This window comes from Falco peregrinus, chromosome 16 (genome assembly GCF_023634155.1).
Source record: "Falco peregrinus isolate bFalPer1 chromosome 16, bFalPer1.pri, whole genome shotgun sequence".
NCBI classification, from domain to species: Eukaryota; Metazoa; Chordata; class Aves; order Falconiformes; family Falconidae; genus Falco; species Falco peregrinus.
In genome coordinates, this window is record NC_073736.1 from 1,086,245 (window position 1) to 1,150,187 (window position 63,943).

At 47.8% G+C, this 63,943-nt stretch overlaps 3 protein-coding genes and 1 long non-coding RNA gene across 11 annotated transcripts; 3 read left to right on the forward strand and 1 right to left on the reverse strand.

The window, feature by feature from the left end:
- Positions 1–4,822: 4,822 nt before the first annotated feature.
- On the forward strand, positions 4,823–28,749 carry KLHL12 (kelch like family member 12). 6 transcript variants are annotated; one of them, XM_055819741.1, is made up of 12 exons: positions 4,823–4,888; positions 5,108–5,305; positions 11,133–11,286; positions 12,086–12,303; positions 14,830–14,979; positions 17,674–17,788; positions 20,095–20,201; positions 21,173–21,368; positions 22,109–22,267; positions 23,446–23,544; positions 26,592–26,778; positions 27,141–28,749. In XM_055819741.1, exons 2-12 carry the CDS (start codon positions 5,120–5,122, stop codon positions 27,265–27,267), a joined length of 1,698 nt encoding a protein of 565 aa, XP_055675716.1. In that variant the 5' UTR covers positions 4,823–4,888; positions 5,108–5,119; the 3' UTR covers positions 27,268–28,749. The 6 variants fall into 6 exon arrangements, with proteins under 6 accessions (XP_055675716.1, XP_055675714.1, XP_055675712.1 ...); XM_055819739.1 differs by having other exon boundaries at positions 4,828–4,888; positions 26,568–26,778; XM_055819737.1 differs by lacking the exon at positions 4,823–4,888 and having other exon boundaries at positions 5,052–5,305; positions 26,568–26,778.
- Positions 28,750–30,687: 1,938 nt separating this feature from the next.
- On the forward strand, positions 30,688–33,111 carry RABIF (RAB interacting factor). Its single transcript, XM_055820021.1, has 2 exons — positions 30,688–30,895; positions 30,963–33,111. Exons 1-2 carry the CDS (start codon positions 30,722–30,724, stop codon positions 31,200–31,202), a joined length of 414 nt encoding a protein of 137 aa, XP_055675996.1. The 5' UTR covers positions 30,688–30,721; the 3' UTR covers positions 31,203–33,111.
- Positions 33,112–40,537: 7,426 nt separating this feature from the next.
- Positions 40,538–45,286, reverse strand: LOC114012773 (uncharacterized). Of its 2 annotated transcripts, XR_008750017.1 has the most exons (4): positions 44,982–45,261; positions 43,458–43,553; positions 42,556–42,645; positions 40,538–41,997 (listed from the first exon to the last, which is right to left on the reverse strand). It is a non-coding gene; the product is annotated as an uncharacterized LOC114012773 (long non-coding RNA). The 2 variants fall into 2 exon arrangements; XR_003555471.2 differs by having other exon boundaries at positions 42,556–43,553; positions 44,982–45,286.
- Positions 45,287–46,705: 1,419 nt separating this feature from the next.
- LOC101915456 (tubulin alpha-8 chain) lies at positions 46,706–56,909 on the forward strand. 2 transcript variants are annotated; one of them, XM_005239588.4, is made up of 5 exons: positions 46,706–46,830; positions 50,898–51,120; positions 54,130–54,278; positions 55,631–56,311; positions 56,515–56,909. In XM_005239588.4, exons 1-5 carry the CDS (start codon positions 46,828–46,830, stop codon positions 56,806–56,808), a joined length of 1,350 nt encoding a protein of 449 aa, XP_005239645.1. In that variant the 5' UTR covers positions 46,706–46,827; the 3' UTR covers positions 56,809–56,909. The 2 variants fall into 2 exon arrangements, with proteins under 2 accessions (XP_005239645.1, XP_055675995.1); XM_055820020.1 differs by having other exon boundaries at positions 46,719–46,736.
- The last annotated feature ends 7,034 nt before the right edge of the window (positions 56,910–63,943 follow it).

Sequence of the window (63,943 nt, forward strand, 5' to 3'; positions counted from 1 at the left end):
TTAGTGCCCACACCCACATGACCCCTCCTCCCAGACCTGAGCACATCCTTACAGATGTTTGAAAAGTTCAGATCATGGAAATCATCCTGGCTTTGACAAAGGCCTTATATCTGGCTATGAGAAAGCCTCCCGTTTGACTCCCAAGTCTAAAGCACCAATGACTTTGAAGGCCCATGCCCGAAGTTCTTCCTTACCCCCTCTAAGTCTGTCTTGGCTCTACATTTATGGAATATCACCAGAGGCTCATTGGAAGTCTCCCTTCCACAGATTTCACACAGCAGTCATGAAAAGACATGTTGCCCCAGAAAGACAGCTGCAGTCTTGTTACTAACCTGAGTTGGTTTCTGTTGTTTATATTTATGTTGCCTTCAGGTGTATCCAGCCTGGCTAATATCCAGGTAAATGACCTTGTGTCGCTGCACTGGTATGTTACCAGCCAGATGGATGGCTCCCAGCTTTCTTCATAGCTCCAGCAAGCCTCTTCCAGACATGAGAAAAAGTGACAAAACTGCTTCTCTGCAAAGAAAAGCAGAAGAGCATCATCAGATTTTCTTCACAGACTTCTGCAGAGGGATATTGAAAGAGCATAAAAGGAAGAGTGGAAGGTATTGGGGAATATTTTGAGACAGCTGTGGGTGAACATGGACCACAATAGTGATAGTCACAATCCTGCTATCTCTTGAGGATGGAGCCCAACCTCGTTCCCTCTTCCATCACTCCCCTGACAGCAAGCATGAGTTTCTCACCCGGGGATCCAGTTGGCTTGCTCCACAGTAAAGCCAGATTGTAAATCAACATGTAAGAAGTGGAGGATCAAAGAGTTTGGGTTCTTCCACAATTGCAGCCACAATAATCTTGCCCATCCCAAATTGGTAAACCACTGCTGAAGAACAATCCGGAGCCGCCTGCTTCTGCTCCAGGCTTGAAGGAGAGCTTGAGTGCCCAAACACTGTCCTGTTTTTCCAGGAATGTTGATTTCTCTGATAAAAGAAATCACCTCTCCTTGAAACCTTGCCTTGTTTTCAACTGAAGAACATCCATCAGGCAGCTGGACTGGAAAAGAATAAAGACATTTCTTAACACAGGGCTTGCAACAAGAGTTGAAATGCAGTAACTGACTTTTTCTCCTAGAAACTGCAGCATAAGGATTGAAAACAGACTCATGGGTCCTCAGATGAGCAGCTTAATGCAATGCCTAGCTGAAGCCAGTAGGCACTCTGAGTACTGTAGCCTTTGAGTGCTTCTAGCTGTTAGAGGATTATCCTCCAGGGGATAAAGATCCTCTGGAGGATGTTCCCAAATCTGGTGGTGGCTTTTGTCAGTTTTGACCTAAGTGACTCACAGTCAAAGCAGTTCCAACCTTTCTTCCTCTGCCTTCCCCTAACCACTCCTCCTCCCATAACAACAGAGTTCTGTGAGCCCAGAAAGCATGAAGAACTTATCTATCATGGGACCACAGGTATGGGAGTCCTGAAAAATGGAAGACCTTAAGAACAAAATCTTTAGGAACAGAACCTTTAATGTAAAATATCTCCTCTGCGAATGAACAAGAAAGCACATCAGTCATGTTTAAAAGGACATTAGCTCTGTTGCATTTAAGCCTCCAAAAGACTTTTTATAACTTAAGAAGTATTTCAAATAAAATCACTTTGTTCACAAATCAGAATTGGTTTGTAATGCTTTTGCCTATGCTTAGGCTAAAGCTCTTATTGATCTGTCCTGGGCACATCTATTTTGTATCTCTAGAGTTCTTGCACATCTTTACTCCTCTGACACCACAGACTAGTACCTGCAGCTCACGCCGACACTGTAAGCTCCTGGGGTATACGAAGCAGACAAGTCTGGCATGGTTCTGCCCTACCTGTCTTTGATACATTCTCATCTCTTCCAAAATCCATCTATCTGTTCCCTGAAATCCTTATGCCTCCCTATGATAATTATGCTCATCTCAGCCACATCAGTCATTTTTCCAAAACACACAGGCAAGTGTGGAAGTATAGCATTTCTCAGATTACTCTAACGGCCAATGACAGCTTTGAAAACTTGCCCACCCAGAAGTACCATAAGGAAGGGTCAGGAGAGGTTTCAACCATGATCTGCAAGAAAGAGTAAACACAAAATGTCTCAAGCTGGAAATCTGGGCTCTGCACAGTTGGTCCCAAGTGAAATGGCCTGACTTGCCTTTCTAAGGAGAAAGACTAAGTACGTTTGAGAGAAAAAAGACTCAAGTACAGCCTGAGATGTTCGGCTTAATGGGGATCTCATCTCAGTGTACTTGGCCTATGTGCCCTGGGGACACAGTCTCTGTGTTATAATTCTGGGGCAAACCAGATTTGATTTGCAGCATGAGTGGCAGGTTAACAGCAGCTTTCCCAGTATTGCTAGTGTGGGAAATACTGAGGTAGGATGTATTGCAGCTCTGGAGAGCCAAGCCAGTGCATCTGCTGGGTAACTGCTTCCCTGATGTCCTAGCACAAGAATGGGAGAACATCTGAGTCACCACGAGTGCTGTGTTTTGGTCAGGCCATTCCGCAGGGTAGCCTTTGGGGGCACAAAGAGCCAGGCTCTGGCTGGCCTCAACAGGTCTGCTGCATGTGAGATTCAGTACCACCTACCCCAAAAGTCATGCCGCGGAGACCACCAACACTACTTCAGTATCAGACCTCATCCCACCACATCCCAACTGCCTCTTCAAGCAGGCCACAACACAGGTGGCTCCTCCACTTCCCGGGCTGGCAAGAGGTCTCTAAGTTTAAGCCAGCCTGAGGGAGCAACGCAAAAAGAAGCCTACGGATAAGGTTCTCCCAAGTTTCTCCCTTGTACCATGCTAGCTGAGCCCTTTTTATGCATTCCCAGAGGACTCTCCAAGGACAGGACAAGTCCTATCAAGTCAAGTGAAGGAATTTAGCTCTGTGGACTTTGACATAGACTCAAAGCACAATTTAGATCGGAGGTCTATGGACCTCTGGAGGTCTCTGGTCCCATCCCACTCAAAGTAGAGCCAACACCAAAATTACATTAAGTTTCTCAGGTACATTGTGGGTGCCTTTGAGAGCACGGTGCATTCATAGAATCATAGAATCATTAAGGTTGGAAAAGACCTTTAAAATCATCAAGTCGAACCGTTAACCCAGCACTGCCAAGCCCACCACTAACCCTGTCCCTAAGCACCCTATTCTGAACCCTATGATGTACCTTGCTCTTGTTTACACATTTACAAAGTTGATGTTTTTTATTTTCTCTAATTCCTTTTTCCTATTTTAAAACATGTATTTTAAAGGAAGAAATATATGAAGAACATTAAATGTGAAGAGCAACTCAATATATCTGTCAACATTCAAAAACTAAGGATGTGCACCCATTTTATAAATGTAAACACTACTTTTTGTGTGGTATTTTACATCCTTTGTGATCTAAAGTTTAATTTCAATATGCAATTTTTACTGTGGCTACCTTAGTTTTCCCAGGACATAAAAGAACATCTGGAAAAGAGTAAAGGCAGTCATGGATTTTTTTAAGTAGGTCTTCAATACTGTCAGAGATTTCATACATATCCTTGGAAAATCAACATGAGGTAGATGCAGAGGCTGATTTGATGTGCCTGTCGGGAAATGAGGAGCATGTAGCGTGAAGGTAAGCACTGTGCAGGCATATGCTGACATTTTATCGCCACTACTTCAGGCTGCATCTCTTGTGGGCTGATAGTCTGTTGTGACATTCTGGTCAAACATCCCTCTTGATTTTAAGCTCCAAGAGGACCGTATGATGATGTAGTCTGACACAGAGTTTCACTTACTGGTACCTGCCTGCAGCACAATAATTTCTGCTTGAACTGGATCTAGAGAAAGAGGCGCTGGCATGGCATGGCAGCGCATCTGCCAGCTCTCAAAGTTTAGCCCTCCTGGCTAAATGCTGATTTCTCATCCCCAGCCGCTGGATCTTGCCAATCAATCCTCTGCTCACTAGGTTAGTACAACTAAGGTGTAACAAATCCTCCAAACTCTTGTTCCACCTGCAGCCTCAAAACAGACTGGTCCAGCCTCTCTGAAAGTTTATGAATTCACAATCGGCTTCCAGGCCAGGACAATATCTTAACCTCTGTGTACAGATTTCATAACTCAGAATTTGTTCTGCATTTAGCTGAAAATTTGTCTCAGTCAGTAACAATGACTCTGTACCGAGAACCTGACTATATGTATAGCTTCAGGTTTTTAAATTCATACCCAGGCACTTGGCAGGATGGAAACGAGCTTGAGGGCAGGGGGAGAGCGGAGGCGGCAGCCACCATGAGCGCAGGGAGGGCTGTCAGCTGGAGGCGATCCACCGGAGATGTTGAGTTGTGTGTGTGGGAAGAGCTCAGAAATAGTACTCCCTTAAAAATCCTGGGATTTTAAAGCAGACTTCTGGGGCCTCGCTCCCGGTTTGGCTGCAGCAGTCCCGGCAGAGCCACCTCCAGGGTGTTGGCCCTCGAGGAGTGGTGAGACGCGGGGGCAGGGCGCGGGCCGCGGCGGGCCCCGCTGAGGGGTCTGCCCGTTCCCCGGGCCCATCCTCGCAAGGCGCCGGTCAAGAAAGCGGCAACGTCTTGCCGGGGCTTCCCCGGCCCTGAGCAAGCCCGGGTAGCTGCTGCGGGCCGGCGGCCGCGCTCCCGCTCGGCACCGTTTTCCCGGCTCGGAGGGACACGGGCCCGGGCCCGGTGGAGGCGGCGGCGGCGGGCGGGCGGCGGGCGGTTCCCGGGAGGACGCAGGAGCCCGTTGCCCGGCAACAGCGGGGCACCGAGGGGCGGCGCGGCGGCGCGGCGCGGCGTAATGACGCCATCAGGGCGCGCCGCGCTGGGAGAGGGAAGGGAGGGGGAGGCGGGGTGTGCGGGCCGGGACCTCTCCCCGCGGCGGTGAGTGCGGGCGGGCTGCGCCGGGCGGGCCGTGCCAGCGGGGAGCGGGGCCGGGGCCGGGGCCGGGGCCGGGGCGGCCTGTGCCCGGCGGCGCGGGGCGGGGGGCAGAGGGAGAGGCAGGGAACAGAAGAGGGAGGGGCGGCGCGGCGGGCGGGCGGACGCCCCCTGGCGGCGCGGCGGGCGGGCCGTGACATGTGGCCGTGCTGGCTGTGCCCGCAGGTGCCGGGCGCCATGGCCCCCCCCAAGGACATCATGACCAACTCGCACGCCAAGTCCATCCTCAACGCCATGAACGCCCTGCGGAAGAGCAACACGCTCTGCGACGTCACCCTCCGCGTGGAGCACAAGGACTTCCCGGCCCACCGCATCGTCCTGGCCGCCTGCAGCGACTATTTCTGCGCCATGTTCACCAGCGAGGTCGGTGTGGCCGGGGGCGCGGGCAGCCTCCAGGCCCGGCCGCTCCGCGGGGGGGAGGCAGGGCCGCCTCAGGGCCGGGCTGTGCCGCGGCGGGGCCTGCATCTCCGCCTGGTGGCCCTCGGTCCCTCTGCATCCCTGCCTGGTGGCCCTGGGCTCCCCCCGTGGTGGCCCTCGGTCCCTCTGCATCCCTGCCTGGTGGCCCTGGGCCCCCCCCCCCCCGTGGTGGCCCTCGGTCCCTCTGCATCCCTGCCTGGTGGCCCTGGCCCCCCCCCCCCGTGGTGGCCCTCGGTCCCTCTGCATCCCTGCCTGGTGGCCCTGGGCCCCCCCCCCCCCCCGTGGTGGCCCTCGGTCCCTCTGCATCCCTGCCTGGTGGCCCTGGGCTCCCCCCGTGGTGGCCCTCTGTCCTTCTGTATCCCTGCCTGGTGGCCCTGGGCTCCCCCCGTGGTGGCCCTCTGTCCTTCTGTATCCCTGTCTGGTGGCCCTGGGCTCCCCCCGTGGTGGCCCTCGGTCCCTCTGGGTCCCTGCCTGGTGGCCCTGGGGCCCCTGGCGGTGATTCTCAGTCTCCTCATGGTGGCCCCAGCACCCTTCATCACAGCGTGGTGGGGACCAGAGGCTGGGACTGGCACCGTGGTCCTGGATCATGGTCTGCTGTGTGACCAGCCTGTGCACCACGGAGCTGCCGGGCTGAGCAGGCAAGCTGGAAGGCTCTGATACATGTATTGATTTTTCTGGTGGTGCTTTATGGTCTTCATGCTTCTGGGCATGTTTACTGGTGAGGGTACCAGCCCTCGTGCAAGGCTGGGAGAGCCGTGGTGTGTGCCCTAGACTGGGTGGTGCGTTAAGGCAGCCTTTGAGAACTGAAATGGAGGGTGTTTAGCTCGGGTCCTGGTCTCTGCTTCGCACTGGCTGATCAGCTGGTGTGTGTAGGGTTGTGCTGCCACTGTTGCCAAGAGGATATGACCGCGGGGGGTGAGACTATGAGCCCAAGTTGCTGTGCTTGTCAAATCTCGCTTGTGAGGTCTTTGCGCTCAGTACTTACTGTATCGACACACACGCTACCTGCATGCTCTTTCTCTGAGTCACTGAAAGGTGATATTTGAGCTAAAGCCGGCATTTTTTTGTGTTATTCAATAGGAGATGCTTTGCCTGGCTTCGTCTTTTGTAAGTTTGAATCCATCTTTGTGGCTTTTTCACACAGAAGATGTTTTCCTTATCCTAGTAACTTTCCCATTAGCAGTGAGGAAAAAAAACCTCCTAAGTAGCTCAAACGTCCTAAAGACCTCCCTGCTAGCCTAGTGGTCCTTGCAGGAGAGAATGTTTTTCTTCTTTGTTTTATCCAGCAATGAACAGTGTTGGCAGAGCTCTCTGTGTGTGTACTTCTTTCAGGGCTGTGCTGGGTGAGCAGGTGTCTTAGTTTTTATGGGCCTGTGCAAATCAACCAAAGAAAGACTGTGTACATGGACAGGCCACATATCAATATATTTTCTGTCCATGTCTTCATGAAATTTGTAAGTTTTTCAGGTTTGTGCTCTTTCTTTGCATAAAGGAAATGTAATTTTAAAAAAAAAATACACAAAGCAAATGCAGTTCCTGGAGGCTGAAGTCCTCTGTTTACCAGTACCTTCAAGGTGCACAGCAGTATAGCAGGCAGCCACTGCTTCTTTGTGTTCGCCTCCATGTTCCTGTCAATGCTTGTGACTTCCTGGACTTTACCTAGGCCGCCTCAGAGATCCCATCACTCTGTGCTACAGAACGTTCTTTGTGGCTGCTAACAGAGGCTGAGGATTGGTATACTTCGGTTCTAAGCTGAGATCATGTCACCTTCCTTCTTTATGCCTCATTTTAACTGTAACATTGTAGTGACCTTAATTCATAGATGTAATTCTTCCTAGAAAAATAAGTGCGTCCAGTGCCCAGTGGGCATGATTCCTCGATCTCTCACGCTCACAAATTGCCGCTGCTTTAAGGGTTTTACTACTTTTGCTTAGATTGTATTTCTTCCAATTTTGCTTTTTCATATGGAAACCCCAAAATGACAAACCTGCCAAGTGGCGTGCACAATTACCAAGTGTTTGTGGGAGAGTGTTCTCTGCAGGAAATGACAGCTTGGTAAGTCTCAAAGCAGACCCGCTTCCGATGCGTGCCAATGACAAGTATGTTGGTGAGTGTTATGGGATGGCAGTTGGTCACTCTCCAGACACTTGTGGGTACAGAGTGTTTTGGCCATGGCTGTAACTTGAGGGAACTTGGAATGCTGTACTGCATAATGGACTAAGAGTCTCTGCAAGAGCTTTCTTTGCCTCGTCATTTGCCTCCTGTGAATTTGGGGACTGCTTGGCTAGCTGTAATGTGTGGCTTTTTTCAGACTTGGGCTGCTCAAGGCTTTGTTCAGAACTGATCTCTGGGTTGTGCCCACTGTGATGCACAGATGTAACACTGTGAATGGACAGTGTAGCACTGAGGCTGTCATCAGAGACTTTCGTCATAAAGAAATGTGTTTGCCAATCGATATATCTCTAGTTTCCATCCTTTGCTCACTTCCAACTTAACCATTTACTTTAAAAAGTTCTCAATCTTATTTAGTATTAGTTTCTTCCCATTTTCCAGAATCAGGAGAAACCACTGATCACCACTTGAACCCCTGGCTTTTGACACTTTTCTCTGCCCCTATGTTAAGTAGTGTGGGAAAACTGAAACGCCCATCAGTTTTACTGACAGTGTTCTTCCTTGTAGTGAAAATTGAAGAGCAGTTTTAGCAAATGCTCCCTTGGATCCCAGTTATGCACTGACATTTCTGTCTGTTCGGACAAGTTAGCATAACTTGGGATGTGTTAAGAGCTGACTGTTGGCTCCATCTCAGAAGGAAACTAGTCTGTCTTCTTTTGGAGGAGGGTTCTGGAAATTGAAGGGGTTCTTCCCCTAGAAGGTGGAGCAATATTTTTCTTACTATAAAAATAAACAACTTCTGTTTCCAGGTTCTTACATGGTCATCTTCACTGTACTGTGAATGCCTTCCAGAATGCAGCGAGCCACACATTAGCACTGTCCTGCCAGCATCTCTTTTCCCGTATAGGTGAGGAGAAATCGGAGGGGTTTGTTAGAATATACTTTTGTGTATCTGCATTAGTGAAGGCAAAACCAAGATATGGCCTTGGATAAGAACGTGGTTCCAAAATTCTAAGTCCATTCTCCTGCAGAGTGAGTTGCATGATATACGGATAGAATGGGAGGCAGCAACATTATGTTCCGCAACAGCCCTGCAGCCCCTGCCTTAAGGCTTTCAGCAGCTTAGGCGTCCTGGGGTAAAACTCATGACAACTTCCAAGTGACTCCCCTTAATTATGGGAATGTGTTTTCCTCGATGCTTCAGTTATTTCTGGGTCTGTAGTGCTGCATACTTTTTATAACATGTTAGAAATGGGCTTGTGTTAGGGAGTATCAATCCCTTACTGCTTTACTTCTGCTGGTTAGCAGAATTCTGATACTAAACAATAAAGGGGGAAACTAATCTGAAATTCTGACAGCAGAGATGTCTTGTACCACTAAATGCCTGCGAAAGGAAAGCTGCTTGTACTGTGTTTTGATTAGCATTGTATGACCATAATTTTGCATTGCTTCTGAGTGCAAATATGTGGATGTATTGATAAAAGAGGGACTCTCTGCCCCCACAGCACTAAGCACTGTGTACAGTTCTCTTAACACTGCATAGGCAGCCTGGAGCTACAGCTCCGAGTCTTCACGGGGTGTTCAGACTCAAATTGTCTTCATTCTGATCTCCTTCTTTAAAGGATGATGCAGAATAGCTTGGGATCCTAGCATCATGTACATTATGTGAAGTTACTTGAAATATTTTCTTCCTTCCAAGCAGTCTTAGCACACAAGTAAACTGCGAGCCAAATAACAACCAAGTAGCGGAGTGCAGCAGAAGTACGAGGGAAGCAGGAGGTAATAGCCTCTATCATATTAGTGTTGTCCCCGTGGTTTGTGTTTTAGTCAACAGTATAAAGAGAGTATGGGCATGGCTGATTATTGAATATTAACTGTGGGGACAAGAGCTTCTTTACCAGCACCAGGCTGATCTGTGAAGAACAGGTGTCTACAACTTCAACCTGACACAGCCTAATACATTACCAGGAGGTGTGGTGCCCTTGTAGTCTCCTGTCAGTAGATGTCTGTAACTTTGTATCCTCTTTCTTCTGATGTGCATGGTCTACATCTCAGTTTGCTTGTTGGAATGGTATGAACTTGTCTGGTCAGTTTAGACCCTTGGTGACATCTGTGTGCTTCATCTGTTGTACCAAATAGCTTAGTCTTGTTTTAGGAATGTTTTGTGTAGACCAAGTTAAGGACTCATTTTACTTTCTAAATGCCATGCATTGCCTGACATACAGCAGGTCAGATGAGGTAATTTGCTGTTCCTTTCTGACTCTGGATGCTATAAAGTTTGTTCAGTGTGTCAACAGACTTGAAAGGCCTCTTCCCTCAAATTACTTTTGAGTATCACCATTGCCTCCTGTGTTTCTCTTCTCTGCTGTGAAGTGTATCTCTCTGCATCATGGAAATGGCTCAGTCTTAGCAGACACATTTCTTCCCTTCTGCTACTGTGTCATGGAATGCCTCTGCAGAAATACCCTTGACTGCTCTTACTTTTTCTACTTCTTTATTACCTCCTTTTTCCCCGGCTGTGGCAGATTCTAAGCCAAGTGATCATGCTTTGATCATGCTTTCTGTTCGCAGAGTATCTGCTCAATCTGTAATGAACTATAGACTCCTTGGCAAGAAAAGTCGTGGGCTTTCATCTGAATCATGCTTGCACTGATACTGACTACTTTTTCAAAAGTAATGGGGAAAAAAGGTTGGGTTTGCAGCATGGAAACATCCTTCTGTTGAGGTCCATTCATGCTGACAGGCTTGCAGTTATGTGCAGGGTTTGATTAGTGAGTCCACCTGCTAGCCCATTGTTCATGAATCATTAGATGCTGTGCCAGCAGCTTCATGACGGATGCATTGAACCACAAAGCTGATGCTTTGTGAAATAGAATCTCAGTTTTATACCTATAGAAGTGCAAATTTGGTGGATTCCCAGAATTTATTATTCCCGAAGATTGACTGTTGAGAGGGCAGCGTTCCTTCAAAAAAATAGTAAATCCGAAGTGATGCATCGTAGAGGTGATAAAATAGTCAGGGGACAAAGTCAAGATTGTGTAAGTACCATTACTGTATCTACTATCATTTTACTTTCAAGTGTTTAAGCTAAACCTATATTTTACCTTTAACTCTGAACTTATGGCCTATAAATTGTCATGCTTTTTAGGAACCTTGACCATAAGCTTGAAGGATGGATCAGGAACTGAAGAGTTAGGAAAGATTTCTGTTTGGTTTGGTTTTAAAGTGGAGTGATGAGGTGAGGACTCCATGTAAACTGCAGCATGTCAAACACATCCAGCCCAGGGGAGATCCCTCCCTGGGCTGTGTCTTGTAGTAAAGCTTGGAGTTACTGCATGGAGAGGAGAGTTTAGTTGTCTTGCACAAATGACACATGTAATTTCTGCTGTATCTAATTTCAGCTTGCTCATTTTACAGTGCAGTTTAACTGTCCTCCTGATCCGTAATGAACTTCATCTCTTTTACTTGCCCTGTAAGTGAATTCTTTAGGGAAGTTCCCTCCTTCCCCTTGTTCTTTCAGTTCTTGTTCTCACAACGAAAGAAAGGACAAATCTCTGTTGAAACCTCTCTGACTGATCACATTTTTAAAAACCACTGAGTGTTGTGGGCTTTTTGATCACATTACTGAAAAATAAACCTTTGTCTCCCTTCTAATTTACAGCTGTCAGAGAAAGATAAACCCTATGTAGATATCCAGGGACTGACAGCCTCCACCATGGAAATCCTGCTAGACTTTGTATATACAGAAACTGTTCACGTGACAGTAGAAAATGTCCAAGAATTGCTCCCAGCGGCATGTCTGCTTCAGCTGAAAGGTAATTGCCAAGTATCAGCACAAATTGAGAAATTGATGCTGTTTAGAGATTTGGTTTGTCTGACCTTCTGTAAATGGAAGACAGATTGTGGGAGGCGTGATATTTATAAGCTTATGTCAAACTTCTGTTGTCTTGTGCGCTGTGGTCTCCTTGGTAGAGGAACTGGTTTAAGTGGAAAAAAAGATGATAAAACAGGTTATTGTTCCATGCTTTGGGCTACTGTATTTCTGCATGAGAATTCCCAAGAGGATTTGTGGGCTGTATAGTGCACAAATGTTACAGCTCCATCAACTTACTATAATAAGCAAATCCTAGATGCCATTTGACCTGCCATCATAGTATGTCTGGGTCATTAACAGACTGGTTGATGTCATTGCACATGCACCTATGGAGCTATCCCAGGCAATTATCCCAAATCCCAGGCAGCTTATAAAAAAGACATTGGAGAAAACCTAGAACTCTGGTAGCCATATCCACTAGCATATACATTTTTTGTTTATAATCCATGCAGCTGTGTACAACTCACATGTGAGTCCCTTCCTAGTATAAGATTTATTTAATTTTTGTGTTCAAATAGAATAGCCAGAGATCAAAAGAGCCCATACACATGGTCTACTGCTTAGTGTTTTTTACATCCCTCCAAAGAAATGTTTGCATGTGTGTTTCTGTAGTATTTTTGAGCTTGTTATTTGAGTTGGATTTCCATTGTTGTTTAGAACTTTCTTTTCTGAAGCCCGTTCCAAAGCAGTGGATTGATAGTAAGCATGCAGTGCTCATTCACCCCTCCAATTTTCCGCAGGTGTGAAACAAGCTTGCTGTGAGTTTCTAGAAAGCCAGCTGGATCCATCAAATTGTTTGGGCATTCGGGATTTTGCTGAGACACACAATTGTGTTGATCTAATGCAAGCTGCAGAGGTCTTCAGCCAGAAACATTTTCCAGAGGTGGTTCAGCATGAAGAGTTTATCCTCTTAAATCAAGAAGAGGTTGAAAAGCTCATCAAGTGTGATGAAATTCAGGTAAAACCTGAAAAGTACCATTACTGTGCAAAACATTGAAGTAAAACATTGAAACCAGTCAGTAATTAGTCTGTACTTCTAGGGTGGATTTTTCACACAATTCCTGAATTTTAATTTGATTTCCAAGAAGCTGCTTCTAATTTTTCAGCCGTGTCATCTGAAATTGATCAGTAACATGTAGTTTCTGTGTAAGAATTTGCTATCACTGAAGTGTTTCCTACGAGACATTCACAGTTACCTCTGCAGGGTTCTTGTTCCCTTGTCCCCTCCTTTCCCTGGAGGAGCTTTCAGAGGTTACAAAGACAAGTTGTCTCAATGCCTACATTTCAGAAATACCCCCAAGACTTTAACTTCTATTTGTAGACCGTTGCATGCTTTCAGCAGCACAAGGAATGTGTGTGTCATCGCAGGCATTTGGGTGTCCTCCACTTTTACTAAGCAGCAGAATGCATGATGGTGCAGGGTAGCGTGACCCTTCAGGGAGTTACATACATATTTAGCTCCCTTAAGGTTGGTTTCTGGAGGATTTACTGTTTGGCTGGAACCTGTGGGGTACTTTCTTTCCAAATTCTTTATGAAAAAGTTAAACATTCCTTGGTAATGGGGAGGGGACTTGACTTATTTTTTTTTTAATTGAGATGGACTGTGTCGAGAGTTAATGTTTGCTTCACTTCTAAAAGAAGTGATCGAAGCAATCACTATTCACAGTTCACAACAACATGAACTCTTCGAAGCAAAGCAATGTAAGTGATATCTTTGGTGAGACTCCTGAAAAGCCAATACAGGGTTAGCCAGAGGGGAATTCTTGAGGTATGTTGAAAGCCTGCCTTGAAAGTGACCTTCAGGCAAGGTGACATCCTCTTGTTAACAGGCCTGCTTGGGAAAGCAGCAGGATTGCAGTGAAGGACCCTGGCACAGGCCGAGGTAACGGCTGAGCGTGTTTGGTGTTTAACAAGCTGCAGCTGTAACACTGTGAGGGTTTGAGCTTATGTGGGTTGTGGTGAGTACTGACACAACGCTTCTGGACAGTGAGGAGGAAATAGTGAGGTACTGGAGAATGACCCAGCCAAACTAATCAGATGACCCGCACAGGCGAAGTAAAATTCCTTGTGGATTGCAAGGACCTTGCAGGCACACGGTGAGGTGTGCATTCGTTGTGTGCCAGTTCAGAGGTGATGTGCTGAGGGGGCACCCTCAGAAAATCCCCTGGCCCTTCGAGACCTACAACGGCAGGTGCTCCCTGTGGCACTGCTTAGTGTTACTCATTGCTTATCAGAAAACAGAAATGATTTCGTGAACAACAAAACTGTTAAATGTATCAGAGGACAGTCAGTTTGAGAGGGAATAAAATGATACAGGACTATTGCATTTAAGAAGGCGGTGGGAAAAATTGGAAACAAGTACTCTGTTCTTGTGAGCTCTGATTGTCCTTTCCCTGTAATTCAAATAGAAAGAGGCCTTTTCAAATTACGCTGTAACAAATATAAATCAATGGTTTGGAACAATTGCCTTATGTAATTAACCTCTGTGGCTCCCTGCTTCAGAATATTCTGCAATGGACAGCTTCAAACTGAATTTCAAAGTGGACCAGTCATATATTGGTGGGAAGGTTCAATCCTGTTATTACAGTATCTCCTTTTATCTTCCTATTTAATAACAGTTAACAGACCTCATGATAATAAATTAATGTCTGATTTACTTTTACATTGGATAATCTGAAGACGTGCAAAAAGAAAACCAAGCCTAAATAATATGTTATAGAGCTTTTTACAATTCTTTCACTTTTGACAGTCATAGATGTCCAAAGCACCTGAGGTTCTCTAAAAGTAGCAAATTTAGGCAGTTTAGTCAGTGTAATCTCAAAGTGGTGTGAGCACCAGCATATGTTGGTTCTAAATGGAGAGAGAAATAAACCAGTCACAAAATAAAATAAACAGTAGAAGGCAGGGTTCTCCACCCTGAAATCCAGTAGTTTATTGTTTCTTAAATGTGGTTTGAAATAAAAAAAAACCCAAAACCTAAATGTACCTGGTATGGCTTGGGTGTTAAAGGGGCAGTGCATGGGCACAGGGCTGCAGGGGGGTCGGCGAGATTCTGCTCCATTAAAAGGAAATGTGGTTCTGATCATCTTTATGATGGTACTTTGCATTTTGCAGGACCATAACTCCTGCTCTGCTGAGAAGTCGGGGGAGCCACCTGTCACTGCGCTGTCCCAACAGAATGGTGGCTCCCAGCTTCTGGCTCTGCTGCCTACCATAAAGCTCTCTGTTCTGGTACTCATACTGCCACTTATTGATCTCAGCTGCAAGGAAAAAAACAAATGCAGTTTTAAGGAAAAGAAAATGAGGAAATTTCATAGTGCCTGTAAATACAGCTCATGGAAATTTCCATAATAGCCTCTTACTTGAAATGTCCTGCTTTTTTGCTAGCTGTGAAGCAGTGTCAACAGCCTGGAAGTAGTCTGTTCCACAGCAGTAACTGAAATACTGCCCTGCAGTCTGATCCGTGTGTGCCTCCTCTTTCCAGGTGGACTCTGAAGAGCCAGTTTTTGAGGCAGTTATAAACTGGGTGAAGCACTCAAAGAAAGAACGGGAAGCATCGCTGCCAGAGCTGCTGCAGTATGTGCGCATGCCGCTTCTCACCCCCCGCTACATCACAGATGTCATCGACACTGAGGTATCGGCATCCAGGCTTAGTGGGAGCCAGTACTGGTGTGTGATTGCTGTGTTCCCCGGTTAGACTCCCGCTGCCCTAATGAAACAAGTTTAAAGCTGCTTTCTCTGCTGATGCTTTTTGATGCTGGCTCTGTGGAGCTGTTCCTGTTCAGCTGGAGTGCCCACTGTTTCACTCTGTGCCAGCCGTTACAGCGTCCTGCTTCTCAGCTGGGAGGGCGCCCCATCCCAAGCAGTCAGTTGTCTCCTCTGGTATATGTAGCAACTTTCTGTTGTCATCTGTTACTAATTTCTAAGAAGCGCTTTTTGCCTTTGATTCACAAGGACTAGCAGGTCTCCTTCTCCAGGCTGAAGGTTGCTGGCGTGCGATCCTGGGGAGGACACGGCTCCTCAGAAATTGTTTTAGGTGCAGATGGGGAGCATGTACCTTTGAATGAGGACAGCAGCTGTGCAGGTCCAGGGCCAGCACGCAGCTAAGAGCCATACCCAATACTGCATCTTTGTGTGGCTGGGGTGTTGCAGGGGCAAACCAAAATGTGGATAGTAAGAGATAGTTAAACTTGGAGTGGAAGTTTAATTCCAATCAGGAAGTGATGCTGACCCGGTGCCAGGTTTGGCAGGAAGGATCAGAGAAGTTCAAACCAGCATTGTGGTTTGATGTGAGGTAGCTAGTGGTTGCTAGCCCTTGTCACCTGATGGGTGCTGGGTGTTGAATGACAGACTTCTCTGCGTAGAGAAATGCCTGATTTAGCAACATTTATCTCTAATCCCGTGTAAGTTAGCAGACAGCACAAAGTTGGGGGGCGGGGGGAGCGTTGATGTGGGGGAGGGCAGGAGGCTCTGCAGAGGGATCTGGGCAGGCCGGGCCGATGGGCCAAGGCCAGTTGTAGGAGGTTCAACACGGCTCAGTGCCGGGTCCGGCACCTGGGTCACACCAGCCCCACACAGCGCTGCGGGCTGGGGGCAGGGGGCTGGGAACTGCCCGGAGGGAAAGGGCCTGGGGGGCTGGCTGACGGCAAACTGAACGTGAGCCCCCCGTGTGCCCAGGTGGCCAAGGAGCCCAACAGCATCCTGGCTTGTGGCACAACAGTGTGGCCAGCAGGACCAGGGCAGTGACCGTCCCCCTGCACTCGGCACCGGCGCAGCCGCACCCCCAACCCCGGGTTCAGTTTCGGCCCCTCACTCAGGAGGGACAGTGAGGGGCTGGAGCGTGTCCAGAGCCGGGCAGCGGGGCTGGGGCAGGGGCTGGGGCACAAGCGCTCTGAGGAGCGGCTGGGGGAACTGGGGGGGTTCAGCCTGGAGAGGAGGCGGCTCGGGGGGGCCCTCATGGCTCCCTACAGCTGCCGGCCGGGAGGCTGTAGCGAGGTGGGTATCCATCTCTTCTCCCAAGGAACAAGTGATAGGACGAGAGGAAACGGCCTCAAGTTGCACCAGGGGAGGTTTAGGTTGGACATGAGGAAAAACATCTTCACCGAAAGGGTGGTCAGGCACTGGAGCAGGCTGCCCCGGCCGGGGGTGGAATCACCACCCCTGGAGGTGCTCAGAAGACATGTAGATGTGGTGCTCAGGGACATGGTTTAGTGGTGGCCTTGGCAGTGCTGGGTTAATGGTTGGGCTTGATCTTAAAGGTCCTTTCCAACCTAAATCATTCCATGATTCTAATGTGGTATAGCTGCCTTTTATGGATGTTCTTAAATACGAGCAACTAACAGGCAGTTAAGCTGTGCCAGAGCCAAAATGTGTTTAGTCAGATTGTTATGGTCCGCTTTAAAGTGAAGTTAAAGCTAATGCAGAAGGGACTAGTACCGAAACAATTAGATCTGTTCCAAAACTTGCCTAAGATAGTGTATAAAGGGCCTCAGCTTTCTTATTGCACAGGCAGGCCTCTCCAGTCTGGAAGTGACACACACTGATGGGACATCATCATCTTGGGGCAGCATGGAGAGTAGAGTGTTGGCCCTGTGTGGCGTCATGTGCTCTGAACCTGGCCTTCTTGCACAAGTACCAAAAACTTGTAAAAATAAATCTTAACTTACTGCAGCAGCATATAGCAGTGAACAGCTAAAGGGAACTGAACGCTGGATGTTCAGGGGAGGTTGGTGCAGGCGCTCAGCCAGGGAGGGGAACTGCACAGCGTTCTGCAAGGAGGAGATGAGACTGTCCTTGGGCTGCAGTGCCCCCCGCTTCTATTAAAGAGGACCTCGTTGCTCCGGTTCTCTCTTCCCCTGTGTACAGGGATCAAGCTAACAGGTCCAGCTAAACTGCTTCATTGTGCTGTGCACCTTGTTTCTTTCTTCTTTAATGGCAGGTGTATGCTGAAAGTTGAACATATAGGTCAGATCCAGCCAAACTGATCTCAAGTGTATTTTTACTGCCAGTCCCCCTTCTCATACTTCAGCTGGCGTAAATGTAACAGAATTGGCTTTTCCTTAGTTTTCCAATATAGTTGTTTTCGTTATGGAACCTGCAGTGCCAGACTTTGTGTGAGAGTTGAGCCACATCATCTCAGCTGCAGTCCAGTCTTAAGTTGTCTCCACATTTCCTTGCATGCAAGTATTTGCACCGTGACTCTGCTAGCAACAGCCTGCACACAAGTCATTTTTATGCTGTCTGAGCTGATGAGAGTTGGCTTTAGGACAGTTCTCCTGAGGGATCTTAAAATACATTGCATGTACCAGTGACTCATGTTTTTCCTCAGCCTTTTATACGATGCAGTCTGCAGTGCAGAGACCTCGTAGATGAAGCTAAGAAATTTCATCTTCGGCCTGAGCTCCGGAGTCAGATGCAAGGACCCAGGACTAGAGCACGTCTAGGTGAGCAGCGAAGGGCAGGACACTAAGGCGGTCTGGGGCGTTGGCAGGTACTGTATTACACACCGTGCCCGGTGCCTTGTGCTTGTACTGAAGTGCTGCACAGCAGAACTTGTCAATCCACAGGCCCCAGTGGTACAGAAAGGGGACTGGAGCAAAGGACAGAGGTATGGGTTTTTTCAAAGCAGAATTGTTTAGTGGCAGCGTGGGGGCTCGTTGGTTGCCTTTAATCCCAGGACTCTGCTGTAACCATAAAACCAGTTTCCTTACTTGTTCGTACCTCCAGATATGTTTGTCTCAGCGTGCACCTGTCCAAGATTTGTGGGAAGAGTTTCTTCCTGTCTAAAAAGGCAGGTATCAGTGTCGGAAACAAAAAGAGCTGTGAGGTGGAGGACGGTTCAGCAAAGAGGGGAGGGCACAAGCAGGGAGGTGGAGAGGTCCCCCTTTCCTTTCAGAGGTACTTCCCCACCCCTCCCCAAGTCTTGTTAAGGCAAATAAATGGTGATTTGTTCCTCTGTTTCAGTAAATCCTACCAAACACAGTCTGAATTGTTGGGAAAACGCTTGGCTTAGGGGTGTAAGCACTTGAGAGCAACATAAACAGTAGGAATGGCCTACAGGAGAAGGAAAAGTGTTTTACTGGCTTCTTCATGACTGTAGCTAATCCTCACCAGATGCCCCTTTTCTTACCTTCAGACTCGCTCTCTCTGCCATGCCTTTATCCCGGGTGTACTCACAGGGCACTGCCATCGGTGCCAGCATTGACTTCTCTTGCTGCCAGCGCACCTCCCTGCGTGTTCTCCAGTGCTGCTGCTTGTGTAATGGAGAGGGACCCTGGCAAACCCTGTGTGGCCAGTTCCTGTTATTAACACTGTTTTAAGGGGCAGAAAGCAGTTTAACTACTAAAAGAGGAGGGCAGATCAGGTTTGCTGGAGCATAAACTTTTTTGGCCTGCAGGGAATGTTCTGATGTGGGCGTAGTCCAGGCACGTCTCTGTTTTTGTGGGAACATCCTACACAGGTTTCAATGACATGCAGTTCAGCTCAGCCTGTCATTTCAGAAAGACATTTCATTTTGTTCTTAGTTGGAATGCTTCACCTGATAAAGGAGATACCACAAAACCGTTTTATTGTTTAATTGTACAGGTAAAAGCTAAGCACCTTATTGGTAAGGTTCATCTTCTGGATTCAGCCCTGCCTTTTTTAATTGTTTCAATACCATCTGCTGGCAGCAATGCTCTTATCCTGTGTCACTTATAAACTGTGATCAAGTGGTGTATTAATTTTCTATGGGATAAACTGAAACAATTGCACTTTCAGCTGTTATACCGGACTGGAGACTTTCCAAGTTGTTGTTGGAGCTGCTTTGTGATTCCTTTCCAGTTATTTTTTTATATTATTGTTCTTCATCTGAGGTTGCAGCTGTTTTGCCTTGTGACAGACAGGGTCTTGTTAAATCTTTATTGCTTGGTGTTCAGTCCTCTGATGAAAAGCTGGATGGTTCTAAACTAATGAAACTCTGTTACAGAAGGGCCCAAGGAATCCGGAAGATGCTCATCTATTTTTAAAACTCTGATAGAGGCCTGCCTTCAAGGCAGTCGTTACAAGGGTGATTCAGACTCTCCATATCACAGGTGTTATTTAACAGTCACAAAGAAAATAAGAAAAATTCAGGGACCGTCTCGGAGAAAAGAAAGTAGACGGAAGGCAGCTTTTGAAATAAAATACATGAGACTTGAGACAATTCCTGGGAGAATACTTCATAAATTTTTCAGGTTTCAGTCAGCCTGACTTGCTTCTCTGTGAAGTGGGGAACAAAGGTGCCATCTGGTCTGGATGTCACTTGCAGACAAGGGTAGAAGGCCTTGTTTTGGGAGGAGGCTGCAGGGAAGCAGATATTTTCCTTCTGCTTTCATGGGGTGGTCGGAGGTTTGGGAGAAAATCGTGGAAAGAATAAAAAAGAAGATATAAATGAGCCAAGTTCAGCACCTAACTTGGTCAGCTTGTCCTCTCAAAGCGCCTCTGATATAGAGTATTAACAGCCCTTCAGCAGATGGCTGCTAACACCTGAGTCAGTCTTATTGCCACGTGTCCTGGAAGAGTTCCTCTCTCGTCTTCCCCGCTGAGGACAGCGGGACTCCAAGTGCCTGTAGCCCGGCTAGGGGCCTGCTTCAGCGGAGTGGTGAAAACAGGGGTTTAGAGGCAGCTCATTGCACTGGGGAAGGCTCAGTGTTCCTTCAGGTGGTTCCCTTGAAGTGACCCCTTGGTTGTGAAGGGTTTGACTTGACTTTGCTCTCCCTCTTTGCTCTAGGAGCTAACGAAGTGCTGCTTGTGATCGGCGGCTTTGGCAGCCAGCAGTCACCTATTGATGTTGTGGAGAAATATGACCCGAAGACTCAGGAGTGGAGTTTCTTGCCAGTAAGGGACCATTTTTGACCACCATTGGGTTGAACAGGCTGTGATCAAACGCTGATCCTGTAGCATCAGCTCTATAACATTCCTCTTCAGGCTGTCCTTTGTGTTCTGCTTAGAATTTCTGACAGAAATTCTTAGGGCTGCTAGGGCTTACGTAGTGAATGCCGAAACAGCTTCACATTTTCAGATCTGCTAAGTAAGCTTTGTATAAGAGGTAGCTGTCATATTTCTAATCAGATGAGCCTACAGAGACCCACATCTCTGTTGTGGGAGTGAGAGCTATCATATTTCCTATTGAAGGGGTGTTAAGCTTTAAGGTTAGTGATGATAACTGAAATGTCAATAGGAATAGTATAATCAGTTTTGCTTTCAGGCAAGCTGCATGATCTCTGTGGATTCATTGTTTCTGAGCATAATGGGACATAGTATGGAAGAGAGAATTCCTGAACCGAGGACTATTTCTACCCAAATTTAGAATCACCTTCATCTGTGTGAAATGGTGGAGAACTGCCTCTTCTTCAGTATCACTAATCGCAAAAGACCAGTATCCCCTGGTGTCCCAAAATTCTGTTCTTTTTTTGGAGGCTAAAAGCTTCAGGTATTTTAATAAAATATTCTAAGTCTCCACATTTTTCCATTAACAGTCTCTGCAGGGAGCCAGTGGAGGGCACACAGACCTCCAAGGTGCATCAAAGATTCAGTAGCAGCATAAGATAAATGACATTTAATGCAAAATGGTTTAAGTGCAAAGAGATCCGGCTGCGAGAAGAGAGTATGGCAGAGACTGAATACAGGCAGGGGAAGGCAGATGCAGTTGTTAAGGCTGTATCCTTTAAATCCCCAGTGCTGTTTGCCTCTGTGGTAGTGGGCTGTTTTCCAAAAGAGCAGCAAAAAAGGATGGAAGAACAGCAATTGGTCTCCGAGCATCAGTGTTATATCCTCTCGTGACATTTTTGTTCCTTTTACTGTATTAGAGCATCACCCGTAAGAGGCGCTACGTTGCTACGGTGTCCCTGCACGATCGGATCTATGTGATTGGGGGGTACGACGGCCGCTCTCGTCTCAGCTCGGTGGAGTGCTTGGATTATACATCAGATGAGGATGGCATCTGGTACTCTGTGGCTCCGATGAATGTACGGCGAGGCCTGGCAGGAGCCACAACCCTTGGAGGTATGTGCTGGTCACCGTACCGACAGGGCGGTGTAGCCTGTTCAGTTCTCGCCCTGAAATGCCCTGAGCTGGTATGTGCAGCGTGGGATGGCTCTGAGGGAGGAGGTGAGTCTGAAATTCTGCCTTCCCATCGTTTGGATGTAGAAATGGAAAGCTTGCCCACATACCCTGAGAGGAGCTCTGCCTCCGCTTCATTTTTACAGCATGTGTCTGTGCATTGAGGGGAAAGGAGCTATGAGGGGTTATGGAGTGGGAAGCTCTTGGGATGGTGACAGTGTTGCGTATTACTGAGCGCAGGACACGGAGTACAGCAGCAACCATCCAACACTGGGGAGAGGCTGAAGCTGGAGCATGTGCAGTGAAGGATTCTTAAGACTTTGAGGAGGGGCTGACGTGCTGTTAGCGATAAGCAGGTTTTGGGTATGGCAGTGTTTCAGCAGGTTCTGCACCATGAAATAAGTAACTGGGGTGTGCATGTTCTCTTTCATCCATCAGCAAGAAGCAGATTTAAGGGCCACATGGGTTTTATGCTTGCTTTGTTTGTTGGGTCTGTGAGCAGGCTAATGCAGTGAGCTAGGGTGAGGAGGCTGGGTTTGTCTTGGCTCCGAAGTGCCAAGATCTGCAGTTGTTCCTGTATTTTGCAGTCCATGTTGTGGCTTTGCTCCATCTGTGAGGGGCTTCTTGCTCTGTGTGCACGCCTGATGCTTGACTCTGAGTCCAACCTCTGTCTAACATTGCAGACATGATCTATGTTTCTGGTGGGTTTGATGGAAGCAGACGTCACACCAGTATGGAGCGATATGACCCAAACATCGATCAGTGGAGTATGCTGGGAGATATGCAGACAGCGCGGGAAGGAGCAGGACTTGTTGTAGCTAACGGAGTTATCTACTGCCTCGGTAGGTACCCTTAGGACCTCTAGGTATTCCGCAAATCCTTTTTACAGAAATGACAGTGCAGATGCTGGCTGTGGGGAGCACCAATTATGTCATGTCTGGGTTAGAAGGTTTAACTTCACTGCAGTGGGCACTGCACAGCTCTGTCGGCGAACGCAGCCTGCTCTCACCGTTACCATCGCAATGGCTTAGACTAGAGCTGCCACATAACTACAGTAAGTGCTGTCCGAAGCAAACTGGGCACAATCAGCCTACGGGGACGAGCAGCGCCAGCTGAGGTTCGTGTGGACTGGGCAGTGGCTAAAATGCTCTAGAGGTGAAGCAGATAGCCACAGGACAGAGGATGCATCTGCTCCACACAAAGCAATGTTGGTTATAGTGCTCAAAATATGTATCCCTAGCCGTATGTTTTCTAGTCCTCTGTGTAGCACTTGTTTCATTTTCAGAGACCCACACCAGCTGTAAATACAGTGAGAGCGCTGGAGGACAAATCACTCTGAAGATTTCAGAACGCTTGTTCTGTAGATACACCCCCTGGGCCCCAGAAAAGGCAGGCCCAGCATTGGACCCACATCTGTTGCAGCCCTGTTCCTGGGGAGTCACAGATACTGGACACTGGTTTATGGGTTCCACTTCCCTCTCCCAAATTCTTCTTCCTCACGCTGTCCCCCCAGGCCGATGTCAGCACGCTGCTCCTTTGCTGAAGTTGCACAATGAGATGTCTTGGTATCCTCTTGTGAAACAGCTCTTTGAGGCATCCTAGCCTACACTGTGTAGCCTCCTAGTGTCAGCTGGCGCTTGCAGCACACATAGCCTGAGCCACCGCCAGGTCTGGAGGCTGTACGTCTGCTTTGGGAGGGCAGCATCAACGTGGGCACCGGCACGCTCGGCGGCAGCTGTGGGCAGTGTGGTGCTAACCTGGCTCTGCTGGGTTGGAGGGGTGTTGTTCTCTCTCAGCTCGGCCCGGAGCGGTGCGGGGGCAGAGCTCGTTCCGGGCTGGCTCTGGGCTGGCATTGCAAGCTGCAGGGATCCTCTTTGTTCTGCCGGCCCCGGCGTGCTGTGAGTTGCGCTGATGGCAGCACGATGTTGTGCTAAGGATGAACCAGGCGTGTTATTACTCTCCACACAGAAAACGTTTTCCAGAAGTCAGACCCATGGTTTGCTCCTGTATTTTGTTTCAGGTGGCTATGATGGGCTGAACATACTAAATTCTGTAGAGAGGTACGATCCCCACACTGGACACTGGACAAATGTCACCCCAATGGCCACTAAGCGCTCAGGTAAGAGCCCACAGCGCCTTGAGGTCAAAACATTTTGTGCTGCGCAGAGGAAGCAGTCACTGCTGGCTTGTTCTGCTGTCCTGGAGGATGTTGACTGGCCCCAGCAGGTGATTTGGCTTTGAGAAGGGATGATTTTAGGGCATGCTGACTTAACTCCCCAGATGAAAGATTAATTTTCACGTGCCTGATGTCTCCATCCCATGCTAAGATGCACATAGAGGAATGTGCGTTTGGGTTTATAGGTTACAGGGAGGAAGTCCTGTGTGACTTCCATAATGAGGAACAGCGCACGGCTTGGAGAAGAGCTGGCGAGGCACAAAGTACAGACTGTAGTGCAAGATAATGGGGCAGTTTAAGTCGGTGCTTGTCAGCTGCACAGGACTTGGCAAGGGCAGGAGTGCCCTGGCAGGCTGCTCCTTCATCTTGCTCTGCTTTGTGAAACGCTGGGCCTCAGCTCCTGGGGCAGCAGCAATGCAGGGAGCAGCACTGCCAGGGCAGCGTCACACTGCAACAATATTACGTTAACAGCTTGCAACACAGCGCAGTCACACGTTAATTATCCCCCGCCAACTCTATCTTTCCTGCTTGGTGTTCTCGCTGAGCTTTAAGTTCGGCGGCTGTATCTAGGAGAAAATTATAGTTTGAATCCTACTTTTGGAATAACTTTCTGTCTCTACTTTCCTTCATTCCTCCAAGGAGTTCCTGTGGGGCTCACGCAGCTCCTCTGTGCTCAAAGTGCTGGCCCTCTGCTGTTGCACTGTGCCTCGGGCCAGCTGCCCTGGGCCTCCACAGCCATGCCAGTGAGCAGCCGTGGCCTTGCTCAGCCGCATGCGGATGGGCAGGATGCTCAGTGCCTCTGCAGCTTTGTGATTCTCGATGGAGTAGTTGAGCTGTGCTTACCGGCCCTCTTTCAAAACCCTTTTGAAGTCCCTTTTTCTCTAGCTCTTTCGGTAAATGTCCTTTACAGTTAGCCTAGGCAGCGTTGTTTCTCTGTGTTCTCTGCTAGAGCGTTCTTGTTCAGGGACAAGCGCTGGTTACTCAAAAGTGGTCTCTGTTCTAAAAACATTGAAGCTTTCTTGTGCCTGCAGTGGTGTTCACCAAAACCCCAAGTTGTAAACGTTTACTCTTCTGACAGGGCTGTTCCTGTTAAGTGTGGGTTGGAAAGTATTTCCCATAAGCCGAGAATGGATTTGATTTAGAAGTTGGTTGCTTTCCACATCCGAGAAGACCCCACATTCAAACACGTGATAAAATCTGCGGGTTTTCCTACGTCAGAACCAACATGCAAGACCTACCCACAGATCTCTAGAAAGCTTAAGGATGAGACTGGTTTCCCCAAGGGATCTGTTGCGTGCACCACAGAAGGTGGCTTCAAGCAAGACCAAAAGCAAAGGGTTCAAGGGAAAAAGCCTTTTATAAAAAGTGTTTCCCGGGTCCATGCTAGCTTCCCACAAGACTTGGAGGCTTCTGGTAGCAGTGCTTAAGCCCACAGAGCAGGCTCTTCAGTGCCACAAGTGAGCAGCAACATGGTGAGGCTCTTGACCCCGGCACTGGCTCAGCCAGGTTCCTTCCTCGGTGCTGGGACCTGGAGCACCAAGATCTGGAACGGGGGTGCGCCCCAGAACAGGTTTAGCCCCCGGTTTTTGTGCTGCTGCTCTGTGGCACTAACACCCCAAACTACTGTTAGCTTAGACACTAGTTGCCCTTGCAGCTTCCACCCTGGTATCAGTTCCAGCCCATTCGTCCTGGTGACCTTGGACCCTGTCGGACTTCTTTTTCCCCAAGGCTTTGACGCACTTTCTAGAGCTGTCTGCATGCGGGTATTTGAATTCAAAGACCAGGACTAACAGTAGTCTTGCCTTCCTTCACAGAGATTGTCTTCTCCTTGTTTCTCTTCATCTCTTAGGACAGATTCTGGAGGTAGGCCACCCCTCGGAAACCTCGGCCATATGGCACTGCTAGATCCCACTCCCCTGATGAGGCCTCGGTCTGATCGCTCTTCTCGGCCAAAGTCTTCCTCACTGAGGCTATCGGAGAGCCCACTGCGGCAGCCTGGCTGCTCCCCGCTGCCCTGGTGCCGTCACCAAAGGCAGGCGGTGGAAGCGAGGTTGCATTTAGTGGAACAGAAAGTCTCTTGTACCCTGTTGGCAGAAAAAACAGATCTGCCCAAGAGCTGCAGGGTGGCTGGCTCGTTTCCTTCAAGACAGCCGTCGGTGCAATAGTTATGTGTTGATGGTAACGGCCTGGCAGGGTTTATGCTGCTCTCGCGATGCGGCTTGCAACAGCAGCAGCTGTTGGCCAGGGCACCTAAGGCCACTAAGTGCTTGTTGTCTGAGCTGCATTCCTTGGTGCTCTACCTGATGGGAGCTGCAGATGAGGAAACAGAGGCTTGCAGAGGTTTATTTCCTGCTGTTGTCATAAATTCCCAGTTGGGCCAGCTGTATTATTGATGGCTTTTGCTGTGAGAACAGCTGTTCAGACAGATGCTTATGCCATTTACACCTCTGTGACTGTGTAGTAGACACCAGTTTTCATTTCCCTGCCTGCCAGAGGAGCAGTGCCAAAGAAATCCCTCCTCCAGCTTCGCATGGAGCAGTGTCATTCTCCTTGCCACAGCCAAGGGCTGGGTGACACCAGGGGGCCAGAAACGCCAGAGAAACCGGTCCCTGTGCTGGCAGAGTCCCAGCCAGACACCCGCCAGCAGAGCGAGCCTGGTGCTGGTCTGTTCAGGGGGTTGGGGTGTCTTTCAGCCACGGTCAGTATCTCATATTGCTAGTGCTGCCCTGGCTGCAGCCTTGCTCGGTCCCCCTTATGCCAGAGATTCAGCAGCATTTGGTAAGAGGAAGAGGTTTTCATGTATTGTATTGGAGGCAACAACAAGGGAAGACACCGGGTTATGACAGCTCTTCTGTGGGACACACAGGCATAAGAAAGTGTCCTTCAAAGCAGGAGGAACAGACCTAGTTCAGCCTTGTAACAGCGAGCCCCAGGCCAGGTGCTGACGGTGTCACTCGTGGGTGTAGCTGTGCTGCCTTCTCTCTCTCCAGGGGCTGGAGTGGCTCTGCTGAATGACCATATTTATGTAGTTGGCGGGTTTGATGGGACGGCACATCTCTCCTCCGTGGAAGCCTATAATATTCGCACTGATTCTTGGACAACTGTGACAAGCATGACAACCCCCCGCTGCTACGTGGGGGCCACCGTGCTGCGGGGAAGGCTGTACGCAATCGCTGGGTAAGCGGCTGCCCTGGGCTCGAGAGGGAGATGCTCTGCATGTCTGTCTGCTGGAACAAGGGAGTTGAGGTGGCCCAGCCTGCTGCCCCATTTCAGCTGGCCTCTCCTCACGTTTGTATTTCAAGCGTTATGAGAGGAGGCAGCCCACTGAGTCACCGCCCAGCCTGAATAGGCAGCGTGATGGTCCAGGGCCAAGACAGGCAGGAGAGCGGCAGCAGACAGCAAAAGGGAGCCTTAATGCAGTGGTTTCATTTCAGGCCGTTCCCACAGTACTTGGCTGCCCAGCCTCCCAGGAAGGGCTCTGAACACCTCGACCGTTTCCTTCAGCAGCATCCCTCACCTGTAACTTTCTGTCCTTGCAGATACGATGGCAACTCGCTGCTGAGCAGCATTGAGTGCTATGATCCCATCATTGACAACTGGGAAGTGGTAACCTCCCTGGGGATGCAGCGCTGTGACGCTGGAGTCTGCGTCCTTCGGGAGAAGTGATCTGGAGGGAACTTACAAGGAAGAACATCCTAAAAAGTCTCGGCTGGAGGAAGAGTCCCAAGTGGTTTGCAGTGACTGTTCTTGAGAGTTGCGGATGCTGTGGAAATAGGCACCAGAACAGCAGCTTTCTGTGCTGCTTTTGACTAGAGCATGTGCATAAACGTGTTATCTCGGCAGTCATTTGAAATCAGGGGCTCTGAAGATGGAGGAAGTGGTGAAGTAGGTCAGGGGAAGCTGCGTTCTCTGCTGTTCCTGTGGCTAAGTCTATCGGCAGAGCAGAGATGCCCCCAGCCTTGGTGTCAGCCAGCCTGGTGAACGCTTCCGAAGACATGTACATACAACTGGATGGTCTCTTCAGCCACTGCAGGACCACACAGGTCCTCTGGTTGCTCTCGGCCGCGTGGATGTGTGAAGGTGAATCCAGCTGCTCTTATGTTCCAGCTTCAAATCATCTTGTACATACTGAATGTTTAAACATGCTCCTCAAGCACCCAGCAGTGCAGAGCCAAACTGGGTGAGCATGTGTACGGGGGTCCTGCGCTGCAGCTGCAGGTTCCTCACGGGTCTGCACGCAAAAGAAGTTGCAGGTGAAAGCTGTCAACTACTGAGCCCCAAAAGCCTGAGGCTGCGGGGGGTAGAGGGCAGGGGGAAAAGCTCATCGCCTGGTGTGGAAGCAGGTCTGCAGCGTTTGTGCTCTGATAAGGGGCTCAGCAAGGTTTATCACATCATATTTCCCTCAAAAAAAAAAAAAAGCTTGACAGACCCAGCTGCAAAGTGCTGCATTGTCTGGCAGCAGGAGCCTTGCGATATTGCGGCAGTGCCTTTGCTCCCACCCCTGTGGGGAGGTCACCATGCAGGGGCTGAGGCCCTGGGAGCAGGGGCACAATTGCTACTGTCACATAGATCTTGCTGGTGAGCGACTGGGCTTCGTCCCTGGACACACCTCTGTCCAGCACGCCCACGTCAGCCTTTCAGTCAAGTTCATTGTGTTGATTTTCCTTTTATCTAGGATTTGTCTGCTTCCAGGGCTGTTTTGGAGTGACAACCGGGATTCTGTTCTGCCCTTTGTTCTCAGCTGTTTTTCCCCTGCCTTGTAATTCCACATCCTCTGACACTAGCTATCCTTCACCTGCCCCACGAGCCCCAAGTGAGAGCTTCATCACTGGCTCACTGGAGCGCTCTCTCCTCAGCATGTCTTCTGCCTCGCTGCGTGTCTGGGAGCGCGGGCTCTCCAGCAGCGTCAGCTTGGCCCCCGCAGTGCCTGGGCTCTGTGTAGTGCTGCTCGTTGAGCTTCCTGCTGACTCCTTGCTTGGGGGACAGGGTGGGATCAGGGACGTGCTAGCATGACTTAATTATGCACTTTTGGCCAATGCTCTGACCTTCTGCGTTTGTTTCTATCACACAAGTGTTCTGTGGTTTTGTTTCCTATGTTTATTTTTTAATGAAAATGTAAAGAATAAAGTATTTCCTGAGCCAGTGGGATTTTACCTTCTGTTCTTTACCTTCAGGACATTTGTCCGAGTACTGTGTGGAGGGTACGTGCAAACCCCGTGCAGCTGCCTTCAGCGGTGCCTGTCCCCTGCGGCTGCACTGTGTAGCAAAAAACTGCTCCATCTGTTGAGAGCCACAGCACAAAAATTTCCCACGCCCAGAGGACCTGCTAAGGGGGCAAATTTGTTGCAAGATCCAATCCAGAAGAGCATGAAAGGCAGCAGAGATGAGGAAAAGACTGTGGTAATAGTCGACAGTGGTAGTTGGTTGACAGTGACAACTGGTCAACAGCAAACTGAACGTGAGCCCCCCGTGTGCCCAGGTGGCCAAGGAGCCCAACAGCATCCTGGCTTGTGGCACAACAGTGTGGCCAGCAGGACCAGGGCAGTGACCGTCCCCCTGCACTCGGCACCGGCGCAGCCGCACCCCCAACCCCGGGTTCAGTTTCGGCCCCTCACTCAGGAGGGACAGTGAGGGGCTGGAGCGTGTCCAGAGCCGGGCAGCGGGGCTGGGGCAGGGGCTGGGGCACAAGCGCTCTGAGGAGCGGCTGGGGGAACTGGGGGGGTTCAGCCTGGAGAGGAGGCGGCTCGGGGGGGCCCTCATGGCTCCCTACAGCTGCCGGCCGGGAGGCTGTAGCGAGGTGGGTATCCATCTCTTCTCCCAAGGAACAAGTGATAGGACGAGAGGAAACGGCCTCAAGTTGCACCAGGGGAGGTTTAGGTTGGACATGAGGAAAAACATCTTCACCGAAAGGGTGGTCAGGCACTGGAGCAGGCTGCCCCGGCCGGGGGTGGAATCACCACCCCTGGAGGTGCTCAGAAGACATGTAGATGTGGTGCTCAGGGACGTGGTTTAGTGGTGGCCTTGGCAGTGCTGGGTTAATGATTGGACTTGATGATGTCAAAGGTATTTTCCAACAGAAGGATTCTATGATTCTGTAATACAGGTCTTCAAAACGGTCTGCACCGTGCATAGCTGGAGATGAGAGAACGTACAAGCTACCGTTGAAGGTAAGATAAAGGGTTGAGATGTGCTTGGAAAGAAGCTGGTACTGATTCTCACAGACCAGTAAGAGCACAGCTTTCTGCTTCATGAATAGCCTGGGAGGGAACAGTAAAACCCAGAGCTGAGCATGAATTTTCAGCCCCAGCCAGCTTCCACCCAAGAATGTTATGACCTGGCCAAAGGTCCCAGCGGCGGGGGCTAGGTATTTCTCGGTAAGCTCCCGCAGCAGCGCCCAGCCCAGCGGTGCCCTGCGGGGGCCGGGCGCGGCTGCGACTGCCAGCCGATCCCACCGGGGGGTCTTCACCCCAGGGGGGCTTCACCCCGAGGTGCCGTGAGGAGCAGGGGGGACCGAGGTCGGTGTTGATGCGAAGCTGTTGCCTTTCCCCTGGCAACGTGCAAGGGCTTCCTCAGGCCCGGCGGGCGGACCCCTCCCCCGCGCAGCCCCCTCCCGCTCAGCCCCGCAAGCCGCAGCTCGGTGTCCGGCCGCAACCAGGCCCGGGAGGCGCCCGGGAGGCGCGGCCTTCGCTGCCGGCCTTCCCCGCCGGGACCGCGCGGGGGGCAGGAGGGACCCGCGGGGAGAGCCCGAAGTTCTGACGGGCTGAAGCGGAACCGGACCGGCGTCCCGCTACCCCGGGCCCTGCGAGCAGCGGGGGCGCCGCGCTCCTGAGCAGCAAAGCCCAGCGGGCGCTCGGGGACCGCCGCAGCGGAGGGGCGGCCGGAGCCGCGGGCTGGGCGAGGCCGCGCCGGACCGCCCGCCCCCCAGCGCGCGTCACCGCCCCGGCCCCGCCCCCCAGCGCGCGTCACCGCCCCGGCCCCGCCCCCCAGCGCGCGTCACCGCCCCGGCCCCGCCCCCGCAGCGCGCGTCACCGCCCCGGCCCCGCCCCCGCGTCACCGCCCCCGGCCCCGGCCCCGCCCCCCGCGCAGCCCCTAGCGCAGCCCCTAGCGCGCCTGCGCGGCCATGGCGGCGGCCTGTGCCGGGATGGAGCCGGCGGCGGCGGCGCCCCCTCCGTGCCCCGCGCCGGGCTCGGCCGGGCTGGTGTGCGCGCAGGGTCGGAACCTGAAGGCGGTGCTGTGCCAGCGCTGCGGCTCGCGGGTGCTGCTGCCCGGCGCCGCCACCTTCGCCCACCGCGAGGTACCGGGGCGCGGGGGGGGGCGGGACGCGGGGCCCGGGCGGGCCGGTAACGCTGTGTGTCCCGCAGCTCCTCCTGCCCGCCATGAGGAAGAAGGCGGCGGCGGCGGCGAGCGGCGGCGGGGACGTGGTGCGGGAGCACTGGCTGGTACGCGACATGTTCTCCTTCGAGAACGTGGGCTTCACCCGCGACGTGGGCAACGTCAAGTTCCTGGTGTGCGCCGACTGCGAGGCGGGGCCCATCGGCTGGCACTGCCTGGACGACAAGGACAGCTTCTACGTGGCGCTGGAGCGCGTGGCCCACGAGTGACCCGGGCTGGGGCTGGGGCAGCGCTGCCGGGAGCCCCACGGCCCCGCCGCCCCTCGGCCCCGGCCACCGGCGGCCTGGCTGCCCCGTGGCTTGACCGACCTACGGCCTGGTGGCCCAGCTGGGCCCGCGGTGGCCGAGACCCACGGAGTGACCGGCACCGCCAGCCCCTGGCCACGGCGGCGCGGATGGACGCTGCAGCTGGGGGGTCCCCGTGGCTGCCGGGACAGTTCGGCCACAGGCTCCGTGCACCGCTGCCGGCGGCCTGCCGCGTGTGCTGGCTGCCCGCACACGTGCTGGCATCTCCTGCAGGCGGAGCTGACACGGCGAGGGCACGGCTGCTGCACGGAACCACTGCGGCAGCTTAAATTGTCTGAACTATGGCCAAAGTGGCTACAGGGCTCTAGGCTGTATCTGGTTTTGATTTTCAGAAGAAATGTTCCCTGCCCCAAACCATTTAGGTTCTCCAGGACCTCATCCTACCTGACGACTGTACTCTGTGAGGGTATATGGCACCCAAAGCGTACGTAAGGCATTTTAACTAACATTGTATGTAGTTTTATTAACTGAGTACTTGGAAATAAGATACAGGTAGAGTCTGCAGACAACATAGGCTGATAGAGTGGCAAATAAAGTAAATGTGCAAGATCATAGTATTTCCAGGCAGCAAGAATGAAGAGATTCCAACCTGAAAAGGGTTTGAATCATTGGACAAGCAGTGCCCAGTGGCGGCGTGTCTCAGTGCTGAAGAACATCAGGACAGGCGTGTGTGAATGAAACAGAGGAGTCGGGAAGGAGTCTCTTCTCAGTAAGAGGTGGTAGGAGCAGTGCACGTTGTGTCCAGTTTTTGTCTCTGCCTTTTTTAAAAGATGGGGACAACTCTCACTGAAAACGAAGGGAGACTGCAGCAGCCATGGTTCTCACTGTATTTATCTTTTGGCAATTGTGTTTTCCAGTTTGCACTCTCCATTTGCAAACTCCCGTGTGAATAATACAGCGGCTTTACAGATATCACCTTGGGTCACAGAGGACGTGCCTCACTGCAGGCGGCGTATCGGTTCACTGGGCTAATAAAACACTTCTGGTACTAATGCAGCTGTAAAGGCACAACTGTCGTGGCGCTGGGATGATGAAGTTGTATTTGCCATGACAATCAAGATCGGTTGTACTTAACAATTAGCAGTGTTGCTGTCACAAGGCTGGGGGAGAGACCTTTTCTTTGCTCCTCTGCTAAAACAGTTTTACTGGCAGGAGTCTGTAAGGCAAGTGCAGCCTCAAGTAGATTTTCCAGACAGGCATCCTGACAGCGGCTGAGAAAGAAACAAATCCTTTCCATTTCTTGAGCACCTGCACTTTTAAGATTTGAAGGCTCTGCCTTAGCATAGAAATAGAACAACCAAGATGTTGGCTGCTCTGGGGCTGATGTATCAGAAACCTCTGCTGTGGGCAGATGAAGATTTATTTATGGGATGGAAAGAGGCATAACTCCCTAGTCTGGTGATTAAGGCTCTTGCCTGGTGGGAGGTGAGTCCTGTGCTATGTCCTTGCTAAATGTGTCAGGTGCACATTTGACATGAAAACTGCTGCTTTCCTCCTGCCCTTCTTGTCTTTTAGCCCTAAGCCCAGTAACGGAACAAGTTCATCAAAGAAGTGTATGGAGAAGGGCAGGAGAGCTTTGCTGGGTTCTGCACAGGCAACACAAAATAGTGGGATCATGTCACTTTAATTTCACACTTTCACTTAAATTGTCTATTAGAGAATGTGTTTTGACCTGTAATACTTAGATTATAGTCCGTGTTACTAAAATAAAAATGTGCTGCACAGTAGATTCATTTTGAAGACACCACTGTGCAGAACATGCTTGTGGATATCAGCTTGATTAACACTGAGTAAATGACGCTTCTCAAAAAAACGGTACATGTGGATTCCTGATACTGGGGAGAAGCTGGTGGGTGGGACTGGGACAGAGCTGAAGTAGTGGCGGCAGCTTTTCCCACTCAGCAGGACACTTCCTGGAGAGAGGGGAGACCTTGGGTCTTCACACCAGTATGGCAGCGACTTGAATCTGCTTCAGTGCAGCGTTGCTCAGTGATGGTGAGTCAGGAAGGCGCCTCCTACCCCTCAGTGTGAGAGGAGGGATGTGCTGAATGGATGCATCCTCCACGGGATCAAGGTTTGGTTTCTGCCAACTTAAATATAAAGTAGGATCACACAGGTTGTGGAAATGCTAAGAAATATACAGTCTGTTGGGTATTCACAGGAGGAAACTTTTATACCATGAGATCTTAGAATCTTTCAACCTCGGGTAGGATCTTGGCTTCCTGCAGCTTGGAGAAGCCATGAGAAACACCCTTGATGTCCCAAGTAGTGCAGGCAGGGCACTGGTGCTAGTGAAGGGGCAGCCATGCAGTAGAGCTCTGCATTTGGCTGCTGATGCTCAGAAGCCCCTCACCTGGGCTAATTCATACCCCAAGAGGTGACATGAGAATTATGAGGGGGGAAAAATGGTGAAGAGGGGAAAAAGCGGCATGACTTTGTGGAATTTGAGCCCAGGCAATTCCACTGTGATGTTAATGGAGATTTAGAGGAAGAATGTTTGCAGTCAGCAAACTTCGCCTTAGGGGGAAGGTCTGTATTTATGCAACAGACAGGAACATCAAATTTGGGAGCATCTAATGAAGCACTGAATAGTTTTTGCATTAATGAGAAGTAATAAAAATTTGGATAGTCTCACAAATAAACATAATCTTTTCACTGCTTTTTGGCTAGCATGTTGAAAAACAGTTTTCCAGTTGCCTGCAGGAACTTCCAAGAACAGGATAGACAAGCCAACCTTCAGGTATGGGAAGTGCTTACATAAGACCTGTTAATGCACATCTTGCAGCCCATCTTTATCATCAACAACAAGACAGCAGAAACCTTTATTTCCACGTGCAAGTCACTTTAAAATTAATTTGAAAACTGATTCTTCTACATAAATAGCTGCATAGACTTTACTGGTAAGACTCATTCTGCGTTAAGCTGTAGCACTGCCAAGAGAGGGTATAGTAACAAACCTGCACCCCTCGTGCCAGCCGACCCCACCAGCAAGGTGGGTGAGACCTGTGCACAGCAGGGCACAAAACCTCTGGCACCTGGGGCCTTGCCTTAGTGCTGCATTTGGGCAGTAATAACCGTTTTGTCTAATTGCTTCCCAATCTGGATTTAAGCTTGTTTGTATTGGTTAGGTGTTTATATACCATAAATATAAATGTATTTAGAATGGTTAAAGACAGGTCTTGGTCCACTCTGACTCAGGTGTTGAGACTGGTGCACAGCCTCAAAACTATGGTCTGGGCTTAGGTTGACGCTGACACTTCTCTGCTTCCTTTGCCACCCAAATCTCTCCCTTAAGGCAGGCGCTGAACCCTTTGCTGAGACTGTCCCGTTTGCTAACTTGGTCTAAAGCTTTCTTTCTTGTGCTGCTGGGGTGAAACATGGGAGTTTGAGCTCTGTGTGAGATAATCAGGAGGCAATGGCAGGGTGAAGGTCTTCCCATTTTTGGCAGCAGGAGGCTGTGAGGTCAGCTGAATCCGTCCTGGGTAACGGCTGGAAGTCATCCCTTCTGAAGAGGTCACATCCATGCTCTTCCTTCCCTAAATTAAGTGCATTTCACTGAAAGAGGTAAGTGTTGCTTGGAGCAGGGACTGGAATTCATGGCGCTTTCTTTCCTCAGCTCTGCAAGTCAGTAAAAAAGGTCTTGGTTTCTGGGCCTGATAACACCCAAGGTCTCTCCATGGTTGCTGATCTCTTAACAGAAGAAATTATGACAATATGAGCTTTAAAGTAATAGCTCGGAGGAGGACTTTGCTGTTTGCCTCCCTGCGGTGTTCTAGAGCTCTGCCGTTCAGCGAGTCCTCACGTAGGCAGCTAGGAGGGCTTAAGGTACGATCTCTGCAATACCTGCAGCTCAGCGCGTCTGAACCCGCTGCCACCATGCAGGGAGACAAGGAGCTCAGCAGAGTTCAGAAAAGAGCTGTGGATTCATAAAAACAGGGCCAGTTTTTCTAGGAGAGGTATTTTTGGCATTGCACCTCCTACGTATCTTGCCTTGCTTATTTCTCTAAACCACCACTGCTACAGAGCAGAACTATTACACTGCATGAACAGATACAGCAGTATCGGCACAAGCAGTTTCTACAATGTGTGGGTGTTTGGGAGCAGAGGAATATCTGAAATGTATTATGAATATTCTCTGAAGGTCATTTTACATGCCTGACATTACAGTCCCTGGCAGGAACAAGAAAAGTAGGAGGAAAGGAAACAATAGAAAGGAAATAGCTTCAGGGTCCTCCAACAAACAGTGCAGGGAAATGCTTCCCTGCCTCCCGCAAAGCCAGGTTAATAAAGGCCAAACTCTAGAATCAAAGGAACACTAAACCACCAAGTATTTTGCAGCTGCTGGGGTACATGGAAGAAAACCACAGCAGATGAGTGGAACTTGCCATAAAAGTGCAAAGAGAAAATGAGGGCTTTGATAAAAGCTAGCTTTATGCTCCTTTTAACCAATAATTCCTGTTAAGCATGTCAGTGTACGTACTTTTGTACCAAGTTGAGACTCAGCCAGGTTCTTGAAGTGCAGCTTTCTTACAAGTGCAGCTGGACCTTGTGTTGGTGAGGGTAGAGAAGAGGGAGATGGTAGCCTGGCGGTCCAGATGAGAGTGAGTGAATTGTGGGGCTGCACCCCCCGGATGAGTGAGAGAAGCCCAGGCTATCTTCGCAGCAGTGTGCTTCAGGGGAAGTGCACTGACGTCTGTAAAGTATCTGACCATGCACAGAGTCAAAATCAAGTACTTTGCTCCCTAAATGCAATCACTGAGGAAGAGTAATCAGGTTCCCGGGTCACTGAGATAATAACACTTCCATCTCCTGAGAGGGGGAAGTGGGCTCTGGAAAAATTGTTTCTTTCTGCATCTTTCTTAAAACTTAACTGAGAGTTGCACAGTCCAGCCTAGGGGTTGCTGCAATTCAGCTTTTTAAGTGCTGCGTGTCTGAATCTGAGAGTGCTACACGGGTGGAAACAGCTTATGGCAGAGGATGTATCTCTTGATCATCATCACCTGGTCACTTCAGGGGCTTTCGTTTCATCTTCGGTTAAAATACAAACTATTCAGATACAGCTTCTGCATGGAGAAATGCAGGGTTGCCCTTCCCTCCTTGGCACAGCTGGACCAGCCTGGCAGGCCGGGCGGAGGGGCTGGCGAGTGGGGCATGTTCTGACTCGAGCAGCTGCCGCTCAGCCACCGGAGGAGGCCGCAGCAAAGCAGCCAGAGCGATGGTTTTTCCAGCAGCCTGCATTCCTGGCGGGTGTTGGTCTGGCAGGGCAGGTCTGATCTGCAGGCAAAGCCTGTCCTTTAGAAGGCTTTCAGGGCAGTTTGTGGCATCAATAGGAACCACACATCCCTGGGGCGAGACTCTGCACTAGGAGTTCCCTGCACCGATGTGTTCATCCATGCCTTCTCCTTGATGGGGAACCAGCAGGGAGTGTGTGTATACTCAGCTGTGCTTCGGCTCCCCCTTTCATGTTCCTTATCTTCCAGGAGTCTCTGGATTCCCCAGGAGGAAGGGAGACAGTTGCTAGCCTTAATCGCTGTACGTGCAGAGGCAGAGTGCTCTTGTCTGAGCGCTGCCAGGAGTCAAACGCAGCTGGAAGAGATGCCCTGAGAGCAAGGGAAAATAAGCAAAGCCGTGTCAGCACAGGTATCCTTCCCCTCCTCCAGCAGCTGGCTCTGCACACTGCCTGGAATGCATCCAGACTGCAGCTCATTGCAGAATCTCTGGTTAATTTGGGATCTCTGGCAATGGAGCACAAGGACGTGGCATCAAGAACGTGCTGCCTTGTGCTTTCCTGGGCAGGGAGCAGTTCCTGGCTCCTGTTCTCTAAAACAGGCAGAAGCAGTCAGTTCTCTGTGTCAAACTGTAGCAAGTCCAAGGGGCTAGCACCAAAAAGGGTAGGAGGTCAGAAGTGCCAGGACTCAGCAAACACAGGACACAACTCCTGAGCAAAAAAAGATGCTTGGAGAAAGGAGCAGCTTCAGACTCTGCTGGGAGGAACCTCCCTTCATAAGGAATAACCAGGAGTAAGGGATGTTACTGTGGGCGTCAGGAAAAATTTGGAGGCTCAGTGCCCTTGGCAGCCACAGGTCCTCTGGCTCTGGTGCTGATGCTCCACAAGGCCCCCACAATGCCAGCACTACTCAGAGGGATCTGGTTCCACCCTTTCACTTCAGACCCCGCTGGGATTTGGGGATTTCTACTGGAAAACCAGTATGCTAGCACCAAAAGACCATGTCTGTGCAGCTGTCCTGTACCTGATTTGGGGAGAGATGAAGCCACAGTGCCAGTGCTGCACGTACTCAGAGCAACACAGCATAAAGTGCAGCTTCTGTCTTCTGGGACCCTCTTGCTCTACTTCTTGGTATCCCCTGCCTTCCAGGCCAGAGTTATAGTGCTGCTGATCCAGCTAAACTGATGTTTAATTGGTGTTTATGGTTTAATCAATGCTTATGCGTCCCCTTCCAACTTCTCATGTACCCGCAGCCAGCTCACTGGCAGGGCAGTGTGAGGAGCAGAGGAGGTCTTGACGTGTGCAAGCGCTGCTCAGCAACAGCTGAAAAATCCCCGTGTTATCAACACTGCTTTCAGCACAAATCCAAAACACAGCCCTGTCCAAGCTACTGTGAAGAAACCTAAATCTATCCCAGCCAAAACCAGCACAGGATGTGAACTGTTTGCCCCACTCGCTAACTGCACCATCAGCTGACTGGTTTCTTGGTCAAAAGGACTATGCAGCAAAGAATCAGTACAGATAGGAACGTTCAGGCCCTGGAAATCAGAAAAAGCAGGTTGGCAGTGCTACTGCTTGACCAGGGGAAGAAGGCTAACTTCAGAGTGAGAGAGATCCAGTCCAATGGGTGATTTCAGTTACCCACACAAAAAGAGGCCAATTATTGTAGCAGGGCAGGACAAGGTACATTTTCAGTATCTAACCCAAAAGTTAGTCGTAGAAGACACAAAATTTCTTACTCCCAGGTAACAAACAGAAGCTGGGGCAAGAAGTTTAACCAATACAGGCAATACAGCTACCAAAGCGTGACATAATTGAGACTGAGGAGTACCAACCAGCACAGCAACACCAAACTTGCAATACGGAGATGGCACTTTGAATAGGTGAGTTGAATTCAGAAGGCCTTTTGATTGTAAAGTAAAGAAAAAAATAGGTGGATTTGATGGAGAAACTTTCAGCTTTGACAAAGGTCAAATGGAGGTTTGTCACTGCAGACCAGCAGGGAAGCAGACAGGCAAGAAGTACTGTGTGAAAGTCAGGGGTGAAGTAGCATTTAAAACAAGCAGGGAACAGAAGCAGCCCCTGCAATGTGGACTTGGAGGGAACAAAATAATAGGGCAAGTAGTCAAGTCTATGCTTGCAGGAGCAGGATTAAAACAGTTGGAAGAACAAATAATGCAAGATTTAAAACCAGGGAATGTATTTAAGGCCACTAAAAACAGGATCTTATTTAAGGATTATCTACAGCAAACCATGCTAATAGCACGTTAAGGTTACAAAGTCAAATGATCAAGGTAGAGAATGCTGGTATTAAACTTTCTCGTGAAATGTTAATCTCCTGTGTACATGCATTCTGCTGCAGTTCCGCTGACTATCACATAGGAAATCTCACAAAACAAAAGGAAAGCCCAGCCCCTTTGGGTTTCCAATCTGGCAACTCAAGCACATCCTTCCATTTATTTTGACACTCCCTGCAGGGGGAGGAGCGGGTATAAACAGGGTAGAATCACATAATTAGAGATCTGCCTATTGCATATTCAGTGTTCAGGAGAGGAATCATTCCTGTCCTTGTGCGAACTACTCTAGATATGTCTCCTGCGCTCATTATTCCCATATTTAAGGGTTTGCAGCCCATGAGGAACAGGGAGTGGTTAGGTCAGAAATTAATTCAGCCCTGTCTAGTTGGATAGCTTTCAGCTCTAAATGAAAGAGATTTCTTGGCACCCAGCAAACATTCCCCAAACCTCATGGAGAATCCATGTCCTCCCATGGAGGTCTGGCTTGAGATCAGTAGATTAAGCATTTCCACCTGTTCTACATTCTCCCCAAATTGTTCCTCTGTTTGCTGCCTGCAGCTGAGATAAAATGTACAGGTATGTGTGATGGGGTAAACATCTTCACTGCAATCAAAGCCCAGTGATATGAACTGGTTTGTGACAAGAGCTGCAGTGTCATACTCAGACCCGTGCACCCCAGGTAGCTGGGTGCACCTCCACTTGCACAGCCGGTTCCTCTGCAGGGCCCTACCCCCACGGCCCTAACGGCAGAGCTGGGTTTGCCTCCCTTTCCGGGCAGGGCTTGTTAATACTCAACTTGCTGAGGAAGCAGAATTCTGTGTACAAACCTTCTGCTACGGGGTGACCCTTCTGTGCCCTGGACACGGGGGCAGGGAGGGGTCTACAGAGAGAGCTGCAATGGTTTCTGATTTTAGACCAATCTAACAAAACAGAATGTTCCATTCTGGTTGTCATCTATTGATTTTCATGATTCATTTAGTTTATATCAATACATTCAGGCAGAAAAGAACATGGTGCTGTCTGCTCATGCAGCTGTGGACTACTGACAATGCAGTCCCTAAGTGACATCCACACCAGAACAGCCAGATGAGCTGGTTTAGGCAGTATGTGACCACAGCCAGTGCTAAACCAACTAAAAAGCTCATCACACAGCACAGGAAAGTAGTTTTTCCTCATTCCTGCTAGCTAGGCTTTGTACACAACAGTTTTCCTCACCTCCTGTTCCCTTCCCAGTCTACAGAGAGAAAAAAGAACAAAATCTCTTGCCCTTCCACCTCTCCAAAAGGCTAACAAAGATGCTGCTTTACTTGATGACACAAACTTTTCTCCAGCCTCTGCAGAGCTGAGAGTGTGTATTGCAACAGCCAAAGGTTAGGGTTGTGCAATAGAAGGCCCCATAAAAGTCCACAGCGAGCTGTCCTAGGCAGTGTCAGGCCTGTCTGCGGGAGAAGGATTAGCCCAGATCAGATGATCCCAAGTGAACTGCAACCAGTGTTGCAAAGGAAGATTAAACCAAAACCAAATTACTGAAGATCCCTGTCAAGAAATTGTGGAAGCAATTCCTTGCCAACACTAAAAAACACCTGTTCCTGTAACAATACAGGCTCCCAAATCCAGGAGGAGACCCTGTGTTACCTTCACAGACCCTGGCAAGGTGTTCAGCTACCTGAGGGGAATGGGGCAGTGCTGCGATGGAGAGACGGGACGCAGCTTGATGCAAGCAAATGTCAATTTATTGTACACAATCACGAGTTTATATATGTTTTCAGAAGCTGCGTGCTTTAAACAGATCGGTTCTTTAAGCTAAGCATTACATACTAGGCAATCCCTAATTGGTTAACTACAAACAAAGGACACTTACTAAGTAAGTTTTTACAGTCATCAATTAACAGCAACGTGTTACTTCTCCTTGGCACCATCTGTTCCTCATCCCTTATCTTTTCTCAGCCTGACTCATCCTGTCTGTTGTTATCTATTCACGATCCTTGTCCTCCCAAGGTTTGTGGCCTACAAGCTTGAGCACATTCCTTTCAGCTGACTGATTGTTACTTATGGTCCTGATTTCCAGGCCCCCTCCTGCAGGGTAGGACAAACCAGGCAAGCAAAACCCTGTAGCCAGATGATAGCTTGGGATGAGAAAAGACAGGCTAGTGGTTCAGGAATTTTCTTCTGATCAGGGGGACAATATCCTGGAGTACTGATGTTGTTACACTGACCCTCTTCTAGATAATTCCCAAGGCATTTGTTGTGTCACAAGAGGAGTAACACTGAGCTAAGCAGGCATATGTCTGATCCAGTGTGACTCTTGTTACATTTATGTCCTTAGCAATTTCCTCGTGTATAGTCACCCCAGGATTAAAACATATTTATCTAAAATTGCCTCTTGTTCTCTGCCACACCATCACAACAGCCAGGAGGCATTAACAATGCAAAGTGGGACACCACACCAGCACAAAGGCACATTCAGCTCAGCACTAATTGCTCCTGTGTCAGCCTGTGGCAGATGTACCCAGGATCAGCACGGACATGGGCCTTCGCTTGCAACAGCCCCCTTGCTGCGCACACGCCGAGGCAATCGATCCCTGCTTTGGAAGGCACCACTCCATCTTGTCCTCAGCAGAGGCCCTGCAGACTGCTGACAGATCAATAACCTCCCAGCGGGCCCTGTGCCGGGAAGGGAAGGGGCCGTGCTTGCTAATGATTAACTACGTTACACCTTCCCTGCCCCTGAAACTCAGCGCTGACCCGACACCAGCCATGTGTTTTCCTGGTGCTGTTTAATCTGACCTCACCAAGAGAAAACCTGGATGCTCATTTTGGGAAGTGATGAGGAAAGAATGCGACCAAAGAACGAAAGTACATGGGGTAACACTAGTGTCTGGGAGCTAAGAAAGAAGATTTCAGATGGCAAGGGGCACAGGGAGCCACGAGCAGGCAGTCTCAAAGGCTGCAGCTGGCCACAGCCATGTCCCGCTGCAATGGGAGAGAGGTGAGAGGAGTGACTGGATCCATCCCCGCTCACCTGGGTTATGCAATTCACCATATCAGAAGGTGAAATCCATGTTAAGGAGATGGCTGCTGCAACATGCTACTTTCTACTGTAAGCTGCTGCAAGCATGCCACGTCCTTTCACCAGCTCCCAGCCAATGTCCATGGTCAGCTCTAGATCTTGCATCTAGAATGTAAAGTAATTAATAAAATCAATTATGTTAGAGACTGGGAGAGTCATTCAGATCCACAGAATAAAACCTGTCACTGAGGAACAAGGCCCACACACTGGTTAGGCACCCTCCTGACCCTAGCCTGAAACAGGCTGAAACATCTCATGGTGTAAGGCTGGTGGCCACAGGGTATGACTTAAACTAGAGCAGGAAAAACTGCACTGCCCAGGAACATGCAGAGTCCCCATCCAGTCTCACCCTCATCTACCCTCTTACTATGCAGGAAATGTCCAAACAGGCATCTGCATTTGGTTTTCTGGTCTTCATAAAGGAGCCATTTGGGAGGGAGAGTCTCTCTGCTATGAAACAGTCAGAGGGGCTGTACACTTCTGGAAGGAGCCAGATATAAAGCTAGTGTGAAGAACACAGGAGTGAGGATGGATATTTTAAATAGATTTGCACTAGGAAAGGAGGAGCTAGACCTGAGTACTGAAACAATGAAGTCTGGTAAAGCATTGTCCCCTCACTGATGAAATCTGAACATTTTACTCTAGCTGTACAGATACACTCACCAGTTCTCACACCCAGGCGAGTCTTCTGTGGCCTGGGAAGGAGGGGTCAGTACAACACAGAAATCTATGCAGCACATTGCTGTCATCAACCTGTGCCAGAAAGTGTGCAAGGAAATCCTAGGTCATCTCAAACCCAGAACAGACAAGTAGTTAGCAGACAGACACAGGGTTAAGGCTGTCACATTTTTAGGAATTCACTGATAGAAGTAAGTGTGCACACACTATTTGTCCAACACGTCTAAGAGCAGAAAACAAGAGCTGTGTAGTTGTACATTCAAAGAAATTTCGTCCAAACCCTTCAAGAATCCCCAGACCCACTGTGCAGCAACAGAGTATCACAAATACACAGCAAGTACAGCATTTTCTGAAAGTATCATATTCACTGAATAAATGGTACTCAGCCAAAGTCTGTGCTCTGTGGGCCTTGATAGCATCACCAGACACAGAGAAATCCTGGACAAATGTAAAAAATTCTCATACTGCATGCAGAAATAATCTCCAGTAGGAAAAGAGAATGTGTTCAACAAATCCTGGGTACATGATAGCCCTTAGACTTGACATTATTGTTTGCTCAGACTAAATCAAATGCATTTCAGTCCTCAAGGAATGTTTTTCCGGGTATACAGCAAGATAACCTCCTGTAAGACTGGGTTACTTCTTAGTGCATCAACTGTGGAAAGGCGCACTGAGGCAAACTCAGTTTGAAATGCCAACTTCATGGTCCCACTATCTTGATGTCTTTTTATACCACATGAGATTCACAGTGGGCTGAAGCCCAGTGAGTGAAGCTTTATGGCAGCTGATGCAGCATGACAGAACAGATTTCAGCTGCCCAAGAGGCTGCATGAAATTTGACGAAGTAGCATCAAAACCTGATTTTCTCACTGAAGTCTGACAAATACCTCGTCCAGCTGAAGCAGTCCTGGTAAACCCAGATTAGCGAGGATAACACCAGTTTTCAGAGCTGAGGTACATGTCAAAAATCCATTTCCCAATAGCTGTTAAGACAAATCAAACCAAGTCATTAGCACAATAGTTAAGTATGTGAAAACTTCAGTTCAAGCTGGACCAGGGCGTACTATAACACCCCAGCCTGTCCTGAATCTCTGATTCAACTAAACTGAAAGGAGTACTCATTGCACTGACAAAATTATACCGTCCTAATTTTCTGTTTTTGCAAGGCATCTGACCCTTCTAGTTTCAGGGTCCTGTAATGTTTCTGAAGAAGAATAAAATACTACAGTGTGATTCTGTACCACTGACAATTCAGCGCCTGACCCCCTGATAAACTGCATTGGCAGAGCTGAATGGTTGTAACCACAGCCAGAGCATTGTCAGTGTTATTTCAGGTCATATAATTTTAAAAGCATGAATCAAGTCTTTCAAATTCCTAAGAATGGTTTAAAAATCATGAGATTAAAATTAAAAAAAAAAGTAAAATAATCATTGTGGGCACTTATTTTCCATAGGTTTTAGAGCTTAGGTTGAACTTTGCTCATAGGTTGAAGATTTCCTTAGTAATTTGGAAAAGCAGCACAAAATGTATCTTTTTAAATGAACACATGAAATTCTCAGATTCACCTGATGCCTACAGTGGGAGACTTTAAGAAGAAAGGAGAGTGGGAAAAAAAAAAAAAAAGAGAGAGCACTGAAACATTTGTCATACAATTGCAACATGTGGAAGAATGAAATCCAATCTGGCCTATTTTCTCTATCCTGCAGGAAAAGGATTCCCAAAGTTGGGTTTGCAAAGGTCTGATCAGTCATGTGGTGCTGATACTTTTGTTTCCAACTGAGAAAAGTACAACAGATGATAACAGGAGGAAAAAAAGGCAGTTAAATGATTTTTTTTTTCTCCAAAAAGAACAAAAGAAACTAAAATATTGTAGCTATTTTCCTCTTTCATCTCCCATTAGTTATTGCTATGATGGCTCATGGTCACTTCAGGTGTGATCACTCCCACCTGAGCGTGAGCACTTAAAACTGCAGATTTCAGTTCTGCCTCTCAGACAACTAGGTCTGTCCTGGTCTTTACCAAACAGCTTCACTAAGGAGACTGACTGAGCTAAAAGGACTTTGCAGCCAAGGTCATACCCTAGCAAAGTTAGACTAAGCAATTAGTATAAAACAAACCAGCTGAAAAAACAGACAAGTTCTTTCAGGTCTCAGAGCTGACTGGTGCGTATTACAAGAGGCTGGCTGGAACAGGAGCAGGGGTTATTTGAAGTTTAATGTTGATTCTTCAAATGTATACCAACTTGATAGCACTAAGCAAATAGTCTGTGCTTGTTGAGGATTAGATTACATAAAAGCAGAGAAGACTTATATTTAAAAAACTAATTGCAAATCTGTATGTACTCCCCTGATGTCAACTGACCTAGCTTCCCAGCTCATGGTTCAAAAAAGGGTTTCTGTTTCATACTCACAGTATGCTTACTGAACAGGAGCAGGTGGAACTAGATCCTATTGCAGCTTGCTTCTTGATACAGGTATTTGTATGTGTGATCACTCCCAATCATCCCTCAAGCCCCAGTCAGCCTCCCTCTGGGGTGTGGAGATGGCCAAATTCTTTAAATACAGAGAGCTTAGTACTCTTCTATATCTTAACTGTTTTTCAGCCACTCATTAAATTTGGCATCATTCTTTGGAAAAACAAGTACATTATTTGCGGGTCTTTTTTCCCCTTCCTCCATTCTCTGTCCTCCTCTCTCAAACCTCTGATCCTTACTTTTTGGAGAGCATTTGCCTTTCTTTTCTTTCAGTAATTCTGAGTGTGCACCCACATAGGTTTAATTTCCACACTCTGTTGAAATGATCACAATGAAATCGATAACAGCAGCAGAAGCATCCTTAGCAGGCTTCAGTTATGATGCCCTTGAGATTAGGAGGAGTGAGGGGGTTTGTCACTTCCCACCGCTGGTTCCAGCTGACTATAGACCCAGCCTGACACGCCTCCATCACGCTCCCTTCAAGAGCATCACTTTTGATCAGGCTGCTCACAGGATTGGAGATCCACACACAGTAAGAGGAAAACATGGTCTACGTTGTTATTGTTTAAAACTGTTTCCCATGCCTATCCTGTCAGCAAAAGCTGAGGATAAAGAGGGAAGAATCGGTTTCCTGAATCTGGTGCTTGTACTACCCTTGAAAGGATGGCACTGGGTATCAAACCGTAGATGCGCACGCTACAGCAGCCAATTTCCACCCAGGAAAAAAAGCTTGGCAATCACATGGATATTTCTGGCAATATAACCCTTAGGTCACATGGGGTTTTACACAGCCCATTTAAACACCCAACTTCAACTGGGGCATTTAAATAGCAAAGTTGCTGGTTTTGGTAGCTCTACATGGCTTTCCAGACCAGGTCCTTTGGCTTTAAGCCCTTTCCATCATGTGACTGCTCCAAGGCAGCTGGGACAAGGGCTGTTTGCCTGGCGCCTGTGGGATGGGGCCGTCTCCCGCCCCCTCGGAGGGCAGAGCAGAGATATGCCCCCATCGCACTCTTCCCCACTCAGGGCTCAGTTCTCCCAGGGCCTGCCCGCCCGTCCGTCGCCTCGGAGTGCCCACGCTGAGACCCGAGCCCTTGCCTTGCAAGGCCAGGCCTAGCAGCACCCTCGCTGAAGCCCAGCAACCCCCCAGGCGGTAGGTGGAGAACAGACCCCGACCGAGCCTGGCTCTCAGGGCGACCTCCGTCCGGCTCCGGGATCCCCTGGGCCGCACTCCGCCTCAGGCCTGTCCCGGCCCGCGCGAGCGCTAACAGCTAGGCCTGCCCGCAGCCCTCTGGTGGGGGACGCTGCTCTCCCCTCTCCTCCTCCGCGCCGGCCGCTGGCTCCAGGGAGGGGCAAGGCGATAGGCGCCGGGGCCCGAGCCCGCGCCGCCCGCTCTCGGGAGCCGTGGAGGGACTGCCCTCCGTTGGCGGGAAGACCAGGCCACGCCCCCTGCCCGCCCTTGGTTACGAATCAACCAATAGCTAGCGCAGGTAATTGAAATTCATACCTGAGATCCAATGGCGCACAGCAGGGCGCGTTCCTCGCGGCCGGGGCCTGGCTCCCATTGGGCGAGCGGACGAAGTCCGCGCAGAGGCACCCAATAGCGCCGCGAGGAGGTCACGCCTCCTGGAGAGGCATAGCCAATGAACAAGGCGTGAGGAACCAGCCATCCCGTCCCTCTCTCTATATAAGGTGGGCCCGGGAAGGGCTGCTGCTTTCGAGGTGCTGCCCGGACTCGTTGCGCGTCTGCTGCTCCTAGCGCTGCCCGTCGCCAGCCCAAGTCATGGTGAGGAGGCTGCGGGCCTGCTGGCGCCGCTCCGCATGCTGAGGCGGCGCGGGGAAGGGCGGGGCGGGCCTGCCCGTCCGCGGCGGGAGACGCGGGTCCGCCCCGGCCGTGAGCCTGGGGCGGGGGAGGGGGGGGCTGGGCTTCGCGCCGGGCCGTGCTCCGGCGGGCCCCGAGCCGCGCCGCCCCGCCCCGATGGGCCTTCACGGTGTCGCGTCCCGCCGTGCGGCCTTATCCCAAAATGGTGGCAGCTTTCCCGAGAACATGGCGGCCCGCGGCGGGGCGGTTCTGCCCGGTGGCGGCGGGACCCTCAGCCCCGGCCGGCTGTGAGGCGGCGGTGCCCCCGGCCCTCCGCCCTGGGCGCGGGCAGCCCCCGGGGCCGCGGTGGGGCGCGCTCGCACCTGCGGGCTTGAACAGCGCGGGGGCGCTGGGTGGGGGCGGCCATCGCAGCGGGGTCCTGGAGCCGCGGCCTGCGGCCTCTCCTGGCCCTTACCCCCGCTGGAGCCGGGCCCGGCTGTGGCCTAGGGCGGGGGTTGGGGAGGGGGCCGGTGGGCTGCTGGTGGACTTTGAGGCAGGCTGGGCAATAAAGCTGAGGTGGAATGAGCTTGTGAATGAGGAGTCCGCCTTGAGGGGATATCTGCGGGGTGTGATAAAGGCTGAGACATGGCGAGGAGGACAGAGATCAGCCGCAGCGATGTGCCGCACCAGCGGCATCTGTCAGTTGGAGGCTGGGACAAGCGTGAGGCCTTTCTCTTCGTGGGCGTTTTACCCTGTAGCTTTTATCTTTTTGAAAGAGATTGTGGATGTTGGAAGGTTGTATGGGTTTAAAGCAATGTAGCAGACTGCTTCTGTAGAGTTGTGAGTGCATAAGGAGTATTTGTTGAACTGAAAATAGTTAGACATTAGAATATTGGAGGGATGTGTTGATGTCCTTATCTTGTTTTTACCCTTCTGTGGGAGGCTGTTTATGGTCACACCTTTAAATTAAGCCAAATCAAGAGAGTGAATGCAGTTCCTCACCTCTGCGAGGTTGCAGTTTGCCTTGAGTCTTGTCCTAGGGAAATCCCGTTCCTTGCTGTGGTATGTTGTTGAACTTGGGCTGAGCTGGTACAGCCGTTCTTATGAAACTTGTCTTTTCATCAGCTTCACAGAGATGGAGCTGTACTTCAAGTACAGTGCTGGAGAGAACAAGGCAGCTAGAACATGGTCCACCACTACAGTTGAAGTGAGCTGGGCTACTTCAGCCTGGCAAAGTACAGCAAGGGGACACCTCATAGCAGTCTGCAGCTAATGAAGGGGCAGTTACAGAAGACAAGCCAAGTTGGAGCATCATACAGTAAAAGGAGATAAATAGATGCTGAAGAGGTTCAGGCTGAGTTGGGAAGATTCTTGGAGTTTTCACTGAAGCTGGTTCCATGCTTGAGAACAGTGCGGGGGGAGAGCATTTAGTGTTAACTACATAAGGATTCTGTGTCCTTCCTGACTTACGGCTTGAAAGCTGCACTTAGCCGTAGTACATATTTAAACCTTACTATGAGACTTCAATCAGTGATGTGTAAAAGCCCAGAGTTGCAATAAGTGTGGCAGTTATCTTTTGCCTGTCTTTACAACTTGGAGATTATATTGTCAAGGCTCAGACTTTGTTCTCTTTAGTGTTTTTGATGCTGTAAGACTCTGCTGTGAAAAAGCTATGCAGAGCAAAATAGGCAGTCTCTTAGTGTCTAATAAAGACTTGTGTTTCATTAGATAGCCACATACTACTTAAAAGTACTTGGAGTTGCAGGAGAGCAGTTGAAAGAGACCTCTCAAAGGGGCTAACAGGAGCACCAGGCCAGGTTTTTGTCACTGACTTTGTCTAGCCAAGTTCTGAAAACTTCCAAGGAGGGAGATCCCACCTCTGGTGGCCTGTTCCAGGGCTGCACCACTTTGCTGGGGAAGCTTTTCCTAACACCCAGCCCCATCTCCCAGCGGCCTGTTAACATCTGACCTGAACCCTCCTGCAGAGCAGAGGAAAGGCTTGGTGTGCTGGAAGTGTCGCTTCTTGTAGCTGGGCACGTTGTCTGCCTTATTGAGGATGAGAATGCCCTGCTGAACATCCAGGGTGGTTTCTGTGGTAACCCCCAGGATCTTTTCAGTGGGGCTGCCTCACAATTAATTGCTGCTTTGTACTGATGCAGGGAGTTACCCTGCCCCAAGTGCTGAACTTTGTAGTTTGTCAAAGTGAACACACTGTGATTTTTTTAACGTGGCATCTGTAGGACCTGGTCTGTGGCTGTGTTGACAAAGTTGTACTTTCAAATACTTAAATTCTATCTTTGGAATGTGAATGATTGATTGCTCTTGCTTTATGTAGTTTGAAATAGTGGTGCTAGTTCATTTGATGCTGGAAAGCCCATATATAATCTGACATCTTCCATACATTCACCCTGCTTGGCCATGCTTGTCCCTACACACTTACTTTTGGTGACCTTCCCTGGCTGCTTAGGACCTTCACTACAAGGCTTAGGTCATTGATAGGACCTCAGTACAGGAGAGGTTCCACACTGAAGTGGTGGTATTTCTCTATTCTTTTTTTCCCCTCTTGCTGTAGAAGAATTGCAGGCTGTCCTCCTGCTTTCCTGAAAGGATGCCTGCTTCATTGCCATGGCCTTGCCTCTTGGCAACAGTGCAGCCTTGGTAGGTTGCATGCTGAAGCTGCTTTTTCTGTCACCTTTTCCACAACTGTGTAGGCTGGCTGTTCTCTACTATTGCAGTACCTTGCCAAGCCTGGTGTTTCAGCTTGGAAGCGATGGAGTTATGATGAATGGCCTTGGAGAGCAGTGTGGCAGCAGCTTTAAGTAAGGCTGGTTGCAGAGACGATGCAGATTGCTCTTCTGGAATCTGTATATCTGAACACACAGCTTGGACGGAGAGCTGAAAAACAGCAGTTCTCAGCTGTTCAGTGCTGTGGTTGAGGACACTTAATGCTTTTTTGGCAAATACAGATACTAATTCCTTGGGGCTCCCAAGGAAATTGAAAGGACAGTGCTCTCGCTTTTCTGCATTGACTATTGATATGGACTAGGCAGTTCCAGGTCCTGCTTATCCTGGAATTTCAGGGGACAAAATTCCACCACCCAGTCATAGGGTCTGAACATCATTAACATCGTTATATGACTGTTACTCAAAATCATCCTGCATGCAGGCTTTTTCTAGAGTGTGCCTAACTGTAACTCAAAATCAGAAGTTAAATATGAAATGCCACGGATGGACCAGGAGTCTGGAGATAGTTTCATTGTGGTTTGGCTTTTAATATTCAAAATCCTATGCTGAAATAATGAGGAAGCTGAGTGTGTGCTCTGGACATCAAAGGCAACTTGGGAATCCATAAATTGGTATAAATAATCCTTTTGCTGACATGAACTATTCTCTACATAGCTTAAATGAGGTAGTTTTTTCTAGTGTTAAAGGAGTTTAGTACTTTGCATACAGCAGTGTGATGTGAGGCCTAATGTTCCATATTTATGGGGTGATACTAAGGGTTTAAGCAAAGTCTTTCTTACATAATGGCAAAGTTCCCTAAAATGATCAAGATAATATCTTTTTCTGATTTTTATGGGTATTAAACAAAATGGCCCTGGGTCTTGCAGAAGGGTTTGCACCCTCTAGTGGCTGTGCTCCTGGGGCTGGAGTTCTGATGGTGATGCTTTTCTGGATGCTTAGGCCAGTGACAGGTGTAGTCATCAGTTTTTCTAAGTGTTCAGTGTTTCCTATGGATATAGGAGATGTCTGAGGGATTTGGAAGAGTTGGTCAAACTCTTCTGTCTGGCTGAGGATAGGAAGAACAAGGATGAATGAGCATGTAAAAATGACAGTGCCTAAAAGGGTCTTTCTGGGTGGAGGAGGATGATGACTGAAAGAGGCTTTTGTTTTCTGTTGTATTTTGGGGCAAATGCCCCTAACACCAAGACAATAAGGCCAGTGTTGTAATAGCTTTGCAGTGTGGGAGTTCAAGCTGTGTGTGCTGAATGTTTTCTAAACAAGGAAACTGCTGTTTCTGCTGAGTGATCCAATTTTTTTTCTCCACACAGCGTGAGTGCATCTCAGTCCATGTTGGTCAAGCTGGTGTGCAGATCGGCAATGCGTGCTGGGAGCTCTACTGCCTGGAGCATGGCATCCAGCCCAATGGTACCATGCCAAGCGACAAAACCATTGGTGGAGGTGATGATTCCTTTAACACATTCTTCAGTGAGACCAGTGCAGGAAAACATGTCCCTCGTGCTGTGTTTGTGGACCTTGAACCAGCAGTAATAGGTAAATACAGTGACCTCTGTAAGTGGCTGTAGAATATCCCGTAGGATTTGATTTAACTTTTTTGACTAAGGGATCCATTTCTCTAGTCCTGCAAAATGCTTTAGGGCTTTAATTTTTTTACTGCATAAAGCTTGCCTGTAGCTTCCTAGTGATGGAAAATACTTGGCTTTATATTCATTGAACTGGCAAATGTGCACTCTGGAGCTGTAAAAAATTTAAGTATTACCTTCTGCCAGCCTGTGGAATTAAATAGGTCTTCTGAATATGCCTCATGCTTTTGCTATGCAAGGAACTAGTTATTGTTTCAAGAGGTTATGTGGCATAATGTGTACAGCAGTCAATAGAAAACTTTTAAAAAGATGTGATATGTATCATTAAGCAGATTTTTTTGTATGTTGGAATGATTCCTGTGCTTCCCAAAACAATCTTTTATTCTCTGTAGCTTGAATGGTGCTTGCAGAAATGAGTCTCAATTGCTAGCCTAAACTCTGGGACTTCCAAACATGCAGTTTAACTTCCTGTTGTCTTATCTCTGAACAACAATCCACTCTTAACCTGAAAACTACTCCTATCCCAACCTCTGGCAACAGGGGCTCTTAGTGTTCTGATGTGATCCCATGCATCAGCCCCTGACCAGTCCTTTCTGTGGCATTAGCTACACTGACAGCCCAGTGTGAGCTCCCCAGCTCTACAAGACCCTTTTCCCTTTTGTTGTGGATCTTGGTTTTGCTCTCACCAACATGTGTGCCGGAAGTAATTCTACTGGAGCTGGTTTTGTGGCTGTCTTGTCTTAAGTAGTGATTTGGGGCTCTCACAGAAGAGTGAGGTCTGTTGTCTGTGCTTGTATCTTTCTGCAATATGTAAGAGGTGGGAAGGGGAATGAGTGACTAGGCTTAGCCTACTCCTACATACCCACCCATACACTGGGTCTGCTAAAACTTATTTGCATTGTAACACTCCAGACCACTTTCTGTGGATAGTACAGTAGAATGAACTTCTGCAGGAGAGCAGAAGGCTGTTGAGCGGGTTAAGGGTGGGAGTGCTGGACTGAACTTTGGAATGAGCCAAAGCACCCTTGGCTGTACACTAATATTCCTAGGAGCTGTTGCAGGTCTGGCTTTTTGTTTTCTTGAGCCCTGTGGCTGTTGCTTCCTCTGCTGCTGGCCAGGTGGTGGCTCTAAGCAACCAGAAAAGGCTAAGAAATAAGGTGAGGGAGAACAGGTGACAAAGTTCTTACCTTCCCTCTGGGGGTGAGTAGCTGGGAAGTGTTGGGACAAATGGTAAAAGATGGTGTTCCAGCACTTGTTAATGATACAGCTGTAGTATGGGGAGATGACAAAAGGTTGTCCTATGAAATACTTGGCAATACTAAAAAAGTTAGACTTTTTTTGTTAAAGGTTACATGAGCCTTTCTGGGGGCTAGCCTTCTTTCTTTATACCTGCCCTTCTTATTTGAAAATTATTGATCCCATATTTCCTGGGCTCAGCTGGCATAATTCTAACTACTTATGAAGAAAAATATTGTGCGTACAGCAGCTTTGTAGCTGCCACGTGTGTTCACCAGGGATTTCTGGAGCTTCCAGATCAGTGCTGTTCTTAGTGGAAGCAGCAGGACTGCTGTACATGTACACCAGCTCTGTGGATGTGGTGGTAAAATACCATCAGACTTTCCACCAAGAAACAGCACAGTAACATGTCTGGGAATTCAACACAAGTCTTTAAAAATCTGCCTTGGACTTAAAACCATGAAAGATAGCATGTCCAGGGGAAAACTTGGTTTAGCTGTACCCTAAAGTTTAAATTCTTTATTCTAGCACACGTTCATAGTCCAATGATGGATCCTCCTTACTTGTCAAGTTTTGTTACTTCCCCAGAACCATCTTGACTTGTTGCCCCTACCAGCTATGGGTTTTTTTAGGTTCTATTTTTTTCCCTTTTACCCATATTTGACCTTTATAATTTGGGGTGGTAATGCAGAAAGTCTTAAATGTATGTGTTTTGAATGGTAGACTTCTCCAAATTCTCATTTTGGTGCAGTCTTGGAAATACTTGAGAATATCGGATTGCAGGCTGCAGTGCTAGCTGATCAGTCTAAATTGGCTCGAATAGTAGCTGTATTTTAAATCTTGAATTTTACTTATCTTTGTCTTCCTGACTCTTTTTAAGATTAAAAACAACATGCAAGCAGGCAACTTAATCTGTAGTTAATAAAGCTGTCTTTGCATTCCACCTGATTTTAATTAAAGCATGCAGTACTGCATTAGCATACAACTCAGGAATGGCTTGAGCTAAACCAGAGACAAAGCTATGCCAAGTGTCTTTATACCTTTCTGGTAGGACAGAGCCTTAGCCTGCTTAGATATAAGTGCATATTTCTGATAACTAGTGGAGATCTCCAAATCTGTAACTGCTGGGAGATGCTGTGTGTTCACTTGTGTGGTTACTTTATAACACAGCCATTTGTGCTGGAGTTTACAGCACAGTATTTGAATAACTGAATATTTCTACAAGAGCATCTCCTGTTCCTTCTGAACATTTTTCTGTACACTTGGCAGAAAGTACAATCAAGGGAAAGTACAGGGTAAGCAAGCAGTGTAGGCTCTGACTGCCCACAGCTGCAGAAGCAGTCAGGCAACATCCTGGAGGGCCTGGAAAATCCGGGGGGAAGGCAGAATTTCAGATGTCGATCTGCAAAGTGGGCCTTAAATTGTCTTAAACTGTGGAAGAATGATACTGCTGCTACAGTCCAGTTTTTAAGTTGCTCTGGCAGGTGAAAAATTTAAACTTGTGTAAAATGGGACAGCTTCTTAAGCAGTAACTTCATTTCTCTTAGGTATTCAACATTTAGACTGTACTAAGTGTTGTTACCTACTGATAGGTAGAAATCAAGCTGCTTTCTTTATCTCAAGGGTTTTAGGTACCTTATTCTGGACACCCTCAGGAGTTTGAAACACGTGATCTACATAGAAAACTAACTTCTTATAAATAATATTCCTCTTGTCTCCCCAGATGAAGTTAGGAATGGGACATACAAGCAACTCTTTCATCCTGAACAACTGATATCTGGTAAAGAAGATGCAGCAAATAACTATGCTCGAGGTCATTACACAGTGGGGAAAGAGATAATTGATCTAGTTCTAGAGCGTATCAGGAAGCTGGTAAGACTTTTCTTCACTGAAGGCTCTTAAACATCTACTTTTATCCTGGTTTACAGGATTTGGAAGTTAGGCTATCAAAAATGCATAGCCCTATATATTGTGCTTTAATTTATTCTGTGGTAGGAGAATCTGTGGACTTCGTCTGCATCTGGTTTTATTCTTAGCCAGCTGAGAATGGTTGGATGATTCCTGTCAGATATGACTTAGAGTGGCCTAAAATGCTGATGTGGTGTCCAAAAATTTATAAGTTTCATGTTCAACTTCAGAAAGCCAGGACTGAGAATTAAGATTTGCATAGTTCCTGCTGGAAAAGGTCTGATGTCTGGCTGTGACTCTGGCAAGGAAGTGTAAATAGGAGCATTTGCTTGTGTGGTTTAGACTGTTTGCATTTCCTGCTATTATAATTTCTGAATTAATTTTATGGTAATAACAGTAGAAAAGAAATACATCTCAGTAAGTTGGGATGTTTCAGGCTCCCTGGGTACTTTGATCACGTGGCAAATTCTATGAAGATGTCAGCTTAGAAGGTTAGAGTTTCCTTCTCAGAGCTGCTAAGCATGTACTTTAACAAATCTGTGTCACAAAGGTAAGAAGTTATTGCACAAAAAAATCCAGGGTATAGCTCTGGTCTTTTAATACAGAATGCTAGATGAGTGTTACTGAAAAGTACCTTTTGCAGATCAAAACTGGTATTACTATCAACACTTGGCTGCCACTGTCTCTAATTAAAGCTAAGATAAGTTTGCAGCAGGCTGTACTTTGACCTGAAAAACATGGTTGTAATCTCTTTTTACAAGCTGTTGGAAGTTCCAGTCAGTCCTGGGAATCAAGCTAAGTGCTTGTGAGGACAGGGCAGTCTAGTTTCTTCATCTGAGAAGACTAAACTGGAATGGCAGTGTAATACACTTTGACAGCTCCATTCCCTGAACTGAGTTACATGCTTGCAACTTTTACAGGATTATTACAGTAGTTCTGGAACAGGAGATTGCTCCACTTTTGTGCAGGTAGAGAATGCCAAATCAGTATAAGGGAAAGGTGATCTGCAGTTCTTTGACTGTTACTGCTTTTGGTCATTGTTAATGGCTTTGGCCTGAGAACTGGGGGTAGAAGTTTTGAGGTAGTCATTTGTAGTGGAGAGGTCACCTTCTAGTATGTAGGGGGATTAAAATAGCCAAGAATAGAGTGGGTTTTTTGAGACACCTTCTTGATTATTGGTGGATGAATTAAACTCAGTATTACTTTCCTGAAGCTTGAACAGTTGGTATGTGTCAGAAATTCAGAGTTCTCTTGAGCTTGTTTTGGGATTCTTAATGTCTACACGATTGCTTTAACACATGTATTTTCTCTTTCAGTCTGATCAGTGCACTGGCTTGCAGGGTTTCCTGATTTTCCACAGCTTTGGGGGAGGCACTGGGTCAGGTTTTACTTCTCTGCTGATGGAGCGCCTGTCAGTTGACTATGGGAAAAAATCAAAATTGGAATTTGCAATCTACCCTGCACCTCAGGTCTCAACAGCTGTTGTTGAGCCATACAACTCCATCCTGACTACCCACACCACTCTGGAGCATTCAGACTGTGCCTTTATGGTTGACAATGAGGCAATCTATGACATTTGCCGTAGGAATCTGGACATTGAACGCCCAACCTACACCAATCTCAATCGCCTCATTGGTCAGATAGTCTCTTCCATTACTGCTTCCCTCAGATTCGATGGTGCCTTAAATGTGGATCTTACTGAATTTCAAACTAACTTGGTGCCTTACCCTCGTATCCACTTCCCACTGGTAACATACTCTCCAATTATTTCGGCAGAGAAGGCCTATCATGAGCAGCTCTCTGTGTCAGAGATAACCAATGCTTGCTTTGAGCCCTCCAATCAGATGGTGAAGTGTGACCCTCGCCATGGCAAGTACATGGCCTGTTGTATGCTGTATCGTGGGGATGTTGTCCCCAAGGATGTCAACGCTGCTATTGCTGCTATCAAAACCAAGCGCACAATCCAGTTTGTGGACTGGTGCCCTACTGGTTTTAAGGCAAGTCTCAGTTACATCATAATTTTTTTTTAGATGCTCTGTAGGTACCTGGTTTGTATTTTGGAAAATGGAGGCTTAGGTTCTTATACTAAGCTCTTTTCTTGGGAGTGAAACATTTTATTCAACTACTGTTGTCTGACTTCTTTGATTAGTCATGTCAGATGTTCAAGAGAAACTCATGGTCTCTTCTGCTTTTCGTGTAGGTTGGCATCAATTACCAGCCACCAACAGTGGTTCCTGGGGGGGACCTAGCCAAGGTGCAGCGCGCAGTGTGCATGCTGAGCAACACTACAGCCATTGCGGAGGCGTGGGCTCGTCTAGACCACAAGTTTGATCTGATGTATGCCAAACGTGCCTTTGTTCACTGGTATGTTGGAGAAGGGATGGAGGAGGGGGAGTTCTCAGAGGCTCGGGAAGACTTGGCTGCACTTGAGAAAGATTATGAAGAAGTGGGCACAGACTCGATGGATGGAGAAGATGAAGGTGAAGAATATTAAGTGCAACAAAAGTGAATTCCCAGTCTTTGCTACTTTACTGCCTCTTCAGTAGTGGTGTAAATCATGTCAAATAATTGGAATAAACTTCTTTAATCAAGACACCTGGTAGTGTCCAAACACTGTGTACGTTCACTAACTCTATGCAGTAGTCGGTAGTCCAGGAAGTCCCGAGAACTTCTCTCTGAGAAAGATAGCATGATTATTTTATTCAGCTATAGTTAGACAAGTTCTTGTCCTTAAGGTGTTATTTAAAGAGCTAATAGTGCATATTTCCCCCCAGAATACATGACTAGAACATGTTGAGCTTTTGCTGAAAAATCAGTTAGCTATGTTTTTTCTCAAGGCTCTAAAGCTGGTGTCACAAGAAGCAACAAGAACTAACATTGTACTTCCCTTCAGAAAAGATGCAGCGACATCTTTAAAACCAAAGGCTATTTGAATTAGTTTTCTCCTATACTTAGACTTTGCATGGGCTAGTAACTTAGATGCAGTAACATGGAAGGGGAAGAGATGTCCAGAAAGTGTGTGCCATAGCATGAGGAACCTGCCACTTCTCTGTCAGAACTTAGTGTGGTTGTTGCCCTGGTGTTGCTTTGTCCTCCTACAAAAGGAACCGCAGTCCCTGTCTGCCAGTTCTCTGTGGAGCCAGTCTTTTGCCTGGGGCTGGTCTGGACCAAAATCTCTGACTTAGCTGGCCAGGGTCAAATGCTTATTTTCCCTGAAACATTCTTTTTCAGAAATAATTAGTCCATTGGTACAGATGGGAAAATTACCATCCCTCTTCATTCCATGTAAGCTCAGGTAACAGGAGAGGATTTGGCTAATCAGGTTATCATGAGATGTGGACAGCCTGTGTCTGAAATGTCCAACGTGGTCTGAGTGGAGGCTTGGGGGGAACAGGGCAGTGATCCACAAACAAAGTAACTTACTATTTTTAACTCTGTCTTGGAGCTGGGTGACTGAGGAATCTCTCCCACAGAAGTAGTAAAGGTGGAATAGTCAAACATGTTAAGATGACAACTGAATGTGATTATGGGATACCAAAGTCTCACCCCAAGACTAGATTTGAGCTGGAGAATTTTTTCATGTCCTGGTCCTGTTTCAACCTTACGTTTTCTGGTTTAATAGCAGAGTATGATTCAGGCAAGCCTTGAAGCCTGTGTTAGCTGGTGAAAATGTGCATACCTGCTTAGCTGGAGTTTTAGCTGTGGTATGAAAAATGCCTTAACTTCCTTTTGTGTGGAAACCTACAGTAACTGGGTAATGCTGCAGTATTTGACATCAACTCAAAGTGGGAACCTTTCCCTAACCTCACTTGTAACTGACTTGGGTGTACTTGTTCTTCTAGATGGGTGTATCACTTTTAAATTAACAGGCTGCTGCTGTTGACTGAAGGTCTAACAGAACAGCCTGGTCTGTGAGGGCTGGCCAGTAATTCACTTAGGCTGAAAACCTGTTTGTGTGCTTGCAGGCATTGGGTCGAGTTGATCTGATGAGAAATTAACTTACTGTAGATGGAAGTTACCAGTTCTATATAGATGGGGAGAACGATCTTTAGGCCTTTAGAACCTAATGAGTGTCTCAGACTGTCTTGTGAGCCATGGACTTGCGCAGAATATACAGATGCTGTGTAAATCATACCTCCTGCCAGGAAGCATAGTTGAGAATGGCAAAGTTTCAGCGAGTTTCTCATTTACTTTTGTGCTTTTATGTTCCAGGGTAGACAGAAGTGTAGGGAATTTCAAGTCCTGTTAACTAACTTATTTTCCTACTTATTGGATGATTAAGCAAATGTGCTAGGTATAACCCAAGAGACAGTCACATTCATTGCAAGTCAGATCGACTTCATTTCAGTGCATGCTTTTGGATTTTTAATGTAATGACAGTGCCCATGAGAGGAATATCCAAAGGACTGTTTCATGCCTTGCAGGTGTCTATCTAGATCTTTAGTGTGGAATCTTACGCTAATAGCAGATCATGAAGAAAGCTGTGTGGCCTTAAGTGCCAGCACCATAATTTCCTTTAAAATATATGCGTTAGGGGGTTGTGTAGGAGTGGATTTCTGAACTGGCCTTCAGTGTGATCTTTCAGCAGTGATTTGGCTCTTCTATCTGGAATTCATCTCATTATTTGAGGCTGGCATGCTTCATTTCCTGCTGAAACTGTCTGCTTTTCTACTGTACATGTGTATCACCCTTATTTAGGACACTGCTGCTTATGTGATGGGAATTGGCTTGCAGTGTGTCAGAGTTTTCTCTGGGCATGTACAATGATGAGTCTGTGCAGGGCGCAGCACTCCAACATCCTTGTAAAAGGCTTGTTGCATATTAAATGCTGAGCTCTTTGGAAAACTAGGACTGACTAGGGAATCTCATTCAATGAGGCATTAGATTTGAGATGCATTATGCTTTTAATTTTTAAAAATAACATGTAATGCTACTTTGACAAGATGGTAAGCTGAAACACGATAAACTTCCACTGGTGGAAAGTTTGACAAGAGATGCTATGTCACACAGTCATTGGACCGATGCTGAAAATAACATTATACATTCTCAGCCTACATAGTACTCAAACTTTCTTTGTATTAGTATTGGGAAACACTGTTGCATTAGCTAGTGGGCAGTTAGCTGGAAGTGTAGGCATCTGCATACTGAGCTGAGCTAAGATAGTGTTTTTCTCAGATATGAAGCCAAGATAATTACAGCTGGAAAATCCTGCTCAAACTGCTCTTGCTTCAGCTAGCTGCAAAAATCCTTAAATGCTGTAATTACTAGCTGTATGGTTGCATTAACAAATGTGTAGTTCATGTTCCCTGAAATGTAGAGGAGATCCTATACTGAAGTAAAACTTGAGTCTAAGAGTGAATGCCCTAAACCTGCAGAGGTTAAGGTTAGCTGTCCCTTAAAAGAAAATGCTTTCTTTGCAGCCTGTCGAGAGCCTTTTTTTAAATTCTAAACTTCAAATGCTTGTTTTATTTGGTAAGAAGTCTCCACTCTTGTGATTTAAAAGTAATGTGCCTGTTTGCACTGGCAGAAGTGCAGGCATTATCTAGTGGTAACTAAATATATCTCTACCTGTGTGGTGACGCAGCTTTCTCCAGTATGGAGATTGGCAATTAATAGCTATCACCTGATACAGAGTTACTTCTATGACTCACTAAGTGGAGGAGGAGGAAGTGAGCTAGAGCCCATGGCAGATTGCTGTGAACTTTGTTGTAAATTGCTGGTCTTATCTGTAAGATCTGTTCTAAGATGGTTCTGGTGCCATTCCAGGGGAATGCAGTGCAGAAGAATCTGATTTCCACCCACTCTGCCCTCTGAATAAGCAATATGAATACTTTCTAATGTGTTAATGTTTATTATATATAATTATGTGCATTTCTATAGTAAGCATGCCACAGTGTAATTGTACGATAAAAATGTGTCTTTAGCATTATGGACAATATAGGTAACATAAGCATGCAACTAGACATGCTGCCACCTTCTTCTGCAGAGCAAATTTTTCCTCAAAATTCAGAAAGGGCTTTTGTGCCTCAGATATTTTGAACTGTCAGACAGGTAACATTCACCCTAACAGCCTGTTGCTGAAACGCATGAACTGGTTTAGGAGAGCATAGCTCTTTGGAGTTAGAATTGGTAATTAAGATTTTTAATTGTAAGTGAAGAAGTAAAGAAACAATAGTGACTCTGTTATTCTTGTGGAAAAAGTAGAGATTTCAATCACACTGCTTTTGGCAGTGATTTAGGAAAATACAAAGTGTTACCTGAAAAAATGGTTAATAAACTTGGTAGTAAAGATTCTTTGGCTTTACCTTCTTCCTTTCTTCACAGTGTAATAGTGAGGAAGGATGTCTCCTGGGCCAGTTTACAGTGACTTATTGTGAAGATTTTTGAGGAGATAGTAAAAAAGCTAAGGAAGAGCAGTGTCACTTCATTACTTTGTCAATATGGTGCTGAAAATGGGCACATAGGTTTTGATTGCCTTGTTCCCAGCCTTCAATCTTGTTAGCCCTTCTGTTGACATGCTGCTTCCACTCTGGCAACTTCCCTTAAGACGAGCAAGAAAGAGGTAATTCTGTGCTGGACTATGTTTTTTCAGTCAAATCTGCATGAGTATTTAACAGTGGAGATAGTGGTGTCTGAAATACGATACTGCTAATGTGCCACCCCATGCCCTTTTCTGATGTTTTTAAATGCCTGCATTTCTGCCAAATAGAACTTTGTTTGCCTTTGCACAAGGCCATGTTTTCCTTTATGTAGGAGATGTTTCACAGAAGCAAAACTAAACTTGTCACTACTCATAGTGCAGAGCCATTTTAATGTAATGGGATGGCTTTTTCACTTTTCTTGCTGAAGAGTTCTAACAACCTAAGATTCAAATTGTTCTGCAGATTTTTCAGTCAATGTGTTTGTACCTTTGAGTTCACATTTCTTTTATGAACTTTAAGATTGGGAAGACAAATTAACCAGGGAAATAAATGTAGAGATACCATATCTTGTATAGGAACTGTGAATTACCAAAGTTGGGAAAGTACAGAGGAAGTGTCATTGAGGCTCCTGCCAGGAATAAGACACTGTAGTAGGTGACTCCTGATCTCGCCAATTCTTAAATCATGTTTATAAATTACTTGAAAAGAAAAGATTTTTTTTGTTTGAACTCTGGAATCGGGGACTGGACTTATAGACAAATTCAGTGGTGAAGACCTGAAGAACAATTTTCCATCATATTGCAGAACTCCATTGGAAATGCTGTAGGGATTCTCTGCATGTATTGGCAAACCGATAATGATTACTCCCTTCCCTCTACCTTGGTGTGAACTAGGGGGAGGATTAACTATTTGACTCCCAAACTGTGCAAAGACTTTGATCTACAGATTTCTAAAAGTTGGGCAAGAGGATTAAAGGTTTGTAGCCTCAAGTGGCTGTTAATTAAGAGAAGGAATGAGAGCATGATGAAGTGGGAGAAATTACATTGCTCTGAAGGTATTGTAGGTGCTGGCTGACAAGAGGCTGAGAAATACCAGGAGACTAAAAAAAATGAAGAAAGGCTGAGTCGCATGAGGAGTGGTGCCTTCTGTAGAGCTCTTCTGTGAGAGGAGTTGCTTAAAACCCGGTCTCTGCATCTTTCTGATGCCAGTTCATTGGCCATTGGCTTTCTGACGACCCTACTTTCCATGGGCAGCTTCATGTAACAAAAATATCAACTTGTTTAAAGATGTTCTATGTTCTTATACTGTCCTGTTTCCTTAGTAATTTGTAAACCTTGCAGTCATCTTTCAGGAGCATTTTCATGGTTTGTTGCATTGTTTTAGTTTCCCTGGTCTGTGTTAAGAGCTTAGAGTACTTGGGCACAAAAAGTTAAATTCTTCCTTTCTAATGTTTACTAGAAAACAGTAGCTATAAACACTACATGTGAGGGTTTAGAAAATGGTCCAGAAATATTTAGGAAGTCTTTTTTTTCCTAATACTTGAATCATTAAAAATGGAGGAAGACTCAGGAGGTGTTCAGTGAATTACCCTCACTAAGAAGGGAATGCATCTTGGTCCCTTTAAAATGAAGTACTCCAGCCCACTGACTAATGAGCTCAGTTCTGCTTTAAGGTCTGTCCCAGGCTTCCTGTGTGACACCACTCTGTGTGTGTGTGAGTGGCCATTCAGTTTTGGGTCTATGTGCAACAGTAATTGTGTTACTCAGCCACAAAACTGAGTGCTTCTTGAGGCTGAGGGAAGAATAAGGGTTTAAGCCTTTCTTTGTGGGCTTCCAGAAGTGAGGAGTCCTGATCATAGGCAGGAGTATTTAAATTCACTTTATAAGGTCTGGGGCTGGAAATCAGATGGTCGTTGAGAAATTGAAAAAAATTCTTCAAGACAACTTCACAGGCTTTAGTTTCTGTCCATATGGATACAATCGGGGCTCCAGAAAGGTTGTCCCAAATGTGTTGCATTAATACTGGTTAGGCATTTCTCCCGCTTCAGCTTTGTTACCTGTTGGAGGTGATGGGTGATATTTAACCGGTATTGCACTGTGTTGAGGGCCTGTTTGCAACTCTTCCTAAAGAGCTGCAGTTCTTTTAATTCTAAACATTTTAGGACTGAATCGGTGAGATGCTATTGCTGGTCTCTCTGTATTCTGCTGCTTAAATTTGTCAGCTTTGCTACTCAGGCAATTCATTGAACAGAGATCAGTGAAGGAGGTACTTCATGCAGTTTGTAACTCTCCCAAAAGGTATGCCTGATGTTTCATGGATAAGATTCACTTCTCCAAACATTATACCTGAAAGTGAGTTACCTGTCTGTAGTCTGAGCTAGGTGCACTAGGATTCTTTTGCAATGTCAAGGGGATTAAGAGGAAAAAAAAAAAAGCAGGAGTAAAGGGCTTTTTCTGTTCATTTGAGGTGGTAAAGCTAGATTTAAGTGAATTTCCTATGTGCTTGTTGAAGGCCTAAGGTGTCAAGTCCAGAACTATGCATTTAATTAACTTCTAGAGGCTTGAATTGAGACAAATTCCTCTGGCCAGAGTGGCTCAAACTTCGTGATAATCTGTTCTTACCTTGCAGTTCTAGTCTGTCACTTCTGTCATTTTCTCTGTGACAATGGCCTCTGTGAGGTTATTGGCTGTCAATGTTCAAGTTCATTTTTCAGAGGCTGCTGCTGTGAGTGGCTTGTTGCAGTGCTTCAAATTAGGGATGAATTCCGAGCAGCGTTCTTCAAGAAGGCTGCCAAGACCTTAAGCATCTCCATGGTGCTTTTTCTTCTGTTAGAGCTCTGTGGCTACAGCTGTCAAATGCATTTCAGAGTCTTGCACCACTGCCACTTGCAGAAGCGACTTTTCAGTCGGTGATACTGAAGGTAGAGATCTTTGTGGCTTTTCAGTTATTTCAAAATCCAGTTTGTAGAACCTGCCTTGTGTGAGCACTACTGGTATGCATTGTTTCAAAGAGATGCTAATGTACCATATTGAGCCTGGCATTGTTTTCCAGCGGTTCTGGAGCTGATCTTGTGCAACCCTGCACAAGCTGTCAAAGCTGTGTCCCGTGCAGTTACTTTCAGTTTTATGTCTGTAGCTGCTGTTAAACCAGCTTAGCTGCTGGCTGTCACTGTCCCAGTCCTCCCTCTTTTCTCAGCTGTACAATCGT

Excerpts from the sequence above, each read along its gene's own strand:
- LOC101915456 (XM_005239588.4), top strand. Across the intron at positions 54,279-55,630 it reads TAGAGCGTATCAGGAAGCTG|TCTGATCAGTGCACTGGCTT; the intron begins GTAAGACTTTTC and ends TTTCTCTTTCAG. Across the intron at positions 56,312-56,514 it reads GGTGCCCTACTGGTTTTAAG|GTTGGCATCAATTACCAGCC; the intron begins GCAAGTCTCAGT and ends CTTTTCGTGTAG.
- RABIF (XM_055820021.1), top strand. The coding sequence starts at position 30,722 with ATGGCGGCGGCCTGTGCCGGGATGGAGCCGGCGGCGGCGGCGCCCCCT. Across the intron at positions 30,896-30,962 it reads CCACCTTCGCCCACCGCGAG|CTCCTCCTGCCCGCCATGAG; the intron begins GTACCGGGGCGC and ends TGTGTCCCGCAG.
- KLHL12 (XM_055819737.1), top strand. The coding sequence starts at position 5,081 with ATGTGGCCGTGCTGGCTGTGCCCGCAGGTGCCGGGCGCCATGGCCCCC. Across the intron at positions 11,287-12,085 it reads ATGTCTGCTTCAGCTGAAAG|GTGTGAAACAAGCTTGCTGT; the intron begins GTAATTGCCAAG and ends AATTTTCCGCAG. Across the intron at positions 21,369-22,108 it reads AGGAGCCACAACCCTTGGAG|ACATGATCTATGTTTCTGGT; the intron begins GTATGTGCTGGT and ends CTAACATTGCAG.